Source organism: Suncus etruscus, chromosome 10 (genome assembly GCF_024139225.1).
Source record: "Suncus etruscus isolate mSunEtr1 chromosome 10, mSunEtr1.pri.cur, whole genome shotgun sequence".
Taxonomy (NCBI): Eukaryota; Metazoa; Chordata; class Mammalia; order Eulipotyphla; family Soricidae; genus Suncus; species Suncus etruscus.
Genome location: NC_064857.1, coordinates 56,150,363 through 56,221,402, shown reverse-complemented (window position 1 = coordinate 56,221,402; position 71,040 = coordinate 56,150,363). Strand labels below are relative to the sequence as shown.

The window sequence follows — 71,040 nt, the reverse complement described above, 5'->3', positions numbered from 1 at the left end:
CGGACAGACGCCTGTGATAAAGCGGGCGCCAACCACAGAGTCTCCCCGAGAGTCGCCCAGTGGAGCTGAACCTACACCTCTGCTCACACTGCCCTGCCCTGAACCGTCAGCCCCGCTGCACAGACGCTTCCTGCCAGGAGGTTGGGGGTCCCAAAATAGTTCTTCAGCCCCCTGAAAGTTCTGTTCGAGGACAAGCCAGGAAATGCAAGAGAAAAGATGAGGATGGTGGATGAAATTGATAATGTACTGCAATGGGGAAAAACAGAAAATTGGGGCACAGAATGTGAACTTTTTTATATAAAAAACGGAAGCGGGGGCCCGGAGAGATAGCACAACGGCGTTTGCCTTGCAAGCAGCCGATCCAGGACCAAAGGTGGTTGGTTCGAATCCCGGTGTCCCATATGGTCCCCCGTGCCTGCCAGGAGCTATTTCTGAGCAGACAGCCAGGAGTAACCCCTGAGCAATGCCGGGTGTGGCCCAAAAACAAAAACAAAAAAAAAAAAAAAAAAAACGGAAGCGGGAGAGGTCACATGCAAAGAGAGAGCACTTTACCCCAGGTACCTCCTCTCTTCTCAATGCCACATTTGAGGATTCAGCTGATTCGACATCCTATGAAAGCAGTGATAAAAAGCAGGGAAATAGGGGTTAGAGAGATAGCACAGTGGTAGGGCATTTGCCTTGCATGAGGCCAACACGGACCCCAGTTCGATTCTCAGCATCCCATATGGTCCCCCGATCCTGCCTGAAGTAATTTCTGAGCGCAGAGCCAGGAGTAAACCCTAAGCGTAGCCAGGTGTGACCTAAAAACGAAAATAAATCAGGGAAATAACGTTGGAGAGGAGCCAGAAAAAGAGTCCAAAGGGTATCGCACTTGCCTTGCACAGAGCTGACCTGGATCTGGTTCTTTGTGCCTTGTGTGGTCCCTCGGGCCTAGCAGGAGAGATCCCTGAGCACAGTGACAGAAGTAAAGTGACAGCTGGTATGGCCCAAAAAAGAAAAGGATGGAATCTTGGGGAGAAGGCTTTCCTGGCATTTCTAATATGAGAATGAAGCCAACGCTACAAAGGGGAAGGGGCAGAATCAAGTCACAGTCCACAGTCTGTCTCCCTGCAGATGAGACGGCCCCTCCAGCCTCCCCTGAGAGTCAACAGAGCAAAAGATCTTTCAGAAGGTCTCCTGTAACAGTATCTAAAGAGGGGATACAAAGGGGGTAGAAAAAGTGCCTGCCCCAGAGGCACTCAGGCGGGCAGGTGGGAGGGAAACTGGGGACACTGGTGGCAAGAAATGTGCCCTGGTGAAGGGTGTTGGACATTGTATGACTGAGATTCAATCATGAACAACTTTGTAGCTTTGAAAAATGACCAACTATTATGAATAGCCTTGTAAGCACAGTGATTATATAGCTGTTATTATTATCATTAATAACAATAACAATAATAAAGTATACTTCTTTCTTTGCTTCTGTCAGTTTGGCCCCAAACTTTGGCCCCAAATCTTCCAGTAAAGTGTAGAAGTTTCAACACACCTTGCTGGGGCACAGTGATTCTGGGGAGAATCCTATGTCAAGAAAGGTTTGCAAAATCAAAACAGTAAAATAAAAAAAATTCAAGGGTGGTGACTGCCTCAGGCACCATGTTTCTAACCTCTTAGGCAGATGGGTCTGATGAAGAGGGTAGTGGTGGAGAAATAATACCAAGCCAATGAGGACAAGATTTATCGGAGTCAGCCAGCTTTTTGCCTCATGGCCTCTCTCTGCCATATTCTATCTTTGCAGAGCCCCAAACCAGCACTCTTCTCTCTTTATATTCCAGAACCAAATTCACCAGGAAGGGGGAAGGTTCTATCATCTAGGTGGGCTTTTACATATCAAAGGAAGAAGTTACTGGGAAGAGGAAGTCAGGGGGAACCCCTTTGAGGTTGATAGCTGGATATTATCTTATACATGCATGATCTCTGCCCCAACCTATCCACTGGGCTCTGTGGAGAAAGTCTTCATTTGTAGAAGCTGAGATATGACTTATGGTCACACAATGGCTATTTCCAAAGCTTCCACCAGCAGGAGCCAGAAAAGTGCTACAGTAGGGAGGGCACTGGCCTTGTGGGCAGTTGACCAGAGTTTGGTCCCTGATGCCCCTCAGGGTTCTCCAAGCCCACCAAGAGGAATTCTGAGCATAGAAATAATACAGTAAAGTCGCTTGTGAGGTAAATAGAGGCCTTTGAAATAGTTCCCATTTGTTTCTGTGTTTCCACTGCCTTTCATCTGATTTTTCCCCTCTCCTTGGGAGGCAGGATAGCTGAGTGGTGAGCTGCCGTCTAGGCTTATGGTTACACATGGTGGAGTGACTGGCCTGAACAGTGAACAGTGAACAGCTTGCAATGTGAGTTTTCTTGCCTTCTATAACCTCCATATCGGTGTGGATTACTTATTGCGGGGAATTACAACCAGACCAGCTTCTCCTAACCTCCCCAGATAGCTCCTCCTAACCTCCTCATTGGGGACTGTGGAACTTCAACCAGTACAGCTACAGTCCCTGGTTAGAAAATATACAAACAGGGGCCGGAGAGATAGCATGGAGGTAAGGTGTTTGCCTTTCATGCAGGAGGTCATCGGTTCGAATCCCGGCGTCCCATATGGTCCCCCGTGCCTGCCAGGAGCAATTTCTGAGCCTGGAGCCAGGAATAACCCCTGAGCACTGCCGGGTGTGACCCAAAAACCACAAAAAAAAAAATATATACAAACAGGAGCTAGAGCAGTGGCACAAGCAATAAGGTGTCTGCCTTGTGTGTGCTAGCCTAGGACAGACCGAAATTCAATCCCCCAGCATCCCATATGGTCCTCTAAGTAAGGAGCAATTTCTGGGCGCATAGCCAGGAGTAACCCCTGAGCATCATGGGTGTGGCCCAAAAACCAAAACAAAGAAAAAAAAAGAAAAGAAAAGAAACAAACAAACAAAAACTATGCACCAGAAAACACATGCAAAAAAATCTGTGTATAAGCACTTTTGTATGACAATAATAAACTAAAGAAAAAGAGAAATTAAAAAGGCAGTCCCAAAGAATTCCATTTCCAAAGAGCATCCAAAAACATCTAACACCTCGAAATCAATTTAATAGAGGAAGTAAAAAAATACTTACATAGTATAAATTAAAAACTACTCCTGAAAAAATGAAAGACAACCTAAAATGGAAAGTTCATGTCTGTGCACAGATGAGAAGAATTGACATTATCAAAATGACCTTCTTACCTAAAGCATTATGCAGATTCTGTGCAATACCCTTTGACATTCCAATGGCATTTTTCAAAGACAAAACAAGTGGAACAATTGCTACTAAAATTTGTTAGGAACCAGAAAACTCCCCAATTAGCTAAATCAATTCTAAGGAGGAAATATGAGCATGGGAAGGCTGCATTTATCAACTTTGAATGTACTACAAAGCTGCAATGACCAAAACTGCAAGGTCACAGAACAAAGGTAATGGAACAGAATTGACAGTCCAACATTAAACTCCCAGTTTTACAGACAATTAATTTGCAACAAAGAGCTAAGTACATGAAGTGGAGCAAAGAAAAGTTTTATCAACAAACGGTGCTAAGAAAATTAAATAGCCATATGCAATAAGATAAAACCTGACTTGGACTTTGAGCCATTTGAAAAAATAAACTCAAAGTGGATTGGATATCTCAAAATTAGAACAGAACACATAAAACACACCCAAGAAAACATCAGTAGAACTCTAGAAACAATTCTCAGTTTGAGGGAACTTCATGGAGATGAGCAGAGGCTAAGTCTACAAACACAAAAATAAACAAACGGGACCACAGCCATGAAAAGCTTCTGCATAGTCCAGGTCAGATAAAGACACCACAGAGAGGAAACATCAGATAAGGACTCGGGAAAGTGTAGTGTCCAAGAGCAGTGACACAGGTACAACGCTCAGAGGTAGACACACAAATGGCCAGCATAGGTGAAGGAAAGTGCTCATCACTGGGAATAGAGTGATGGGACAGTGGAGAGGGAGTTTGCCTTACATGTGACCAACCCGGGTTCTATCTCTGGCATCCCATAGGGTCCCCTGAGCCTGCCAGGCGTCATTTCTGAGCAGACAGCTAGAAGTGATCCCTGTGTGCCACCAGGTATAACTCCCCAAAAATAAAGTGCTCATCATGCATAATCCAGGAAGCAGGGATCAAAGCCTCACTGGGCTCACCTCTCAGCAGGTGCTGATGGGTCCAGGTGAGAAGGGGACTCTCACCTCTGCTGCTGGCACTGGTGTCTGGCCAACCTCCAATGTAAGAAATAACCAGGTTCCAAAAAAGCAAGTCTAGGGACCAGAGAGATAGCACAACAGTAGGGCTTTTGCCTTGCACATTGCCAACCCAGGACAGGCCTGGGTTTGAACCCCAACATTCCATAAAGTCCCCCAAGCCTGCCAGGACTGACTTCTGAATGCAGAGCTAGTAGTAACCCCTGAGCGCTACCAGTGTGACTGAAAAACTCAATCCTGGGGCCAGTGAGGTGGCGCTAGAGGTAAGGTGTTTGCCTTGCAAGCGCTAGCCAAGGAAGGACCACGGTTCAATCCCCTGGCATCCCATATGATCCCCCCCAAGCCAGGGGCAATTTCTGAGCACTTAGCCAGGAGTAACCCCTGAGCATCAAATAGGTGTGGCCTGAAAAAACAAAAAAAAATCCAAACTCAATCCTCCCACAAAAAAAATGTCAAGATTAGAACTTCCCATGAGACCAAGCCATGCCACCTCTAAACACCAAACACAGAAATATTTACCCAAAGTGCCAGGTGGGATGGTCCAGGAACCTGGTGCCTTGTAGCAATATTAGGGGGTTGGGATGGTCAGAGGTCACAGTCTCACCTGCCCCAAGGCTCTGCAGCTCTGAGAAGACCCTGCCCATGGGGGCCGGAGCTGCTGGTCCTCGGGACACGGAAAGGAAACAGACCTTCTGGCCCAGAAGAAACCCTAGGCAGACACGGTAACCAAGCAGAACTTGGGCTGCTCAGTGCACTTGTTCGAGCAGGAAAGGGGGCCCACATGAATAGGTGAGGGGGCTCTGGAGCCACTGAGGTTGGAAATACAGGGCCTTCTGAATACCTGAACACCCCCTGCCTGCAATGTCCACTGTGGGGAGCCTAGCTGATGAAACCTAGAACAAAGGACACCTCAATAATCCCTGATCTTGTCACCCACATGACCAAAGGCACCCATGACCTGAGAACAAAGGAAATAGACAAATACTAAAGTAATTCAAAGCAGCCCAATACATCCAGCCAGAAAGAAAATATAGAGCAACTTGCCTTTGTATTAGCAAAAGATTATTATGATTACAGCTGATGTTTTATTTATGCTTGCTGAGTAAAATTTATAAGACTCTGTTTGGATCTTGTGCTTTCAATATAAACTCTTTTAGTATAAACATGTGCTCAGGTCTACCTCTTTGCCCCTCCCTATTACCTGCCCCAGCTTATGCTAATGAATGCTTGCAATTGTAATTGGTGGAGAACCCGTAACACCCTCTGACATGTATTTCAGCCCTTAAAAGCTGATCACCCCGACAATAAACTTCCCTTTTGAACAGCATGTGTTGTCTTGAGGACTTCTCTTACTAACTTCTCAAGTTTTTCTTCACAGGTCGGTTCTGCTCGGGCAAACCCACGAATAACTAGCAACCTTCATTTCCACACCCCCACGGGTCGGGGGTCCCCCACGGGAGGTTGCAGTCCACTATCTTGCCTGAGTCGCAGTCACTATAAATTGCCATGGCACTTTTCATCCTGTGAATGTTTAGGTGTAAATAACACTGGAGGTCTCCTTCCCCCTTGTTGCTGTCATAGTATGCAAGAGAAATGCAGAGGTCACTGATGGGAGGTATTCTTCATGCAAACACCCTGTGTTCACTGTTAGGCGGAAGGATCCGGCTCTGCCCTCACTCACACATTAACAAATGTCACCTCCTGTGGCATCTGGAATTCCACACCCTAATCTCTGAGACATTTACGTTTGATGCAGTAAAAAGCCTCCTTTGTTTGGCCTCTGTCTCTCCACACAGGCACCCTAAATTTGAAGCAGGAGGCATTGGGCGGATGGCTATGCTGAGTCTGTGATCTGGGGCCCTTGGAGGGACTATTAACCCCCAGAGACAGAACAGAGACACCGGAGGGGCCTCTCTCTGCGACCCTGTTGGTGGATGAAGAAAGTGAGTAATGGAGGCAGGTGACAGAAGTGGAAGATGGAGATGGTGACAGAGATGGTGATGAAGGTAGATGATGGAGGCAGGTGGCAGAGTTGATGATGAAACTGGGTGATGCTTCAGGTCCTCAGCCTTGTCCTGAGCAGGGCCCCTGTCTGGGAAGATAATTATTCAGAAAAGACCACGGAGAGGGGGAAAGGACAAAGCACTTTAAGCTGCAAATTCAATCCAAACAAGTAAATTTAGAATCTGACACGGAGACCGAGACCCTAGAAATGAGATTGATGTTCCAAGACTGTTGCTTAGAGTCTTGCATGGGAATCAAGATGCGGTAGAGACCCAGAACCCAGCCAAGAGGAGGCAAAGCTCCTGGCAGAAAAGTCAAGCCCAGCGAGAGCGAAAGGGCTTGTTCATGAGTATCTCAGAGATGTCTCTTTGCTTCTGGGTGAGAGATTTCCACAGTGGACCTGCAGGTGTGAATAAACCTTCTCTGGAGCCCTCCCTGGGCCCTGGAGTGAGTTCAGCTTCTCTTCTCTGGGTGCTCCAAGCTCTTCTAGCATCAGATTTACATCAACCTTCAGTCGATGGCTGCAGAGACAATCTGCATCATGAGCCCTAAATAAACCACATGACACAGCGACAAGACTTGGTGAGGTTGCGACCTCGTGGCATTTGTCCTCAGGTGCTAGATAGCACAGTAGGGCTGAAACATCTCTACCTTTTGGCATTTATTTTCTGACTTGGTGGTGAGTGACAAGTGCCTGGCATCAGCCAGCGGTCCATGCTATGAGGAGAGAGCAAGAATGTGCCAGTACAGTGAGGGAGGGGCCCTCTGGTGCAGAGGAGTCTCCAGGAGCAGCTGTATATGAATGAAAAGGACACATGAGCAAAGATGTGAGGAAAAACTGTTCTAGAAATGTAGCTTTAGGGCTGAAGCGATAGCACAGCGGTAACACATTTGCCTTGCATGTGGCCAACACTGGATGGATGCCGGTTCAAATCCCGGCATCCCATATGGTCCTCCCGAGCCTACCAGGAGCGACTTCTGAGTGCAGAGCCAGGAATAACTCCTGAGCACCGCCGGATGTGACCCAAAAACAAAAACAAAAACAAAAAAGTGTAGCTTTGTCAAGAGCATCATTCTATTCAATACAATGTGCATCCACTTCCGGGCAGCTGTTGTGCGTCTGTGGGCTACAATCCATTTACACTGGATTCTAGGCAGTACTTCCTAGTGAAGATCCAAGGTATGAGAGAAGACAGTTTCCAAATCAGAAATATCACATCTCCCCCATAGAGTGTGCTTCTATCTAGAGCAAAGGGAGATTTGGAATAGAGGAAGACCTTAGAAGTTTTAACCCAACTACATTTCATGTGTCAATGACATTTTTCGGGACTTGGGAGAGAGTTGAGTGGCACAGCCCTTCCATTTGCCAAGTTTAAATGCTGGCACCATGCGTTACCCCAGCTCCCACAGGTATAGCCCTAAAGACCCCCAAAACTGCCCACAGTGGCCCTGCGGGTGTCCAAGCATTATTGGGTTGACTTTGGTGGCTGGAGAAATCCACCTTCCTGGGCTTAGCTCAGACCTTGCCTGCTGGCTCACACACAGCCAGTGCTGACCCCTGCCAGGAGCCCAAACCCTGAAGAAAATGTTACCGAATCTTCTCTTAAAGGAGATGAAAAGGGAGATCTGGCATCGAATGGGCATTTGATTTTGAAGTCCAAAAATCCACATGAAGAGTCATATTCTCTCCTTGGTTGAGACTTGATTCCCAAAGAGCTCTCAGAATGGGAAAGCAATTCCCAGGACAGGGAAGAGATTCTGGTAATATCTATCTGCAAATAATTCACACAGACAGAAGGATAAAAAAAAAAAAAGGCAAGAAGGTCGGATACAGAATCCTTTGTCAGCCTGCCAGCAGCTCCAAAAAACCAAGAACCCATTAGCTAACTGCAGAAAGGACCCTGAATTCCCAGCTCATCCCCAATTTTTTCAGATCTGAACAGCGCCCCCCACCTGGAAGGTCATAGTTGGGAAAGTAGGCAGGGAAACAAATATGGTAGAGAAATATTATGAAAGTCTCTATATCAGTGATGGCTAACCTTTGTTTTGAGCCCAAGTGCCCAAACTGCAGCACAAAACCAAAGAATTTCCTCAAAAGTGCCAGCACTTCAATTAAACCTTAATAACAAGATTTTAGTATCTAAAAACTATGCAGCACGCACCGCATATCTTAATTGCGGACCTTCCCACGTGCCAGCTGCAAGGCCTTCGAGTGCCACCGCTGACACGCGTGCCATAGGTTTGCCATCGCGGCTCTATATACTTAACAACTCCTCTTTCTTTAGTAAATGCAACATAATAGGATCAGCAAAATAAATAATAGGCCTGATAAGTACAAAGGGAAAAACTAAGCTAATAAAGGGCAGCAGTTTGCACAGGCACATCGCAAGGAATATGTAAAGAAATACTTCTAAGCCTAAAAACAGGATTCTATAACCAGAAACATGAGTCAAGGAATCAACTATAAGCTCCAGAGATGACAGATCCACAATCCACACTGTACAAGATGAAGGATTCAAAATAAGGTCTTCCTTAGAAGATAGCGTGTATAGCCGGAATTCAGTGATCAAAGATCTAGTAGGTTATGGAGATCTCAAGAAGAAATCAAAAAGTACAACTGTAATCTGAAGTTAGAGATCCTCTGAAGAGATGCTGGAAAGGCTGTCCAGCAGGTGATATGAAGTTTGTTTTCCATTCATGTCTGGATGGCAAGGTGTTGCAATAAGTATTAATTAAATGAGTCCTAGTATGGTGGGTGGGTGGATGGTGAGGCCTTTCTTGGCCCTGCCCTGCTCCTGCAGCCCCTTTGGCTCACGGATCTGTGGCTTCAGGATAACGGTGAGGAAATGATCCACAGGCAGTCAGATGAAGTTTCAGGAGAAATCCAGGTTGTTTTTTTTTTAACAAGGCCCTAACTGCCATGTGCATATTTCTCACATGGCCTTTAAACTAAGCAGCCTCTTTCCTGCTCCTGCATCCATCCTGTCTCTCCTCTTTCCTTGCAGGGTCTGCCTTCCCACCTCCCCCAGGTCACTCTTAATTACCAACTACAGACCCCTCCCAGCTGTGGGAGGGTCTCACCATCCAGGTAAGGTAGTCAGGAAGTTGAGGGAGAGGTAACACCCACATAGACCACCAGTCCTGGTCTTTCCTGATCATCAGCAATTGACTCATTAACACCCATTAACCCCAAATCCCCCATCTTTCCCTAAATCCTACATCTCCATCAATATCTCTCCATCTCTCTCCATCTCCCCTCTCTTTCCCATCTCCCTCCATCTTCCAGTCTCCCCAGCTTCCTTAGCTCCCTCCATCTCTCCCTCACCCCCTTATCCCCCATCTTTCCCCCTCCCACTTCCCCTCCATCATGCCCCCTTTACTCCAAAATTTGACACGCGTCTGTGGGAACCCACTGTAGTATGCCCTCATCCCGTCAGAGCCCCCAGACTTTGGACCTTGTGTCCCTGTTCTGATGAGCTGCACACCCCCATCCAGCCAGCCAGGCAGCCCCATTCCTCCAAGGCCCTATGGGCCCCTCAGGACAAGACTTACCACCCCGAGGGCCGCCCTCTCCTCTGCAGAGACTTGGGCACAGCCCTGGGTGTCCTGTCAACTCCAGGGGGGTGAGGACCGAACACTCAGACAGGCCCCAGGCCCTGTGTCTTGGGCTCCATCCAACCTGGTCTCTGCCCTGAGCCTGAGGCTGCTCCACATGTGCTGTCCTAACTGCCCCAAGCATTTCCCACCCACCAGCTCCCATTTTCCCACCCGCAGTGGGCAGCCTGGCACTGCCCACTCTCAGTACGTGTGTCCAGCTCCCTGCCCCCAGCCCCACTGTCCCCCTGCCCATGAGGTCCCTGCGGCCTACTCCTGCCCTCTGCATGGACACCCTCTGCACAGAACTACCATCATCAACACAGTCAACTCTGCAGCCCAGTCCATCTCCTCCATGCGTGGCAGCCACCTGCCACCTAGTGGCCACACAATGAGGCTGCACTGGGCTGCACAGAAAGAGCTGGAGGGGTCGGGTCTGGCTCTGAGTTCTGAGGCTGCAGGGGGTGGGGGTGGGGTGAGGGTGGGTGAGGGGAGTGCACGTCTGAAAGCAGGGGACAGAGACTTTGTGTGGCCCAGGATGGTTTCCTCTGGTGCCAGCTGCATCCTGGGCATGTTCAGTCGTGCAGGACTCCACTGGGCACCCCTGCATGTGGCCCATCATGCACTGCAAAGAAGATGCAGGAGGTGGATTAAGGGAGAAAAGACCTTGTGGCTGAGGGCAGCGGGAGAAGTGGCCCAGAAAGGACAGGACAGTGCCTAGGAGATGGGGCAGAGACTATGAAGCTGGGTGCTGAGATGGAAGTGGCCTAGTGTGACAGGTCTAGTGTTACGTGATCCACCATGGTGAGTGGGTGATCTACTGTATTTTCCGGTGTCTAAGATGACTTTTGAAATGAAAAAAAGTCAACCGAAAATCGGGGGTCATCTTATACACCGAGTATATCCCGAAAAACGTTTCGATATGCCGCTAAACGAAAATCATCTAGATATTGCCACAAAATGAATTTTCCAACTCGATCCTGCACCAATCATTGCAAGGTTGCTCAGACCGCCTCTCTAACTCAGCCAATCCAAGCAGGCTTTTTATGCATGCATATTAGACAATGTTCTGGACCCGAATCTACACTGTCAAAAGCCTGCTCAGATTGGCCAGAGTCAGAGAGGAAGTCTATTACAGTATAACCTTTGGACTTTTGCTTGTTGTGATTGGCTCACTGTGGTACATACAGTTGCAGCACAGGAATATTCTGTCTTATACAGCGAATATAGGACTAAACCTATGTTTTGGTGGGTTTTTTTTGGTTTTTTTTTTTTTTTTTTTTGGTTTTTGGGCCACACCAGCAGCGCTCAGGGGTTACTCCTGGCTATCTGCTCAGAAATAGCTCCTGGCAGGCATGGGGGACCATATGGGACACCGGGATTCGAACCAACCACCTTAGGTCCTGGATCGGCTGCTTGCAAGGCAAACGCTGCTGCTTGCAAGGCAAACGCTGCTGTGCTATCTCTCCAGGCCCCTAAACCTATGTTTTAACTGTAAAATTAGGGGGTCATCTTATACACCGGACAATATAGTAGTGTGATCTATTATGATCTGTAGTGTAGACCACTATGATCCATTGTGGTGGGTGGGCAATCTAGTGTGATCCATAATGTGGGGCTGCCATGACCTACTGCGATGGGTGGTGATCTGGGTGTATAGTGTGGAACTGCTATGATCCACTGTGATGGTTGGGTGATCTAATGCAGTCTAGCATAATCTAGAGTGGGACTGTCATGATCCAATGTGGTGGTTGGGTGTGATCTAGTGTGATCTATAGGATCTATGGGATTGCCATACTCCACAGGATAGTTGCTGGAATGGTGTGTGTGAGCCAGTGTCACCTCTCTGGAGTGTGATCTAGGGTGATGTACTGAGGGGTCACCATAGTTCACAGAGCACATGGGCAACAGTGAGTGATGACATGGAGCTGTCATGGGGCATTGGGGACCCCGATACTGGTGATAGAAGCAGCTTTCTGGGGACAGGGGTGGAGTCAGAAAAAACGAATGCATGAAAAATGTGAATAGTGGATTATAAACCCAGCACCTCAATAAAAGTGGGTTTTTTTTTTTCCATTCTTGGTTTTGTATTTTGGCCACAGCTGGCAGCATGCAGGAGTCACTCCCGGCTCTGTAATCAGTAATTGCTCCTGGAAGTGCTCAGTGGACCAGATGGGATGCAGGGATCAAACCCAGGTTGGCTGCATGCAGAGCAAACTCCCTCCCTGCTGTGCTCTCTCCTGCCACAATTTTAAGAGCAGAATGAATAGCAAGGATGGAGGCCTTCAAAGCAGCACTGACTAGCGTTGCTCATGGGACAGTGGAGGAAAACTGTCTCAAACACAGTTCCCAGGAAAGCAGCAGCACATAGAAGGGACTGCGGTCCCCAGACACTACCGTAATATGAGTTACGGCCAAGTGGTCAAGTCCAAGTCTAGGTCAGTCATAAGCCTTAACCAGCACTAACCTTAGTAATCAAGTGATCCCATGTGAGCCAGTGAGGTCACCTGACCCAGTGGGATCCAGTAGGATCCAGGGACAGCGCTTGACCCCGTGAGGTCACCTGACCCAATGGTATTGTGTGAGCCAGGAAGATTGCCTGACCCAGGGGGATCCAGTAAAGTCATTTGACCCAGTGGGATATAGTGAGAGCTGGTGAGGTCACCACCTTGTAGGATCCAGTGAGGTTACCTGATGCTGTGGGATAGTGTAGTTGTCTGACCTAGTGGGATCCAGTGGAATCCTTTGTGATCATTTGTCTAGAGACACAGGTGCACACCCAGCTAGAGATTTCACTGATGGAAACAGCTCTAATGAGGCATGGAAGCAGCCCCCGCCTTCAGACCTGCCCTCTGGCCTGGCCACGTCCCACATAATCCCGGGGCCTGATCAAACTAGTGAGGTTCCTGTCCCCAGAGGGGATCCCCTTGAACTACCACTTGGAGGGGAGGCATTGGCCACAGTGGGGCCTGCTGGTGCCAGAAGCAGCACCTGAGCACCAGGAGGAGCTCCCAGAATAGGCTGCCCAGCCCTCAGGAACTTCTGGCCACTCTCTCCAGAGATCAGCTCATGCCTCTGGTCAGCTCTGTACCAGACTTTGGACAGCAGCTCCAACTGGGCAAACTCCGTGCTGCCCATACACTGGCCTGACAGCTCACTCCTGCCCACCAAGGTCCCATGGCACAGCCCAGTGAGGACTGCTCAGGGCACCCTCGCCAGCTCTGCCTACCCAACACAGTAGGGTTATGGAGCTGGCACCTCAGGGCACACAGTGCAGGTGCTGGGCAGAGACCAGCGTGGGCAGGAGACTCCATGGCCACACATTCCGTCACCAGGTGCGTCCAGCCAGGGGCTAGCACAGTTGGACACCACATGGGCCCTCATGCTGCCTCAGAGCTGGTGAACGGGGACCTCCCAGGCTTTGGAAACTGAGCGCCAGTACCCAAGTTCATGAGGTGCCCAGGGGCCAAGTCACAGTCCCTTCCTCAAGCATTGCTGACGAAGGCCAAAAGGTGTGATGAGCCCAATAATTCCAGATTTTTTATTTATTTATTTCAAATTCCAATAGAATGAATAGGCTTTATCTAAATATCTTTTATCACACAACCGAAACATGGAATTATCTTTTTCAGAAATAGAGTTAAATACATCGATCTCGTTACAAATTCTAATATAAAGAGTACAAAATATAATGTTATAAATTGTATTTAAAAAAAAAGAAATACAAACTCTATGGTCTTTTGCATTTTACTGCCTCAGAGGATAAGCTGCAGAGTAGGTAGGAAGGAGCTTCTCAGCTCCCCCAGGTCTGCAGGGGAAGCCCCATGTCTGGGGTGAGGGTGGGAGTGGATGGGGGCGGGGGTCTCGTTTTACTCAGTGAATTAAATGCTGTGAGGAAACTCGGCCAAGTTCCAAGCAGTAAAACACATGTGCTACTTCGGACAGGGAGCCATCCTGAAGAGAGAAGCAAGGCCGGCTGGGCAGTCCTGCCATGCTGTTTACCAGGAAGTCCCAGGATGCAGGGGCATGCACCCCATTTCAGGAAAGAGTGACCTTTCCTGGACACACAGGAGGGCACCAGCCACACGCAGCCACATGCTGTGTTGGCCCCAGCAGGAACAGGAGACCCGGGAATCAACCGATGGCCCCCAGGCCAGAGACCTTCTCACTCGCATTACCCACCACCCCCCCCCCCTTTGCTGGGCTGCTGCCTCTCCCCAAATCCTTTCCTGAGCACCTTGTCGGTAAACCAGTGTCACTCTTGCTCTCAAAAAATAAATAAGCAATGGTCGGGGGAACCTCTTAAAGCACGTAATACTTTCCCAAACCGAAAAGGCCAATCCCCACGCAGCTGGGACCAGAACCAGGCTGTGGCTCTGTCTCAAGCGAACAAAAGGAGGACGGTGAGCAAGAGATCGAGATTTCTTGGGCTGGCCTGGCCCAGCTAGGGATCTCTGCAGAGCTAAGGGGTGTGCTGGGATGCGGGCTGCAGGAGCTGCAGTGTAGACACACAGGCCTGCGCCGTCTACACCACATTAGCCAGAAACACTGTGAGAATCCTGCTAAGTAAGACACGCGGAGACAGCAGACGGGCAGAGGTAGTTGGGTCAGTAACAGTCGGAGGTGACCAGTGAGGAGGGAGGGGGAGAGAGAGAGAGAGAGAGAGAGAGAGAGAGAGAGACAGAGACAGAGACAGAGACAGAGAGACAGAGACAGAGAGAGAGACAGAGAGAGAGACAGAGAGAGAGACAGAGAGAGAGACAGAGATCTTGCAGAGTGTGAAAGATCTTGCAGAGAGAGAAAGATCTTGCAGAAACTATCCCAGGTCAGCGCAGATTATGGGAAACAAAAGCATCTTGGAACACACAAGTGGCTAAATAAATAAGGAAAACACAAGTCACATTGAGTACAATGGCCGAGCAGACAAACGTGAACATGATACAATGCTGAGGCTGGAGTGAGGCAGAAGACGGGTCCTCGGGACTGGGGGTCCCACTACCTTCACTGTACCCAGTGTCTCGGCCGGACCTCAGGATGCGCCTCTCTCCCTGCGGGCATCCAAGGAGGGCTGGAAACGGCCACCAGACAGTGAGGAAGGAGAAGACACGGCACAGCCGTGCTACTTTGAGTGCAGATGACTGGAACCATGAGGCAGAGTTGGGGTCGCCCAGTGCTCCGGAGCTGCTCCCGGGGCCCAGAGGCACCATGACCCCGGAAGCAGATAGAGGATGAAGTTTCATTAGGCCAGTCAGATGGGAACGAATCCAGGCACAGCTTCACCCAGCCCAGCAGGGACCGCCCAGAGCATCAGGGCAGATGAGTGGAAAACGCGAAATCTGAATGCAGACACGCACATCCACACGTGTGTGCCGTGTTGCCCATGACACGCGTGATTACAGAGAACAGGGCAGTTCCGCCACCGGAGATCAAGTAATTAATTTAGTAACAAGTTGAGTCCAGAACCAGTATCAACTAATAACATCAACAACAACAATAATAATATAATCCAACAAATCATTAGGACAGGAAAACCACACTGTAGGGTGTATATGTGCGTATGTAGTATGTGTGTGTTTAAACAAGTCTTTGTCTCAGAAGCCCATTTTCTACACACACACACAAAAATAAAGAAAAACAAAAAACAAAAACACGCAAATCTGACTGTTCGGTAAACGATCGCTCTCACTGGTGTTCAGGGTCATTTCTGTACATGTAAAATTATTGCTTCTTGGAAAAATATATTTAGCATGCGCATGGGAATCCATTACCTGCCTTTACCCCCCACCCCAAAAAAAATTCACAATTAAAAAAAACTAGTAAAGCTTTTGCAAAAAATTTCACAGGACATTTTCTTTCAAGGCAGCAGTAACATGGGTGATGCATAAAATCTGTGCAAAACCTGTGGAGCTATTGGGTCGGCCCCACACAGGGCTCAGGGCCTGTGTCTCGGGGCCACCCTGCACCCGCACACAGCTCGACTCACACCTGTCAGGGCCTCCTGCTCCCGGCATGTGCCTCTACAGGAGTGAGGAAGAGGTAATCGAGCCCCTGCCCAAGGCTGGGTGGTCCTAAGAGAGTGGGGGGGACCCCAGTCCCCTGGACAGGACCCAAGGCCCAAAGACACCTGCTTGTGGGAGAGGGCAAAGAGGCGGGACAGGGCAGGGGAGCAGAAGGTTCCAGAGAACCTACAATCCACTCTGGCTTCTTCCATGAGGCTGTGGGGTTCCCGCCCCAAGGTCCATGGCTAAGTGCTGGGGGACGGCTCCCCCCTGCGCATTTCCAAGCAGCCCTGGTGCTGGGACGTCCTGAGATGAACACGGAGTCGTGTCTGAGCTTCCCCAGATCCCATGGCCATGGCCGGAGCCAGCGAGGCCCAGGGTGAGTGGGGGGGTGCCAGAACACCCCAATCCTACCACGCCCAGGCAAGCTCCAGGCACCTCACTCCCTCACTCCTTTTTTGCAGTGCTCACAAGGCAGGTACAGTGCCCACACACCTCACCCCTGCAGCCCCCACTATCCTCTCAGTCTTTTCTTCCAGTGTCTTGAACTTGACTTCGACCCAACCACAGGTGACACAATGCTGTGCCCAGGGCCTGCACAAAGCCCTGGGACAAGGCTGAGCCCGGAGTGTATATGTGGAGAGCGGAGTGGGTCCAGGGCAGCACCATGCTGGGAGTTCAGGGCAGCACAGGCCAGCTCCAGGACAGTGGCTCTAATGTAGCGGCTCTAGCGCAGCAGCTCCAAGACAGCGGCTCTAGCACAGCAGCTCTGGGACAGCAACTCCGACACAGAGGCTCCGGGACAGCGGCTCCAGCGCAGCGGCTCTAGAACAGCAGCTCAGCGAAATGGCTCCAGCGCAGTAGCTCTGGTGCAACAGCTCTGACACAGTGGCTCCGGCACAGCGGCTCTAACACAGCAGCTCTGACACAGAGGCCCCGACATAGTGGATCCAGCACCGGCTCCGGCACAGCAGCTGCAGGATATGGCTACGCTCAAGCACAGTGCTGTAGGATGTGGCTGGGCTCTGCTGGGGCAGCATAGCGGCTTGGGCACAGAGGCTCCGGGATATGGCTCGGCTCCGGCACAGCAGATATGGCCTGGCTCGGGCACAGCAGCTCCAGCTCTATGGCCCCGCCCAGACAGGCTCTCCACTGTCCGGCACTGAAGGAAGGGGCACCACAGCAAGCTAAGGAGGTGGTGAAGGGCTGGGTGGTGGCGGTCGTGGGGTGCTGGGTGGAAGTGCTCCCGTCTGGGTTTCTGGTTCTGAGAGGCACTATGTGGACGGTGGGCATTAAAATGGTCTCTCCCCTGTATGAGGAGAAAACACAAAAGCTCACCTCAGCCTGTGCGTTTCTGGGAGCCTCCCCCATGCCCAAAAACACAACCCAGGAGTTTTGGCTGACAAAGGCCTCACCTATTCCTCTTCAGTTGGGACTCAGACCCTGCCCCCCAAGATCATTTTTGTTTTCTTTTCTGGCTTTGTACTCTGGGGACTTGGATGCCTAAGTCAGTACTTGGGGTCACTCCCACTGGCATTTGGGGACCGTGTGGTCCTGGAGATGGAGCCAAGGTGTCCTGCAGAGCCAACCCTAGCCTAGGATCAAACTCTTGAGACCACAGCAGCAATGCTGGGAGGGAAACCAGGACCCATTCTGCACATGGGTTGGCAACATCACCTATGCCCAGTCCCAGCCCAGCTGGCAAATTGAAGGAACTTTCCAGAATGGCAGAAAATATTCTGAAAATCTCTTGCAGTCTACAGGATTCTCCAGAGCTGGGGTGTAGGACAAGGAGTGTCCCCCAAAGCACAGCTCTGTGGCGAGTGGGCCCATAGGGACAGAGTTTGGGGGGGCTTGGGTCTCAGTAAGCTGCAGCGAACTTGAGACAGGAAGGCAGGAGGGACGCAGAGCCTCTGCCTCATCTGAGCCCTGGCCGGGAGTACGCCAGGCCAAGTCCAGGGGAAGGGGCCTGACACCATGAACCACTGCCTTCGGGTCAGCTCCTGGGCGCAGAAAGTCTGAATTTTAAACTGGCGCAGCCCTCGACACTAGCACCACCGTGTGTCAGGCAAACAAATGCGCACAAGAGCCCAGGGCTGTGGGTTGTGAGCATTTACTCTGACTCGAGATCATTGGGTGAGGTATCACAGCCATGCCTTAAGGGGAGAAAGGATGCCATGCAGTTAGTGGTCCTCAGAAGGTGAAGGAGAGCCCAGACCTCCCAAGCTGCTCATGGACAGTTGCTGTGGCTGCTGGCTCAGCCTGGGCAAGGACACAGGTTTGAGTCAGTGTGGCTCAGCCCCCTCAGGGACTGCTTCAGGAGACCAAAACAGCCCTGTGCCAGGCAGACACGCAGGGCACTGGGGAGGGGCTATAGGAAAGGACCATCCTGGACAGGGGGGCTTGGACTGCCCACTGTGGCTGGCCAGCACAAGGTGCAGGCAGGTCACACTGGGGATAAGGTCATGGGGGGTGGAAGGGAACAGGGGATACGCTAAAATCTCAGGCTGAATTTTTGCTTTGGGGTGGGGGATAGTTCTCCCTGCAGTGTTCAGGGGACATCTTTCACTGTAGTGTTCAGAGAACACTACTCCCTGCAGTGCTCAGGGACCCAGCCCGGGGCTCCAACACCAGCTTCATCCTCCCCATACTAGGTTCCATCCAAGAAGTCCCCAGAACTCACCCTCAAACTCACTTCTGTCTCCAAGGTCCACAATCACACAGCACAAAGGGCCTTAGAAGTGGGGTGTCAACTGGGAGCGGGGCCTCAGAAGTGGGGTGTCAGCTGGGGGCAGGAGTTCTGGTCTGACTGAGCTAGAGGCCAACAGGCAGGGCGGGGAAACATGGGCCCAGGGCAGGACCAGCCTGAGCACAGCTCTAGTCTCACCCCACACATGCTCTACTACCTCACTGCACAGAAGGAACCCTTCACACCCAGATTCCTGGCATTTGGACACATGCAAGGCCCCACTTCTCTGATTTAGGGCCGGGGCTCACAAGTGTCCACCTGATGGTGGCATAGAAGGGAGACAGCAGGCCGACTCCCCCACGCTTGGCCCTCCGGGAAGCAGGGTCCAGTGGCCCCTTACCTCGGTGCTCAAGTGCGGGGCTGCTGGCCCCCCAGCTCTGGTAGAGGCTAGCGAAGTCCTTTGGAATGTAGGTCTTGAAGATGCTGAGGATGTCCAGGCGCTTCTCACGGCCTTCAGCGGCCGGCTCCTCTGTCATGGTGTGCAGCACCGGCTGGGTCGTGGCAGCTGCCTTGCCCCGGGAGCCACCGCAGCCCGCCTTGGAGGGGGAATCGTGGGGAGGTAGAGGGGGGGCCCCATCGCCTTTCCCGTGAGACTGGGCCTGAGGCTGGGGGCTGCATTTGGCTTTCAGGGGGTCCGGGGCACTGTGCTTCACCGTGGGGCCCGGGGCCACCAGGGTGAACTTGTCCCCGGGCCGGGCGGAACCTGGGGTCTGGGGGCCCACTCGGGTGATGACACTGGGCGTGGAGGATGCACCACGGCTGAAGCTGCTGCCCACGGCAGGCCCGGCACGAGTACTGGCCTCGGCTTTGGGCTTCAGTGGGGCCACGGGCGGCTCGGGTGCTGGGCTGGGTTTGGGTGGACGGGACCCCTCAAGGCCAGCAGGCCAGGGACCCTCCTTGCTCTTGGGCAAGCCGGTGGTCTTGGCCGATGCCAGCGGAGTAGAAGTAGTGCCCTTGGGCCCTGGCGCCCCACCCGGCACCTGCGTGCGGGAGAAGCGGGCAATGGGCAGCGGCTGGCACTCCTTGCCACCCAGGGCAGGCGGGGGGCCGGTGCGCCCACTGCGGGTCAGGAACACCAGGTGGTTGCGGATAGTCCTGTGGCCGTTGGGTGGGACCCACTGGGGAGTCATGGTGTGGCAGCTCACGCGGTGCCACAGCCGCTTATGCATCCAGAGCACCTCGGGGTAGTGTGTCTTGTGGCTGCAGAAGGCGCAGGGGTGGACAGCCAGTGCAGCCTGCAGGGACGAGGCCAGCTCCCGGTGGCCAGGGCCACCCCGTGTGGACCGCTCACTTAGGTCCAGTGGTGTCAGGGCGGGGGTAGCCGCCTTCTTCCCATCGCCCGGAGGCTCCTCCTTCACAGATTGGAGCTGTGGACCAGCAGCTCCCAGGAACTCGAGGTCAGCACCACACAGGCCGGCGGCCTCAGGCTTCAGGTCCACAGAGACTTGGGGCTGCTCGGGCCTCTCAGGTGGGTCTAGGCCATGGCTCCCCAGCAACGGGAGTGCCGTTCGTGTTTGGGGCTCCCTGGGCTCTGCTACCACTGGGCTATTTCCCACCTGGTGGCCCGAGTCTCCATTCTCGAGTGTGGCCGGGGCCACCTCCTCCGAGACGCAGCAGCGACGTGACTCTGGCTCTGGAAGGGAGAAACAGGAAAGATTGGTCACCATGGTTCATGGGGAGCAAGCAGGCCCTTGGGGGCACCACCCCACTGTGCTGTGGTGACAGGGGGCTTGTCATCTGAGTCAGGACAGGACATCTGTCATTCTGACCTCTTGCTGCTGACCCACCCATCAGCAGGGGGAGATGCAAGGTGGATACACAGCGGCCCCTACTGGAAGCAGAACCTGCCGGCTCACCGGTCTTGGGTCTTGGGTCTGTCCAAACCTCAAACTCAAGCTTCAAGCTCCAAGTGCAACCCTGTGGTCTGTCTCCTGCTCAGCCACCTGCACAGGAGCCCTGAGCAGAAGCTGGAGCTGCTGTTTCACAGATGCCACATGTCACCAAGACCAGGGTCAGAATATCAATGCCATTTCCCAGAGGCCCATGTAGACTGGGCAGGGGCCAGCCAGGCACCTGTGAGAACCTCACATATGTATGCCGGCAGATGAGGGATATTCACAAGCTTTACCCGCAAGGCCTCTACCCACACGTGGCCTGTGCCAAGCAGCCATGTGCAGGAGGGCAGGAGGCATCTATACAGCCTGGTCCCACTTCTTCCAAGCGTGGCCAGGCTAAGGGCTTAGACATTACCTAGTGCAGTCTCAGCTCAGTGACTGTACCGTGTTGGGCAGTGGTCCCACAGTTTGGGGTGGAATCGCCCCTGGTAGGATACAAGTCCTCCCATAGGCTCCTGTGCAGCCCAGGGTCCAGGTCCAATGTGGGGCACAGCTGCCCACAGGCTGAAGGGCACAGGAACAGCATGAGCCATCTCTGAATTCAAGAGTGCCACACAGTTATCTGAGATCCGTGCCCTCATAGGGTTTGAGCACCAGAGCCTGAGAGCACTGTCCTCATGGGTGGCTAAGTTACCAAGAAACTGTGGCCCAGAGAAGTGGGGTATCCCCATCAGGCAGAGATGAGCCGGCGGGAATAGGCGAAGAAGACAGCAGGACATGCTGTCAGCCTCCTGGGGTTCCCTGGTTTTCGCTTTAATGCAGTAGGTCTCAGCAGGGCAGCCACCAGGGGACAAGATAGGGAGCCATAACCAATGACAAGAGACAGGAAGTGAAGCCATAGCTAATCTGACAGGGGATAGGAAATGAAGCCGTCACTGCTCTGACAGGGAACAGGAAGGGAAATTGTCACTACTCTGACAGTGGACAGGAAATGAAGCCATCACTGCTCTGACAGGAGACAGGAAAGGAAACCATAGCTGCTCTGATGGGACAGAAAGAAAAGCCACCACAACTTTGACAGGAGACAGGAAGAGAGGCCATTGCTGCTGATAGGAGACAGGAAGAGAAGCCATAGCTGCTCTGGCAGGGGACAGGAAGTGAAGTCATACCTACTCTGATAAGGGACAGGAATTGAAGCCATTGCTGCTCTAACAAGGGACAGGAAGTGAAGTCATAGCTACTCTGACAAGAGACAGGAAGTGAAGCCATTGCTGCTCTGACAAGAGACAGGAAATGAAACCATAGCTGCTCTGACAAGGAACAGGAAGTGAAGCCATAGCTGCTCTGACAAGGAACAGGAAGTGAAGTCATAGCTACTCTGACAAGGAATAGGAAATGAAGTCATAGCTACTCTGACAAAGGACAGGAAATAAAGCCATTGCTGCTCTGACAAGGAACAGGAAGTGAAGCCATTGCTGCTCTAACAAGGGACAGGAAATGAAGTCTTAGCTACTCTGACAAAGGACAGGAAGTGAAGCCATTGCTGCTCTGACATGGGACAGGAAGTGAAGTCCTAACTACTCTGACAAGGGACAGGAAGTGAAGCCATTGCTACTCTGACAAGGAATAGGAAGTGAAGTCATAACTACTCTGACAATGGACAGGAAGTGAAGCCATTGCTGCTCTGACAAGGGACAGGAAATAAAGACATTGCTGCTCTGACAAGAGACAGTAAATGAAGCCATAGCTGCTTTGACAAGGAACAGGAAGTGAAGTCATAGCTACTCTGACAAGGGACAGGAAGTGAAGCCATAGCTGCTCTGACAAGGGACAGGAAGTGAAGCCATAGCTGCTCTGACAAGGGATAGGAAGTGAAGTCATAACTACTCTGACAAGGGACAGGAAGTGAAGCCATAGCTGCTCTGACAAGGAATAGGAAGTGAAGTCATAACTACTCTGACAAGGGACAGCAAGTGAAGCCACTGCTGCTCTGACAAAGAACAGGAAGTGAAGCCATTGCTGCTCTGACAAGGGACAGGAAGTGAAGCCATTGCTGCTCTGACAAGGGACAGGAAGTGAAGCCATTGCTGCTCTGACAAGGGACAGGAAGTGAAGTCATTGCTGCTCTGACAAGGGACAGGAAGTGAAGCCACTGCTGCTCTGACAAGGGACAGGAAGTGAAGCCACTGCTGCTCTGACAAGGGACAGGAAGTGAAGCCACTGCTGCTCTGACAAGGGACAGGAAGTGAAGCCATTGCTGCTCTGACAAGGGACAGGAAGTGAAGTCATCACTGTTCTGACAAGAGACAGAAAGCGAAGTCACAGCTACTCTGACAAGGGACAGGAAGCAAAGCCATACCTACTCTAACAAGGGACAAGAAGTAAAGTCGGGCCTGGAGAGATAGGACAGCAGCGTTTGCCTTGCAAGCAGCCGATCCAGGACCAAAGGTGGTTGGTTCGAATCCCGGTGTCCCATATGGTCCCCTGTGCCTGCCAGGAGCTATTTCTGAGCAGACAGCCAGGAGTAACCCCTGAGCACCGCCAGGTGTGGCCCAAAAACAAAAAAAAAAAAAAAAAAAAAAAAAGGAAGTAAAGTCATTGCTGCTCTGACAAGAAACAAGCAGTGGGGTGGGGCCGAAGCAATGGCGCAAGCGGTAGGGTGTTTGCCTTGCACACGCTAACCTAGGATGGACCATGGTTTGATCCCCCAGAGTCCCATATGGTCCCCCAAGCCAGGAGCGATTTCTGAGCACATAGCTAGGAGTAATCCCTGAGCGTCCCCAAAAGTAATTGCCTGGCAGGTCCTGCTCTCATTCAACAAGCTCAGATACCACCACACACAGAAGACAGGGAGCCCCTCCAGGTCCTGGACACAGGCCCCTCTGACCCCCACCCACCTTGAAGGGGGCCATAGCACAGCAGGGACCAGTTGTGGCAGTTAGAAAAGTCCGGGCCCGGAGAGATAGCACAATGGCGTTTGCCTTGCAAGCGGCCGATCCAGGACCAAAGGTGGTTGGTTCGAATCCCGGTGTCCCATATGGTCCCCCGTGCCTGCCAGGAGCAATTTCTGAGCAGACAGCCAGGAGTAACCCCTGAGCACCGCCGGGTATGGCCCAAAAACCAAAAAAAAAAAAGAAAAGTGCCCTGATCAAATGCACCCATTCCCTGCTCAGGGATGCTCAGAGGGGCTTCCAGGGGACCAGACCCCATGAGAAAAGGGAAACTGAAAACCCTAAATCATCAATGGAAAAGAAACACCTAGAAATGCAATTAACTAGTAAGTTGAATTAACCAAGTAGTTAGCCTAGTACTAAGAAAACCTTAAAAAAATAAAACAAAAGCCAAAAACCTTTTCTTTTTTTTGTTTTTTTGTTTTTGTTTTTGTTTTTGGGTCACACCCGGCGGTGCTCAGGGGTTACTCCTGGCTGTCTGCTCAGAAATAGCTCCTGGCAGGCACGGGGGACCATATGGGACACCGGGATTCGAACCAACCACCTTTGGTCCTGCATCGGCTGCTTGCAAGGCAAACGCCACTGTGCTATCTCTCCGGGCCCACCAAAAACCTTTTCATGCTTAGCAAATGGAAGAAGGAACACTGTTTCCCGGTAAACGTTTCCCACAGGGACCCTGAAATAGTACAACAGGTGAGGCTCTGGTACCGTCCACCTGGATTCCATCTGGCTTCCCATAGTGTTTCCCCAGCCCTGCCAGGAGGATTCCTGAGCAAAGAGTCACAAGTAACCCCTAAGTACCACAGGGTGTGGCCCCAAAACAAAAATTTCATATGCCCCAAGGCAATCAACAGATGCGGTGTAATTCCTGTCAAAACTCCAAAGGCAGCTTTCAGGCACAGCAGAAATGATCCTCATTCAAGTAGACTCCCATAGGCCTAAATAGTCCAGGAAACCTCGAGGAAGGACAAAGCTGAAAGCTCTGAGCCCATGTCTCAAACTACATTACAGAGCTATGAGAGTTAAATCACAGTGTGAGCATATAAACAGATAAACCAACCAATGGGACTAACAGGGAGCCTGGAATAAACTGACATCAACCTATAGCAACAACAAAGAAAAGGGGAGGAGGTAAGGCAAGGAGAGGAGAGGAGAGGAGAGGGAAGGGGAAAGGAGAGGAACAAAGGAAGGAAAAAGGAAAGAAAAGGGAAGGAAAAGGAGAGAAGAGAAAGGAGGGGAGGGGAGAAAAATAAGGGGGGAGGGAAGAAAACGGGAGGGAAGAGAAGGGAAGTGGGAACAACCTCATTGATGAATTGTGCTAATAAAAATGAACAGTCACTTTCAAGGGGTGTTCCTGCACCAGCAGTAACATCCACTGTGGACTAAAGCCCTGGATACTGTGCCAAGACCACAGCGGTCCAGGGAACACATCACCTTCAGGCCAGTCTCCACAGTCTTGCTGGGCTTGACTCCCAAGATAGCCACAACAAAACACAAGTGACGAGATGCCACACACTCACAACAGTCAGAATCAACATCAAAAATGGCGTGGGACCCATGTATCCTGGCACACCGGGCAGGAGGTGGGGTACCTCAAAAGCCTCAGTAACCACCCAAAGGTCCCTAGAGCAGGGGCAGAAGCAGGTTCCAGACTAGCACAGCAGCGTCCCAGTGCAACAAGGGGACACACCTGGGGAAGGCGGGCTGCAGGAGTCCTCAGGGGACATGGGGGTCCCTCCCCATACTCAGCACCTAGAAAGTGGGGTCTTGGGCAGAATAACAGAGTTGTGTCTCCCACCCCACGTGGACAGCTGTTTCATATGGCTTGTCCAACACTTTTTACTGGGGAACTGACAATGCTGGGACCCCTTGGAAGGAGGGTCAAAGGGCAGGGGTTAGAGCCCAGCTGCATGACTCCCAAGTGATGTCATCTGTCTGCCTACCTACCTGCCTGTCTGTCTGACAGCATAAAGTAGTATATGAGTGGTCGGTGACTGATGGGCCACCAAGAAGAGGCCAACCCACAGGCATTAATCGGAGAAAACATCCATGCTTAAGCCACACTCGGTTTCAGAAGTCAAAGTTGGTGAATGCATAGCCCTGAGCCATGAAAAGTAGTCCTTGCCTGTGGCAGAAAGTTTTAGAAATCAAAGTCTCAGTGCTAAATCTCTAGACACTCATGGTAACCAGGGAGCCTGGATCCATCCAGAGTCACATGAAGCCAAAAGAAATAAGGGAGAAGCTTCAGAGGCACGGAGAGTGACTACTTGCAGAGACAATGACCTCACACTCACACTCACACTCAGGGTCACTCCTCGGGTGGCCCCACCTTTGTCTGGGGATCCCCCAATCTGTCTCGGGGCACTCCCACAGCCCTGCCCTGGAAGGTAGCAGAGTTGCTGTCACCCCATGCTCACTGTCCTGATTCTCCCACGCTATTTTTGATGTTGATTCTGACTGTTGTGAGTGTGTGGCATCTCGTCACTTGTGTTTTGTTGTGGCTATCTTGGGAGTCAGGAAGTAGAGTCTGATGAGGGAGTGCATGGAATGTGTCTGTATACACCACTACTGTCCAACAAGACAAAAACATGTTTTTGTGCAAAAAGACACATGTTCAAACTCTACCTGTGTGTGAAGATACTTACGTGCAAATACAGGAGCCCTGAAAAAGAAAAAGTAAAAAACAAGCGCAAAACAGGGTTCTCGGCACCATCCAAGCTTGCAGTCAGGGTAGAGGGCAATGCTGGGCACGGGGGCAGGGCCACGGGCGCAATGTGGGACATGGCCACCAGGTGGCGCCGGCCAACAGCACGAGGCCCTGGAGTGTCCTGGTTCATCAGAGGACCCACCAGAGTCCTCTCAGGCAAGGTTTTAGCAGCAAAACTGTGTTCAAGGCAAAACATTGCTGGTACGCATGTGACACAGCTGTGCGTGCTTGCGTGCATGCATGTGTGTGTGTGTGTGTGTGTGTGTGTGTGTGTGTGTGTGTGTGTGTGTGTGTGTGTGTGTATAGTTAGGGAATTGGAGAAAGGGGGTCACCAGAGAATCCCAAAGTCTTCCATTTGGGTTCACAAGGACATCCTCATGATTGTTTCTGGATGGGATGGTGGTGGCATTGAAGGGCGCATTAATGCAGGAGCCCTGCTGTAGGTGAACCCAGGGACCGAATCAGACGCTGGGCTCTGGGGTCCCCTGCAGGAACACCTGAATTTACGTGTGGGACCTATAGATCTGGGTGTCCCCTGCACAGACATCTGGATCCAGGTGCGGGAACCTAAATACAGTCTTCGGCGTCCCCAGGCATGCCAACTGAGCTTCCCGACAGGCTCGAGTGAGCGATCAAGGCATTTCCGGCCCTGCACAGTGCCAGAAGAGGCGTTTCTTGCACAGTGTGTGTTTCTAGCACTAGCGGTCACTTCCCAAGTGAGGCACATACAGGCACCAGGCACCAGCAATGCCCAAGGGCACATGCACACGGGACACTAATCCCAGGGGATACTGTGTTCCCAAGAGACACCACGGGGCTGGACACATGCTAGCAGGAGATAGTAGCGTCCCTGTTCCCAAGTCTGGGGAGCCAGCTTCCATAGTCACAGTTGTCCTAGAAACCAGAGCCTGAGCAGATTAGCCTGTGTGAGCACATATGAACAGTTGAATGAGCATGTGTGTGAGCACTAGCATTTAAGCATGTATGAACACTGTGAACATATGTCTGAGTATATGTGGACATATGATCATGTGTATTGTTGTTGATGTATTTAAGGGAATTAGTCAATGTACCTTTAAGTGGTGATGACACCCCCCTTTAATGGCAGTTGGACTTGGACACACAGCCCTGGACTGGGACAGAAAACTACTCAAAATATAAAAGGAGAATCTGACAATCATTTTGGGGGGGGGAGTGGAGGGGAGGGAAAAGACCAAAGCAGAGCCTGTGGCAAGATGCTACTCACCCTGCCTCTATCTGTCCCTCTCAAACCTGGAACTACAGGTCTCCGAAGATTGGCCCCAGAGCTATAAACTTCTTCCTCCTCCTCCTGGTTCTCTAGCCGGAAATCAATCTTTCTCCCTCCTTACCTCTCTCTCAATCTTCTGGGAAGACTCCAAGTGTGCAAAAATGAAAGGCAATGATGTTTCTTTTTTTTTTTTTTTTTGGTTTTTGGGCCACACCCGGCATTGCTCAGGGGTTACTCCTGGCTGTCTGCTCAGAAATAGCTCCTGGCAGGCACGGGGGACCATATGAGACACCGGGATTCAAACCAACCACCTTTGGTCCTGGATCGGCTGCTTGCAAGGCAAACGCCGCTGTGCTATCTCTCTGCCACAATGATGTTTCTACCTTTCTCTCTCTCTGGGTTCTCTCTCTCCTGGACCTGGACAGCTCAGGTGGTGTACTGTTAGGTTACACTTTATTTTACCCAAAACAAAGATCATCCCTGGTTTCTCTTTTTTTGTTTGTTTTTGGGTCACACCTGGCAGCGCTCAGGGGTTATTCCTGACTCTACGCTCAGAGATCGCTCCCGGCAGGCTCGGGGCACCATATGGGATGCCAGGATTCGAACCACCGTCCTTCTGCATGCAAGGCAAATGTCCCATCTCCATGCCATCTCTCCAGCCCCCCTGGTTTCTTTTTATCTGTTTGTTTATAACTTGGTTTCAGTCAAAACAAAGATTGTCTTAAAAAATAAAAAAAATAAAAAGTAAACCTGGGTGGGACTGGCTCAGGATAGCCTGAGCTATCTGTACTTTTTGTTTTTGGCTTTTTGTTTGTTTTTTTTTTGGGGGGGGGGTCACACCTGGCAGCGCTCAGGGGTTCCTCCTGGCTCTATGCTCAGAAATCGCTCCTGGCAGGCTCGGGGGACCATATGGGATGCTGGGATTTGAACCAATGACCTTCTGCACGCAAAGCAAATGCCTTACCTCCATGCTCTCTCTCCAGCCCCCATCTGTACTTATTCTGTCCTTACTGCCCCACCTGGCGGTGATCCCTGTTCACAATAAAAACAGTTCTGGCAGGCAGCTGGGTGGAGATGCAAGGCAGAAGTTCACCAGACTATCCGTGTTTCACCCACGTATAGCCTGGTTTGGATTATTTCATGCGTGACCCTGTTTCACTCTGGCTCATGGTGCATGGGTGATTTTACAGTGGTCCATGTCACTACATATTGTGAGCATGTGTGCCAGCACATGTGAGTATATAAGTGTTGTGTGGACATTTGTGTGACTACTGTGAGCATGAGTATATGTGCACAGTCTAAGCATAAGCATGTGTGGAAACAAAGCATGTGTGAGCACCTGTAGGCATATGAGCATGTGCAGTGTGAACATGAGCATGTCTGAGCACTGCAAGTGTGAGCCTGTGTGAGCACATGTGAGCCTATGTGAGCATGTGTGTGAGCACTGCGAACATATGGATGTCTGAGCACTGCACATGAGCATCACTTACAATTCCTCCCTTTAGTATGGCTGCTTCAGAGTTGAGGCTGCTCACTCCACACCCAAGGGAGGCCACATCCCAGCCACACAAGCCATGCGGACCCTGCCCAGTCTTTCCTCTCTGCACCCCAGCAGCTGCCCTGCAGGACCCAGGGACTGCCCTGGCCCAACCAGCCATGGTGACACTGAAGACAGGATACATAAGCATCGGGTCCAGCAGCTCGGAGAGCGGTATTCCATTAGCTCCACTGCTGAGGCCACACTCGGCAGCTACATGCGCTCTGAGGATCTGAATCTGCTCAAAACTCTGATACCTCAAAAAGAGTTATACATAGAGGCCAAAGAGATAGCACAGAGGTAGGGGGTTTTGCCTTAACATCCAGAAGGACTGTGGTTTGAATCCTGGCATCTCATATGGTTCCCTGAGCCTGCCGGGAGCGATTTCTGAGCGTAGAGTCAGGAGGAACCCCTGAGCGATGCCGGGTGTGACCCAAAAACAAAAAACAAACAAAAAAAGTTATAAATAAAAGGAGGGCCAGAGGGATAGTATAACAGGGAGGAGTTTGCTTTGCACATGGCTAACCTGGGTTCGATTCCCAGCATGCTATAGAATCTCATGAGCCTGCCAGTAGTGACTGCTTTGTTTGTTTTGGGACCACACCGGCAGCACTCAGGGGTTATTCCTGGCTCTGTGCTAAGAAATAGCCCCTGGCAGGCTCGGAGGACCATATAGCATGCCAAGGATCTAACCGGGGTCTGTTCCAGGTGAGCTGCGTGCAAAGAAAACACCCTACCACTGTGCTATCGCTCTGGCCCAGGAGTGATTCCTGAGTGCAGAGCCAAGAGTAAGCCCTGAGTGCCACAGGGTGTGGTAAAAAAATGAACCCAAAAATATAAAGGTAAAAATTTTCAAGATGGGTCACACACCATGAGTCCCAGACAGCATTGAGTCTGGCTAGCGAGCTAGACTTGGTGAGAACAGGAACGAAGGTGCTGCAGGACAGGGCCTAGCCGCTGTTGAGTGAGCACTAGCTACAGTACTCACTCGGGACCCCTCAAATACAAGCAATTGCCAGAAGTAAGACCAAGGGCTGGCCAACAGTGGCTCTCCCAGGTGCTCTCAAGTTAGCCAGGGGCAGGGACATGACCTGAATTCTGAGCTGAAGACTGTGAAGAGGTGCCAAAAAGGACTCTATCTTCCCTCCAGGGCAGGATGGAGGTGGCAGTGTGGGTGATGGCGAGAGTCCCACCTGTGTGTGAGTACATGTGTCAGGGCACGGAAGGCAAGTGTCCTGCATGCCTGAGCTGAAATCCACACTGCAGCAGCGGGAGGCGGCAGGACGGCTACAGGATGGCCTCCACGAACCAGCACTTCAGACCACAATCGGGCTCTGCTGAGAGCACAGGACTTCCCCGGCACGCACACACGCACACGCAATCCACAGGCTGTTCTCCACACATGCGAACATGCACAGAAGCACACACGAATCTGCAGACTGCTCCCTGCATAACACACAGCACACATTTGAATACACACGCACTCACACACAGATTCACAGGCTGCCCTCCTGACTTAAGGCACAGGCCTGTTCTCAGGAGCACAGAAAGTACATATTGCTCCCTGCACCCTGCCTTGAAAACAACCAGCCAGAGGAGGAGGAAGGATGAGAACATGAGACACCCCAAGCCCGAAGAAGCGAGAAACTGATGGCTCAGCTGCCCTGGTTCCTCCCAGGAACTTCCAGGCAGTGGCTCTGTCTCAGAACTGCCTGCTTCAGACAGACTGCGTTGGCATTGAAGACACACAAAAACACACTAGGAACTGGGTAGAATATGTGTACTTGGGTTTGTGCTGCATGTCTGTATTGTGTCCGTATTGTGTGTTGTGTGCACTATCTGTATTCTGTTTGCCATGTGTGCTATGAGTACTGTGTTCTTGTGTGTGGCCATGTGCGTGTGTTCCCGGCTTTTTGCGTGTGCAAATATGGCTCACGGGGACTGGAGGAGTGGTGGGGTGGGTGCCCAGGGCCAGGTACTCACAGCAGTCGGCGCCAGTTCTGTTCAACCCCCAGTACTGGTCTTGGCACCCAGCGCAGGGCTGAGGTCATCATGGTTACCCTGGTCACCCTGGTGTGGGCTGACATGAGCCTGAGCATGGAGCATAGCAGGAAAGGCTCAGAGGGCACCAGGCACTCCGGGCACACACCAGTCACTGTGGGGTCCCTTGATTGGGGGTAATCAGACACGTGGGCCACCCTTCCCGACTCATGGGCTGGCTCCCTCTCTCCACCACCAAGACGCACGCTCTCACCTGGTGCAGGCTCAGGGTCGGGGTTGGCCGTGCCGTCATCTCCACTCTCCTCAGCAGCCTCGTCGGCCAACCCAGAGCCGGGGGAGTCGGCGGCCGCACAGGCTGAGCCCGGGCTGCTGGGCTGTGAGGCCGAGTCGCCCTCGCTGAGGGACCCACTGCGCCCACGCGCTGCATGCTCCTGGTCTCCGGGACCCGCGCGCTCCAAGTGTCGGCGTGCACGGCGGTGCACACGCGAATGCAGCACCATCTGGTGATAAGTGCGGAAGATTTTGCCGCACTCGAAGCACTCGGACGACTTGCCCTGGCTGGTGGGGGCAGTCGCGCGGCGGCTGGGTCGCGGGGTGGGCCGTGGCTCGGGCACTCCGGGAGGCGCGAGGTCCCCGGAACGCTTGCGTGAGGGTCCCGGCGTGCTGGGCTCGGGCTCACGCCGGCGCTTCTCCTGGCTCACCAGGATGAACTCCCGCCGCTCCTTGTCGAAGGCCACGTCCCCGGCCAGCGCTTCGTCCCATGCACCGTATTTGAGCGCCTCGGCAGGCTCAGCCACCTTGCCACGCGTGGCCAGCTGCCAGGCTTGGTAGCTGTTCACCGGGTCCAGCTCGGCTACCCGCTGACCCGCGGGGCCCTGGAGAGGGCCGTCACTCACCGGCTGCAAATTCAAGCATTGCAGGAAGCGGCACTGCTGCGAGTTGGGGACGGCACCATCGGGGTTTGGGGGCGCACCCAGGGTGCGCGTCCTGCTGGCCTCCACACGCCGGTGGATAGCGTTGTGCGCGTTCAAGCTATCCAGGTTGGTGAACAGGTTCCCGCACTTGGGGCATACCTCGTAGAGCGACAGGCCGGCCACGATCGTCTCCTCCTGCACCACGTCGTTGATGGTGGCCAGGGGCTCCAGCTCGCCTCGCGGCCGGTTCCTGCCGCCCGACCTCGGGCCGTGCGCCTTCATGTGGTTCTTGAGGAACCAGGGCTCCTTGAAACGGCGGCCGCAGATGTGACAGCCGTGATCGAAGGAGCCACGGTGCTTCTTCATGTGCGCCTTGAGGAACCACGTTTGGCTGAAAGCCTGGCCGCACACCTCGCATGGGAATTCGCCGGTTGGAGGCTCGGCCTTGCTGGGGAGCTCAGGCGTCCCAGCCGCTTGTGCCCCAGCTGTATCACTGCCTCCGCCACCTCCAGTGCAGGGGCCCTGTGCCCTGATGTGATCCTTCTCAATGTGGCTCAGAAGCGACTCCTCGCGCAGCGTCACGAAGCTGCAGAGGCGACAGCGGAAGGGCTTGTGAGCAAGGCGCACATGCCGCTCTAGCTCCTTGCGACGCGCAAAGTGGCTGCGGCAGAAGGAGCACTGCGCGGGCGTCCGCTCCTCCTGCTCCTCTTCTGGCTCGTCGTCCTCCTCATCGTCCTCCTCCTCGGGCAGGGCTCCCACGGCCCCCGTGCTTTTGCGGCTGCCGCCGTGGACGATGCGGTTGCAGGCCGAGGTACTCTTGGTGGGGCTGGTGCAGCCGTCCAGCCCCTCGGACACGCGAGGCTCGCCTGCCTCGGGCTCGTGTGCCTGGGCCTGCGCCTGGACCAGGGTGCCCGTGCGATGCGCTCGGATGTGGATCTTAAGGTTGCCCTTCTGGGACGCACGGTGGTCGCAGTATGGGCACTTGTAGGGCTTCTCGCCCGTGTGCTTGCGCATGTGCTGCGACAGGGAGCTCTGAAAGGCGAAGCTCTTGCCACAGATGCAGCAGCTGTGGCTCACTGCCTTGTCGGCATCGCCAGGCCCCGCGCTTGGCTCCATGTCCGCCGCCTCGCCCCGGCTGCTGCGTTCCATTTGCGTCCGGGTAGCTCAACACCGGTCACCCTCGGCGCTGCCTACTGTGCCATGTCCCGGCAGGCTCTCAGCTTTGCAGCCACGTGGGGACCCCAGTGGCGGGGTGGAGCATGTCCTCCTGCCCCCCAGAGCACTGTGGCAAGCACCTGCAAAAGAGGAACAAGGAGAGCTTAAAGCCCCAGCTGCGGGCATGCCCCATCCACCAGTACAACGGTCCACTGCATTGGCCCCACCAGGCTTCTGGAAAGAGGCAGTAGCTGCAGAAGGCCAGCTGACTGTTTTTAATTTCTTAGCCACTCCTGGTGATGCTCACGGGTTACTCGTGGCTCTGCACTCAGGAATTACTCCTGGCAAGCTCGGGGTACCATACAGGATGCCAGGGATCAAACTCAGGCCAGGCTGGTGCAAGTACTCTTCCTGCTGTGCTCTCACTCCAGCCCGGCCTGGCTTTAACTTGGAGCAGGCACCAAGTTCTGATTCCCAACCCACCCCCGGGCCCATCGCCAATTCTCCCAAATCTCATCCCCAACCCCCCCCAAGTCTGTCCCCAATAATCCCAAGACCTATCCCAATCCTTCCAATTTGTGTTCCCAATCTTTCAAACCCAGTCCTCAATCCCCGAAATCCATTCCCAATACGCCCAAGACCCATCATCCCCCAAGTCCTGTCTCCAACCCTCCAAGACCCATCCCCAATTCTTCCAAGTTCCATTCCTAATTCCCCAAATTCCATCCCCAATCCCCCAAAACCTGTAACCAAGTTCCTACCCCCAATCCTCCCAGGCTCCATCCCCAATTCCTCCTGAGACTTGTCCCCAATCCCTACCTGCAAACTGTTTTGCCCGAAAGGCGCTTTATCAGGACAAATTTTTAAAGCCACCCCCAGTGCTCCCAATTCCCCATATTTGGGGTCCAAAAGTGCCTGAGTCAGTCCAAAGGAGCGTGGGGTGGTCTGCAGCTCCAGGCCCTCCCACACAGCCCAGCCCCATGGCCTGAGAATGGCCCAGCCCTGCCCGTGCTCCCGTGAACACCTACATGTAGGCAGGTTTGGTTTGGACACCAGTGAGAGGGGCTGGGTTCACCCTAATGTCCCCCAGAGCACATGTTCTTTGCACAAATCAAGCACAAGGTCTTGGGCTGTTCCTGCACCAAGAAGAACTATGATGTGGCCTTGGGATGTAGAACCTGAAGACCCTGCCCAGAGGATGGGGTGCTGAGACACCCCCCACTGAAGGGGCCTATCCCTGCAAACCCCCAGTTAAAGAGGATCCACCCCAACCACTGAGAGACACATTTCATATTCCTCCACATCAAGCTACACCCTCCTGTTCTCCCAAACGCACCACTTGTGGCCACTCCAAGCACTGAAGCACAGGTGTTATATGCAGAGTACACAGGTGTCAGGAACAACCCAGCACCAATAGGTATGGACCTCCCCACCCCAAACAATACAGAAACCCCAAGCAAGTGAGTCTCAGAAAACCGGGACAAGTCACCACCGGTCCCAGAACATAGATAAAGGAAACATCTCCCGGAGAGGGCATGCCGAATGCCACAATATAGGACAGCCCACACGGGGCCACAGCCTGGGCCCCCATACAACACAGCCAGCAGGATGCACCCGCCCATCCTGAATGGTGCTCTTGTATTACAAACTTTTCCAAGGCTGCCACTGGGAAGTGCCAGACAAGACTTGTTGAATTGTTTGGGCACAGAAGGGACGTGTAGATTCACGTTTTAAAATAGATGTCCAGAGGCACAGTGCCAGTGGGCATGTGCGCATGCGCGGCCGATGCCTCGAGCCTCCGAATGAAGGTTCGCAGCTACTGTTTAAAGACGCCTTCTGTGATTTTCAACATAAATGGGGACAAAGGGGCCAATTGTACGGTGAGGGCTAGAGCTGGCCTTGTGGGGAAGGGGTGATGCTGCAGCTACAAAGTTGATGGAATCAGGGTGATTCACTGAAGACTCAACAGAGGCATCAAACAAGGTGATCCAAAGGAAGCTTCGAAAATAGACATTGAAACAGTAAATAACTGGAAATGGCTTGCTATTTGGATTTGGGGGGCCAGAGCAATAGCACAGCGGTAGGACGTTTGCCTTGCATGCAGCCGACCCAGGTTAGATCCCATGGCATCCCATATGTCTGGCTCTGGCTCATTTCTGTCTCATACCTGAGCCCTGTGTGTGCCACATGCAGAGCACAATCCAGAGGTCCCCGCTGTGTCATGTCATGTCTTCTGAGCCCTACTGGGCATGGTACATGGGCATGGCAAACTATGACCCCAGGGCTAGGGACCAGGGAGGGCCATGCCAGGAGCGAAGCCAACATGGAGATGCCCATACCTGTCCTGGCCTTTACACAGCCTCCCCCATCAGCATGGTCCTTCTTTCTGATTTTTTTTTTTTTTTTTTTTTTTTGGTTTTTGTTTTTTGGGCCACACCCGGCGGTGCTCAGGGGTTACTCCTGGCTGTCTGCTCAGAAATAGCTCCTGGCAGGCTCGGGGGACCATATGGGACACCGGGATTCGAACCAATCACCTTTGGTCCTGCATCGGCTGCTTGCAAGGCAAACGCCGCTGTGCTATCTCTCTGGGCCCTCTTTCTGATTTTTTTTAATGGACTAATTAAAGAATCTCTAACTTTTCTAAAGGGATTAACATATTTTTGTTTGTTTGTTTTGGGGCCACATCTCAAAATAAGGACTCAGGACTTACTTATTCCTGGTTCTGCATTCAGAAATTATTCCTGGCGGGCTCGAGGAACTATATGGGATGCCAAGGACAAAACCCTGCTGGGCTGCATGCAAGGGAAACACCCTTCCCGCTATGCTATCACTCGGAGCTCGAAAGTTTAACATATTGGACACTGCACATTTAAAACATTGAGTTGACATTCAAAAGAAAATTGACTTCTTGTGGCCAGAACAATAGCACAGCGGGGAAGACCTTGCACACAGCGGACCCAGCACCAGAGGTGTTGGTGCTGCTGTGGAACCTATGATCACCCCCAGGTGTTCTCCAGCACCATCTCTCTGGCCCTTTTCCCTTCTTTTTCTCCAATTCATGAACAGACCGCAGGTCACACACATTGGGGAGTCCAATACCCTGTTGAAACTATCTAGTAAGCCTGGAGGTTGTCCTGCTCTTGTGTCTTTCGGGGGAACTTTTATTTTAATCTATTTACCAACAAAACTAAATTTGTTTGACTATGTATGGTGTATAAGTTTAAAAATTGTAGGAATTGGGACCGGAACGATAACACAGCAGTAGGGCCTTTGCCTTGTACCAGCCTGACCTGGGTTCGATCCCAGGCATACCATACGGTTCCCCAAGCCTGGCAGGAGTGATTTCTGAGTGCAGAGGCAGAAGTAACCCCTGAGCACCGCTAGGTGTGGCTCAAAAAATTGTAGGAATTATATTCAATTTAAAATTATATTTCTTGCACATCAAAGAATTCACAAATTTTGTGCCTTTGATCAGAAATTGAATACAAATATCAAACTTGTTCCTTTTCAGAAGAGACATTTGGTAAATTTAAAATTTTACAAGGAAATTGCCAAGCCTTAAGCAGAAGATGAGTCAGCAGAACATCAGGCTTCGGGGTTCCCATGAACAAAAGCACATCTGTATGTTTTTGGGTCACAGCCTGCACCTGGTCTGTGCTGGCCCCACTGCTCCTGAGCTGCGAGGAGCATCACAAAACAAGGAGCAGGGAGCAGGGCCAAGCCCAGAGTTGGGAGGTTCCCATCCAGATGGTTCCAGAAGCAGAAGAGAAGGATCCGCTAGGTCTAAGGGCAGGAAGGGGTCTTCAAACTCTTTTTTTTTTCTTTTAAACTCTTTAAACAGAGGCCCACTTAACTGTTCATCAGACCATTGGAGGGCTGGACTATAGTTAAAAGAAAAACAACTATGAACAAATTCATATACACAATGCACATATCTTATTTTGAAGTTATAAAACAAAGTGGGAACAAATACAATGCTTAAAATGAAAAACAAGTAAAGTTAAATCAACAAACCTGCCAGTATTCTAATGGAAACTGGGGCCTGCTTTTGGCAGGCCATAGTTTGAGGACCCCTGCCAGAGACTAAGAAGAGGAGTCAGAGACAGAGGAGGGCGTCGTAGAGTGTGGGGTACATCCCACACATGAGCACTGCGGGCTGGGACTAGTCAACTGCTAAGCAGGACAGGCAGCAGGGATAAAAACACCCAGCAGGCTGGATAAATGTCCTCAATGGGCTGCATGTGGCCCAAGGGCCATAGTTCAGGGACCACTGTCTTAGGGGATGCCAAGGAAGGAGTATGGAATCTGAGGGTGCAGGTCGAACTCAAGGCTCCAGAGACCCACAGATTCCACAAATGCAAGGAGACAGTCTGGGCATCCCCTGCGCCCCAGCCAGGCCTCATGGTCTCTTCTGGTCCAGCATCCAGCTGCTGTATGCCTGTTTCAGTCAGGACAGTAAAGGGCCCGTGTCCATCCTGAACTATGTCCCGGCAGCTGCACTGCTCCTGCCCCACTCCAAGGGGCACCAGGGTTGCATTTCAAATGCCCCTCAGTGGGCAGCATGAGTTTCCTGAAAATGACCAGCAGAGCCTCAAGTTTCCAGACCAGACCAGCAACTGGTGATGGTGATGGGGTTGGGGGGTGTCAGGGGGCCTAGGGGGAAGCCTGAGTGGAGGGAGGCACAGGGAAACCCTGGGCTCTGGTCCCGAGGATCCTGCTGGCCCCTCCACATGCCCAAAGGAACCGCCTGGTGAAGCCTCGGCCTGTCCCCACAGACAGTGGCATGCCCAAGTCACCCGCAGTCCTTCTGGCAGGACAAACAGCCCATTCTTAGAGCAGCTCTCCAAGTGCCCGGCCCCTCTCCCACTCATTCCCCGTCCGCCTCGAGGAACAATTCCAGGCTCAGAGCCCAGCAAGGGCCCTGGTGGCCCATGAAGTATCACATTCACAGCAGGGGACCCACCAGCCCTGGCTGTGCATAATCAATAATCCATTGAACTCCCCCTTCCCTTGCGGAGGACATGAGCGAGAGGCAGCTCTGCCCCCCTGTGGCCTGGCAAGGACCCCGAGAGGCCAACAAATACCCCCACCTTGGGAAGCCGAACACGCCGTCCAGGGTAGAAAGACCACCGATATCCCTCTCATCTCTGCCTCCACGTGCCCACAGGAGCCTCAGAAAGCTGAAGAAGGGTTCCCCACTGAGACCCTTCCAAGCAACATCCCTGTGCCCCAACCTGTGCCCCGCAGGCAAACAAGTCTATGGTGCTGTCCTTGATGGTCCGTCCCACATAGGTAGTAGGTGCCAGTCCCCTTCAGAGGACGGCATGTGCCCACTCACTGCGCCCACCAAGCCCAGGGAGCAACAATGCCCCAATAATCTCTCCTGATGAACACCTGAGCCCAGGAACATGGCGGGAAAGCAAATGGACAGCAGGGTTGGATGTCTGAGACCAGCTGGTACCTGCTGACTGTCTGTCTGTCTGTCTGCTGCCCGCCAAGCCTCTCCCCATGCCCGCGTGACTCCAGATTGTTTCTGTCTGGTCAGAAACAGGCACAATAGCCGTGGGGTGCTGGCAGTCTCATCTGCTTCTCCCTGAAGCCCCTCACTGAGGCAGCTCAGCTGAGAACCCGCCTGGCCTTTCTGAGAGATCGAGGGACACATGCAGTCTTGGGTCTGCCCAGTAGCCCCACATGGATGATCGTCTGTTTCTATCCTTCAAGCTTACAGAAAGTCCACACGGGGAAATCCCACCAAAAGCGGATCCGAGCCTCAGTTCACAAGCATGTACTGCTTTCTCCTCTTCTGAGGAATGATCAGCAGGAAGAAGGAAAAAAGGTCTAGATGGAACCAGCCAACATTCCTTCTCTGCTGGTTTCCATCTGATCCGTGCACGCTGAGAGACAAACAGTGAAATGAATCTGAACCATGCTATGCTTCCACACGACAGACCCGTCCATCACCCACCCTGGGGCCTCCTTAACCCCCACTCGCCTCTTGTCCTGGTGGAAGGGGACAGGGACAAACCAAGACTGAGGTGGGCTTCTGTCTTTCATCCAGAAAAATGTCTGGACAAGTGCGGATATCCGAGTCCACTGATGGCAAAGCACAGTGCCCCAAAATCCAGAGCAGTCAGTGGAAGTTTCCTGGGGAGCCCTCTGCCAAACATGACCTTCTGGCCCTGAGCAGCACCAGCATGCAGGGAGCATGAGCATTTCACTAAGAGTCCCTCCAAGCTGAGCTCTGAGCACAACTCACAAACTGTAGAGTGCCCAAGACGGGGTGGGCGGGCAGTGCAGTCAGCTCCTGCGTGCAATGATTTCGGCCGTGGCCAACACTGCAGGGGATAAAGGTGACCTGAGGGCACAGGGCCGACTTTCAGGGCCATCCCTGCCTGAAGTGTGGTTTGTGTGGGCTTGTGCAACTGTGCAGCACATGTGCAAGGTGTGTGACAGTGCCATACCTTAGGGGTACGTACATATGAACACATTACACATAGATACATGCATATACATATACATACTATGTATATGTGAACACACGGCTTCTTCCAAGCTCACATCTCACCCAGAAACACACCATATGGGGGTGCAGGGCCCCCCACTCCACCTTCCAGCGCTTCCACCACTCCTATCCTGTCCCAGAGGCAGTCCCTCCCACAGCTGTCTCCAGGGACAGAAGCTTCCACCCATGTAGGCTTCTCCTGATACCCCCAAAGCATGTGCTGACCCCAGGGTGTCATCATGCCTGTGTCTGGCCCCGCACCCTGCAAACACCCAGTACACGAGGCAGTCGTGAGCCCCAAAGGACAAAAAGATGTTGCATTCTATAGAAGTCCTAACACTCATTGTCCACCCAGGGTGCCCCAGAATGCTCAGCCTGAGGCTCAGAGCATCCCTGGGATCACTCCCCGCACCATGTCCCCCTGCCTCCAGCCTTCCACGGGGAGAACCCTATGGGAGGCAGCACCAATTCCCTGTCTGTGCCTGTCTGGCTCTGTGAGAGGCATCCCTAAGACCTAGCTCAGGGGGTTCCCTTCAAGCAGCAGAGCTGCCCCCAACTCTGCTCGGTGGTCCCCCAGAGCAGACACTGAAGACACAGATTCCCTCCCACCCTGTCACACAAAAGATCTTTCAGATTAAGAGAAAATGTCCTTTCCCCTTGGAGGACCTAAACGCACATCCACATGTGCGGACCCAGACACACCAGTTACAGCCGCTAACATGGCCACGTGAACCTGTTGACAATATCAGAATAACCAAAGGGCTGGACTCCTTGCTCCACATACAGCACTGTCACCTTCACACAGATCTGGGTCCCAGCCTCACATGTTCTTGTGCACAGCCACCCAGTCGTGGGGAGACAGAACAGGGTGTAGTGAGTTACTTGAGCCCCCTAGAAGGCAGGGCCTGCCAAATTGTGGGCAGAGCCCAGTCCCGAATCAAACGCCGAGGTTCACCCAGAGACAGAGTGTGGGCTCCTCCCAGGACACTTGAGCAAGGCAGTCAGAGGGGAGAAAGCGTCGGGTGTGTCTAAGCAGGACAAGCAGTTGCTCCAAGTTGGGGCTCCTCCCTTCCCTCACACCCCCCAGTACCATCACAGCAGCATGGTGAAGGGTATCAGCTCATTCTGGGAAAGACCCTGAAAATCTGACCATGTTCTAGGACCTTGAAGTCCAGGATCAGGGTGACCACAAGGTGGCTTGATGAGTCCATATCTGTCTAAAACTCCCCAGCTATGCCAAGCTTGCAGCCCCAAGCCAAGGTGCAAGAAAAAGCTTCTCCTGGGCTTGAGGGGGTCGTGGGGGATTACAAGGGTGCAGAGGGGTTATGGGGGGCTGTGAGGGACTGTGGGGATTCCAGAGGGACGTGAGAAGATGTGGGGCTGCAGGGGTACAGGGATCTAGGGGTATGCAGGAGTACAGAGGTACAGAGGATGCAGAGCGCTGCAGAGCTATGGGGTTTGTGGGGCCTGAGATGCAGGGACGCAGGGTCTGTGAGGGCTGCAGGAGGAAGGTTCTGGCCCAAAGGGCTTGGAGCAGAGATCTAGTGCTAAGCCAGTGCTGTCCTCCGTCCTAGTGTGGTCACAATCATGGGAAGAAAACTGAGACTTTCAGTCAACGCTGAACCCAGCGCCCAGCCAGCTTGTGGTACCAAACCCTCCTCCTGTCCCTCTCGGGGCTCGTTCCCATGTTCTCCTGGAAGAACATCATCCTGTGAATGCCTGGTGAGGGGACACGCAGATGAATCTCAGGCCTGGCTGCTCCCCCCTGCCACAGTCATCTGCCATCTACACTCAGCTCATTTGGCCTCAGGGTATAACACAACATGGTTTCAGGAGTTCAGGCCCCCGAAGTGCAGGGGCACTCCCAGCCTCAGGTGGACTCAAACCCTCCTCCCTGCCTGTCCCGATCATTAACCACCATTTTCCAAGAGACACAAAGAGCCACCCTTGGAAACCAGGCCAGGAAATGAGATAGACAGAGAGGGGAGACATAGAGACAGACAAAGACAGAGAAGAGAGGCAGAGGCAGAGAGAGGAGAGACTGAGAAGCAAAGAGACAGAGAGAGGAAGAAAGACAGAGGCAGTGATAGGTAGAGAAAGAGACAGAGACAGAGAAGTAGAGAAACAAAAAGAGGAAGAGAGACAGAAAAAGAGACAGAGAGATGGAGGAAGATAGACAGACACAAAGAGAGACAGAGAGAGAAGTGAGAGAGACAGAAAGACAGAGAGGAGAGAGAGATAAAGAGACAGGCAGAGAGAGGAAGAGACAGGCAAAAAAAGGCAGGGAGACAGAGACAGAAAAACAGAGAGCAGACTGAGAGACAAAGAAACAGAGAGGCAGAGAGAGACAAATAGAGAGACAGAAAAAGACAGAGAGAGAGGAAAAGAGACAGAAGAGGCAGAGGAGGGAGGGGGAGAGAGAAAGTAAGAGGAGAGAGAGAAGAAAGAGAGAGAGACCAGCTGCTCTTCTCTACATAAGCCTAGCCTTCAGAGAGGCCCTACAGGACAAGGCCCTTCTCTCCCCTCCATCTATTCTCAAGAGCCACAGAGCCACAGAGCACCTGGGGGCAGGCAGAGGGAGTGACAGTATCCCCAGGAACAAGAGAGACAGTCCTTCTCTGTAGCACATACACCTTGAAGAGGCAGATGGGGGTCACGGCAGAGTCCCAGCCTCCCACCAGGAGGCTAGGTGCTCTCTCATTCTGGAGAGTTTCTTCACAGAGTTGCAGCATTTCCGAGTCTAGTCCTGAGTCTGGGATCAACTTCAGGTTGTTGTGTTCAAGTTCCTGTGCTCCTCCAGCAAACAGAAAAAATGCAAAACTGCAGGCCGGGGAGTTGAGGGCCAGCAGAATCACAGCCACTGCCGTGGTGATAGTCCTTCCTTCTGTGGGACAGAGTGGTCAAGCTGGAGACATTCCTGCAGCTGCAAAGGCATCGCAGTCTCAGTTCAGCCCCTGCCCAATTCCTGAACATCCTCTGCCCAGCTGGCACCAGCAGAGCTGCCAGAGTGGGTGGGAAAGGCACTTTTAGCCACATGGCGAGTCCTGTTAAGGGCAAGAGGGGCTGACACTGGTACTGACCAGCCACCCCAAACAGAGAAGCCACTTCTGGCTGATGGGTTCAGGACTCAGGAGCACTGTGGACACTCAGGCCTGTGGACACTGCAGTGTCCATTCCGTAGTCACTACATGTCCCTCCCACAGTGGATCTCTAAATTCATACAACAGACACTGCCAGAAACACTGACGTGGACTCAAGGTTGAAATGCTCAGAATTGTGTGTTTTCTAGTGCCAGGGCAGGGGCCAGGCCCTGCAGTGGCCCACAGTGTCGCCACACCTTGGCCTCGTGCTCGCTGACAGTCACAGCATTCAGCAGTTCTGAAACACGGAGCTGTGTGCATCTCAATCCACAGGATCCCCAAGTCCTTGGCCAGAGCCCACCAGCTACACCATGGAGTTGGAATCCTGACCCACACATCTGCACAGCTTCAGCCACAGCCCCAACTCCCTTGTCTACACAACCTTACATGCTCCATGTCTACAAGACCCCACCTCAGCTGCACTGAGCCTTCGCCAGCTCCTGCGGCTCCACCTGACTGCTAGCAGGCCCCCAGGAGACGTCAGGCTGGACCCTCTTGCCCACAGACAGGACAGTGTGGCACCCTACCTCACCAGAACCTGCTGTGGGCTGGGAACACACCAGGTGGCAGGTGGGCTCTTCTCAATTCTGGGGGATCCGTCCCCTCTGGGCCCCTTCCAGCATAGGTGAAGATGAGGCAGATAAGGATGACCCTGTCACCTGTGACCTCACCCATATCCCCACCACAGCACACAGTGGGCACAAACATGCTCTCACACATGGGCACACATATGAAAGGATCATATCACAGTATGTACCAGCATGTGTGTATGCATGCATGCACAGATATACATGGTACATTATCTGTGTACATGGATGCATGTGCATGTGAACATGTATAGATGCATTCAGGCATGCAAACACATGTGTGCATTACCCATGTACTGTGAACATATACCTTGATACATGGGCAGAGATATAGACATGTATGCACATGGATCCATGTGCATAGATACATATGGGCATATTGCACAGAAACACACATGGATATACAGGTATAGATATCTGCACACACATGGATCCATGTGCAGGTGTGTTACCGCTCTATGTGAGAATAGACATATAGCTACACATGCAGAGATATAGATGTGCGTACAGGTACACATGTGGATGTGAGTATACATGTGTGTGTATCACACATATGCACACGTGGTACACCTGCAAATATACAAACACACAAGTATACATGTAGGAACATGTGTGAGTATCACATGTATAATGTGTGTACAGAGAGATGAGCATGGGGCACATGCACATGCACATGCCTATGTGTGGCATATTGCACATATTACATCCATATGCAGATACACATGGATGTGTGCAGACTGTAAACATGTTGGAATAACAGGTGTTCATCTGTTCAGCGTAATTCTTTGCTGGTGCTTGTCCATCATGGACTGGAAGTACCTCTAGATTGGTACCTACCCCTACCTATTCTCCACCCAAGGGGGCGGTCTTTCTCTTCCCAAGAAAGACCTCTGGTCTCAGAGAGAAGCTGTCTGGGGTTTCGTGTTCCACAACTAGTCTATCTGCCTGCTGGTATCTTTTGCAAGTGAGCGGAAAGCTGGTGGTGGGATTTTTCTGAACCTGTTTTATTCTCTTCAGTCTTGCATGGATTATATTTCCCGTCAGCATGTGCTTTCAGACCCACCTGCCTAAATCCCTCGAGATTGGGGCATGAGACTTGTGTTTCACACACAAAGACATGAATGTGCGTGTAGGTACTCTACAGATACACATGAACATAGAGATGGGCGTGCATAGATACACACAGTGCGTTACACACGTACACAGAGATGCATACAGACACATGGGTGCGTGTACATGTGGAAGCACATGTAAATACACATGGATATGTGCACTCATGCACACATGCACACATACAACAGCACCCATGTGCTGCCACACCCCAGCCTAGCACCTGCTCAGGGAACCATCACCTGGCCCGGAAGCACCAACTGGGGTGACTTACAGAAGGACACCCAGATGCAGAGAAAGAGTTTACTGCATACAGGAGCCCCAGAGCAGACCCCTTGTCCACACAGACTGTTTCCACTACCTGCCTCAGAGCAGCATCCAAGGCCACCACACAGATGAAACCAAAAAGAGAGAGAGAGAGAGAGAGAGAGAGAGAGAGAGAGAGAGAGAGAGAGAGAGAGAGAGAGAGATTATAGCAGACACAAGAGGAGGAAGTAGCACAAGAGTTCATGGACGGCGAGCTCGCATTTCTCCATTTCCCAAGGAGGAAGTGCAGTCACATTCTTACCGAGGAGAAGACATTGAGAAAGAAGGCATTAAGCAAACGGTATAAATATAAACCCTTGTAAGACTGGACACACACACACACACACACACACACACACACACACACACACACACACACAACTTTCTACATTCCTTCCGACTTTAAGAATTAAACAAGACTGGGGCCAGAGAGATAGCACAGTGGCGTTTGCCTTGCAAGCAGCCAATCCAGAACCTAAGGTGGTTGGTTCGAATCCCAGCGTCCTATATAGTCCCCCATGCCTGCCACGGGCTATTTCTGAGCAGTTAGCCAGGAGTAACCCCTGAGCACCGCCGGGTGTGGCCCAAAAAAAATTAAAACAAAAACAAAAAAAAAAGAATTGAACAAAACACAACTCACAGACCAGTAAATGGAAAATGAAGATATTAGAACACAAAAAATACAATGATAAAAATAAAATACAATGATAGATTCCTTTGAATTGGCAAAGAAAGCTAGGTAATTGCTTCAGCTTATTAAGTAGAGTAAGTCTGTTTATTTGAAAATATCAACGATAGAACCAAAAGTTAAAGCCAACTACTTGCTATGTGAGAGTCAGTCATTTACATAAAACAGAAAATATAACAGCAGTGGAAATAAAATTTCTCTGCAAGTTTAATTCGTGATTAAAAGGCATCTAACTTCACAAATTATTCTAGTTAGGTAGGTGGGGAGGCCAGAGCACTAACACAGTAGGTAGGTGTGTTTGCCTTGCATGCGGCTGACTGGTTCAATTCTTGGCATCTCACATTATAGCCCCGGAATATCACCAGAAATGATTCACCTGAGCACTATCGACTATAGCCCAAAAACCAAAAGAAAATTTTTACTCTAGGTAAAATGAATTAGCCAAGGCCAAAGAGATATGATAGAGAGTATGGGCTAGAGCAATAGCACAGCAATAGGGCATTTGCCTTGCATGTGAACAACCCAGACTGACCCGGGTTCGATCCCTGGCATTCTATACGGTTCCCCCGAGCCTGCCAGGAGAGAATTCTGAGCACAGAGCCAGGAGTAACCCTTGACCACTGCTGGGTGTGGCCCTAAACAAAACAAACAAAATAAAAGAGAATAAAGGCACTTGCATTTGCCTTACACACAGTCAACTCAGATTTAATCCTGGTCACTGCACAAGGTCCCCTTAATTCCTAACAGGAGTGACCCCTGAAGTCAGAGTCTGAATTAACCAACCAATGGGTAGGCATGGGTGACCAGCAGCAATGGGTAGGCAGAAGGAGCCCTCCCTGCCCTAAAAGCAAGTCCTCCGGGGTGTCCCTGACTCACAAATAGCTGCATCTCAGGAGCTCTTGGGGCAACTCCGACTGATTCCAAAACTCACCAAGAATGAGCAAAAACAGCACTGACAGAGCCCAGGACAATCATTCTAACCTGTGGCCCAGGCAGCAGTCACCTGTGTCCAGCTTGAGGTCGCGATGGGCTGGGCAACCTTGGACACCGTCTTATCTGGCTGCATTTCCTCCTGAGGGCATAAGGCCTCAGGGCAGAGGACCAGTGCCAGGAGCTTAGCGTGTGGCATCTGAAGGGCAGCAGCAGGCATGTGGGTAGGGAGCATAGTAGAAGCATCAGCTGCCGGGATCCCCAAGAACCCTGGCATAGACCCTGATTCTCTATTCCCGGGGAGCTCTGGGAGAATCCCAAACCCATGTCCTCCACAGTGTCCCTTCTATGTGATTGCACTTTCTGACTGTCACATCCAAAGCCATCTCCTGCCTCGGGGCAGTGGTGGACTCGGTGTCAATGCCAGGCACCACATTCCTGCCAACAAAGGCAGTGATGATGCGGCAAGCCACTGTGTGGTAGACCACCAGGGTCCCTGTTCTCCTTCCAGTACAGCACAGGGACTAGGCAAGAGAGTTTCACGACATGGACCAGGCAGGCTCAAGCCGTGAAGGTCTAAAGCCAGACTAGAAATCGGGCATGGAGGCCAGAGAAATAGCACAGCGGGAAGGCATTTGTCCCAAGGGGACCAGGAGAGATTTATGAGCACAGAGCCAGGAGTAACCCAGGTGCTGCCAGGTGTGGCCCAAAAATCAAAAAACAGGAAAAGAAAAAGAAACGAAATTGGGCACAGCCCCTCCATGGTGTAAAATGACCCATCAATTCCCTGAACCATCCAGCCTGCCTGGAGAGAATCACTGGACTGGTCCATGAGGCTCTCATGGGAATCACCTGGGAACCCCTGAAAAACTTATTTCTAGGACCTACCTTGGTGGAAACTGGGCAGGCACAAACAGTGATGCTGGGAAAGGACTCCAGTGGACAGTAAATCACTGTACCTCAAGTTAAGACTGGCCAAAGAAGGCCGAGGCCTCAATCCTCAGTCCCAGCTCCACGCACCAGATATGCTGTCCCTGCACTGTCTCTCTAAGCAGAGGCATGAGACCCTCAGCCCTTCTCACCAATCACCCTGAAGTGCCAGGTCCCAGGGATGAGGTCATGGGTGGCCCCAGTCCTGGACACATCATCCAGCAAGGGCTCTCAGTATGGTAACCCCTCAGAAATAGATGCAGACTGGCCCTGTGAACAACACCCCATCCCAAACACAGTTCCCATAGCCCACAGAGCTGACAGATCTGAGTCTGACAGGAAACCAGGTGGATCTTGGTTGCTTTGCTATCAGGGCACCAACAGGGGGGAATCAGTCTAGACAGACCGTCTCTGACATGAGGCTGCAGCCCCACCATAAAGGTGCCCCCAGAATCCATGTGGGCCCCACCCCTGCACCAGGTAAGAAGCGCCCCCGGTGGGTGCGGTTTGAGAAAGAGAACCATTCCTGCAGGCCCCAGGAGTGGGTGATGGTGGTACCTTGTGGCATCTGGTGGCAGGAAGAAGCAAGAAGCAGAGGTGTAACAACTATGCCCAGCCACCTCCAAGAGGGCCACCATGAATCCCAGACATGGCCAAGGCCACTTGGAGGCTCCCAGGGACCACAGGGCACCTCCCCCCAGCTTGGAAGTGGACCCCCACCACACAGCCCTGGAGGTCAGACAGACACCTGCTCCTCCTGTGAGCACAGTCACAAGGCTTTGCCCTTCATAGCTAAAGGCAGCTCTTTTCCACCATCCATTGGGCTGTCTGTCAGGGCAGCGCCTGCTGTCATCTTTAGACTGAAGTAGGCCTGTCTGGGAAGGCTGTGGAGCAGTGGAAGACAAGGAGGACAGTTGTCTTTCCTCCATGCCACACACACACACACACACACACACACACACACACACACACACACACAGGCGCTGTCTAAGCAATGGCTCTCACAGGATAGTGCTCAAATCTCAAATATACTGAGGGGAGCTATCCTGAGGGCCCTGTCCTGAGAGGCCTCCATCCTGAGTAACCTTTTCCTAAAAGGGTTCTCATCCTGAGGGGATTCCCATCCTGGGGGCCCTGTCCTGTGGGAGGCTCCATCCTAGATACCCTGTCCTGAGAGGGTGCTCATCTTGAGGGAGCACCGATCCTGAGGGAGAGCTGTCTTGAGGGGAATCCATTCTGAAAGGATGCTCATCCTGATGGAACTTCCATCAGAGGGACTCTGTCCTGAGAGGTTGCCCATCCTGAGGGGTGGGACACAGCGTGGGCTGGTGCTATGTGGAAAGATGGCGGAACCCAATTAGAACATTCTCTTCTACACGAAGAACCTTTCCCAGCTGGTCTGGCCCCTCACCAGTCTACAAGATGATCCAGGAAACTGGATCTTCCTGGCCTCCCGAATTTGGGAGACTGGTTCCCAGTGGGGTTTCCCGAGATTGGTTTCCAGAGGAGTGAACCTGGCAAGACAGAACATGGCTGAATGTCACCCGAGCAGGTCTGAGAGTTCAAGGCATCCTAGGTACCAGGGTGGGTCAATTGGATCATACCTTTATTTTTCAAACAACCGGGACAGTTCCCTTCATACACAGAATGACACAGCCAGAGCTCTGACCACATCGGCCAGCTGAGGACAGACTCCCCCACACCCCGAATCTAAGCGTGTTTCCAAGAGCACAGACCAGTTTTGCAGCAGGGGAGGGAGCAGGCTGGAGAGTTGGAACATGGGATGCTGACTGGGCTGTGGATGTTGGTGGTCACCTCCAGCCTCTCACAGGACCACCGAAGGCCTGAGGGGAGCAAGGACCCCTCAAGGCACCCCAGGTTTCCCTGATACTCAGACAGCTCCCTACTGCAGATAACTCCGGATCCTGGAACATGGGGTCAGCTAAAGAGACCCTGCAAGGGACACCCCCCACCCACACTCCTCACAGCCCCACCTCACACCCATACACCTCAAGCCCCACTCATCCTCCCTGAATGATGAAGCCACAGCAGCTGATACCCAAGCCTGGTATTTTCCGAATGGCCCATGGAAAATTAGCACCAAAGGTGGCAGAGACCCAAGTTCAAGTAATCCCCAAGTCCCACCAAGAGTGAGATAGCACAGTCACCGAAGGAAGAAGGCAAGGACTGGACTATGCCCTGGGGACATAAGCCACAGGCCTATATGGGGCCAGCTCAAGAGCCTCCCAAAAACCTGCAGTGCACTTGGCCCTTCGTGTTTCAGTGTACATGGCCCATGCACATGTGTTAGTATACAGCCCACTGCCCACAAGCATTTGTGTCCACAGCCATTGTCCATGTTTCAGTGCTCAAAAAGCTCAAAGTATCAGAGTGTAAGTTGAAGACGGGACCCAGTGGGAAGCACCATTCTCCCCCTACTGTAGCCTCACCCCGTGACTACTCTGAGCATAAACCAACCAGCCATATCCCCAGCACACACGCACGCACACACACACAAAGTCCAATAGCCAGTTGTGTTTCACACACACATGCACAAGTCCAGTCCTACTAGGCATTCGCCCACAGAATCCTGGTGCAGGGACGTGGAGCAGATACAGTAAGAAAGGGGACGCTCAGCAGGGCTCAGACCCCATTGCCGCCTTCTCTGCCACTCCCAGGGGCCCAGCTCCTAGATGGTCCTTCCAGTGACCTGGGAAACGAGCCCACAACTGTCAGGAAGAGGCAAAGTGAACCCAGACTTGTGTCCAATGGGCTGTTCTTTCCCTCCAGCAGACATGGGGAAAGGAAGGGCAGAGCAGAGTGAACCGCCGTGAGAACTGTGTAAGGAACTATGGTGCATGAAAGTGGATTCACAGAAACTGTGGTACATGAAGTTAGATAACATGGAGCAGGGACATCTCTGCGGGGCAAGTCCGGGCCATGTGTTCTGAGCATCCAGATACACAATGAGCGAGATGGAGTGATGGGGCTCCACTGTTGCTCACGCCCTCCCTCTTTCCCTACTGACTCTGGGAAGGGGCTTCCAACCCTCACAGGCCTCACCTTCACCTGTGCCCCTCCCCTGAGCAAGCATATAGAGGATAGGCCTGTCCCTGATGGCCTCAGACTCAGCTCTTGGCCACAGGGCTCCCACAGAAAGTGTCCACATTGGGCCGGGTAGGTGGCGCTGGAGGTAAGGTGTCTGCCTTGCAAGCGCTAGCCAAGGAAGGACCTCGGTTCGATCCCCCGGCGTCCCATATGGTCCCCCCAAGCCAGGGGCGATTTCTGAGCACATAGCCAGGAGTAACCCCTGAGCATCAAACGGGTGTGGCCCAAAAACCAAAAAAAAAAAAAAGAAAGTGTCCACATAACAGCACCTTGACTCTTCTCCACTCTGGATCACCCAGACAGTCTGGAACTGGACATCGAAGAGCACAGCTGCCAGGTCCCTGGCCTCAGTGGGCTGGTTCTGGGGACACCATGGCTGGTCTTGGTGCCTGGGGGCCATCCATGGTCAGTCCTGCCCAGCTATAACAGTTTCTGGATAGGGTGGAGACCCAGCACCCACAGAAACAGAAGCCCATGATGCTGACAATCGCTGAGTCCAAGAGCTGGTTCCACATAGCACAAAGGGATCCTGGAAGGGGCTCTCTGCTATTATGGTGAAAGGGGGATTACCAGGCACACCAGCCAAAGCAATCAATCTCCCATTGGGGGAACGTTGGGGAGTCAGAGAACCCAGAAGCCCAGGGATGAGCATCAACCCACAGCTGCAAACATGGCTGAACAACAAAACTGCCCAATTCCCACCTTGTGAGGTGTCAGGAGTCACCCCCAAATCACCACTAGGCTACCGGCCAAAGCTAAGACACAGAACTCATAAATAGTAACCCACTGGGCCAGAGAGAAATGGCCAGACAGTGAAAGTGGGCTGGGGAGAAAAGGCAATGCGGCCAAGCCAGCCTCAGCCAGCCTGTGGTAAAGGCCCTCAAGCCAAAAACTTCAGTAACTGATCAAGGCCTGGCTCGGGCAGCAGCTCTCAGGCTCAAATGTGCTTCCCCACGGGGCACCAGCACTGCTGCGTCCTGTCAGACAGACAAGCAAGGCCACAGGCAGCAAGAGCCTGGCACCTCAGGGTACACTGAGAAAAGGCCTCTTTCAGCGGCTGAGCACACACCAGTAACCATGGTACCTCAAGGTAGGTAGCTTCATGGAAACTGTGGTGCATCAAGGTAGACTCACAGGAACTGTGGTACATGAAGGTGGATTCACTGGAACTGTGGTACATAAAGGTGAAATCACAGGAACTGTGTACGTGAAGGTAGATTCATAGGAAGTGTACACATGGAGGTGAATTCACAGGAACTATGATACATGAAGGTGGATTCACAGGAACTGTGGTACATGAAGTTAGATTCACATCAAGGTAGTTTCACACAAAGGTAGATTAATGGAAACTGTGGTATATGAAGAAAGATTCCCTGGGAAATATGGCACATGTGGTACATAAAGGTGGGTTCACAGGAACCATGGCACATGAAGTGTGATTCCCCAAAACTGAAACCTGGGCCCAGAGTCACTGGCAGGTGTGAGCCCCCCACAAGGTACTCCTGGACTCCAGAACCTTCCAGGGGAACCATCCAGGAGCTGAGAGTGAGGCCAGCGTACTCCTCCCACAGCAATCACTGATGCTGTTTCCCCAGTCAAAGGTAACCAGAAAGTCCACATCCCTTGTTTTACATTTTAGGGCCATGTTCAGCACCGTCTGGGGCTACTCCCTACCTGGAGTTTGGGGGACCACGCAGGACCCAGAGAGAAAGGCAGTGCTAGGACAGAGCTTGTAGGACTTCTGCAGGCTCTCACCTGCATATCAGAGCACAGAGCCAGGAGTCAGCCCTGAGTACAGCCAGATGTGGCCCCAAAGCCAAAACTAATGGTAATAATAGGAAGAACAATAAAATAAAAACACCAACTTCCGTCAGATGTGCCTACAAGACCTTCCTGAACATCCTATGATCCATCACCCCTAGCATAAGGTGCTGAGAAGCCCAGAGTGCCACAGAGAAGGCGGGTCCTCAAGAATCAGTTTCCACAGCCTGAGACTGTCTGAGCCTAGTGGGGCAGAGCATACACATGCCTACACATCCAGCACACACAGGAAGCAGAGCATGAAGCATGTGCCAGCAGGCACCACCCTGACCCCAATGCCCACAGGCTGCTCCTCCAGATGCCTCCATGTAGAATGGCCAGGGCCATGGGAAGGGCATGTGCAGGCAACAACTTCTTCCCCGAAAAAAAGCACCGCTGAGAAATGGGGTATAAGGAGCAACCACGCCCCTCTCAACCCCCACCACCACCACCACCACCACACACACCCTCCTCCAGGCCCATTCCCTGTCTCAGATTTCCAGGAACATTCCCAAACAGAACACAGAGGAATCAAGGCCCAGCCCAGCCAGGGAGCCACGCATGGACATCAGGTTAAATGGTGCCAGATGGCAGAGGCAGCGCGGAGCCTACAGGGAAACAAAGCCCCGATGCCTAAACAAACAGCCGACGGCCAAGCTGACAAATCGACTCTAATTCCTCACCACTAAGAAAAAACTTGGGGAGTCTGCAGAGGAAAAGGCAGCTTCCCCGCCTGTCAGTGTCCCACAAGGAAAACGCACATGGGGGAAGCCCAGGTCCCATAGGAGCAAGAGAATCTTGGACAATGGGTGTGGGATCCTCAGGTCTGTCTCTCTCGCTTGTCCCCTGTATCTCTATGACTATGTCTGTGGCTCTCTGTGTCTGTCTGTCTCTCTCGCTCTCAAGTTGAGGAAGGGCAGTCACTAAGTCCCACACACTCAGGCCCTGAGAATGGTCCATTAAATCTCTATTTTTCCCTTAAATGGTAGAGAGAGCAAGAAACCTTGTGAAAAGGTTACAACCCAACAGCTGTGCGGCAAGGCCCAGCTTTCCTCTCATGCCTTTTGCTCCTTCCCAGAGATTTATACATTTAAACCCCTAAACATAGGGCTCTGCCCGTTATGCCTGCTTAATAATCCTCAGTCCCCCAGGTGACCTGCCAAGCTAGTTTGGAAAACAGGTTCCAAGAAGAGCTGAGAACCACAGAGTGATGCCACTTTATCAGGCCGAAGGGCTTGCTGGGAAACATTCCCTCTGGGTCGAACAGGAGTGCCCCGGCCCATTCCAGAGAAAAGATTCAGCTGCCTCCTCACATGCAGCCAGAGGGAGGGATAATGGGCAGAGAACGGAGGACAGTTCAACTGCTTGGGGTCCTGTTCACCAGGCCGGCCTGGCATTCCTCAGCCCAAGGCGCCTCTTTTCCACACAAACCCCACATTCATTCACTATCCCGTAGACGGAGCTTCTCCTGGGCTATTTAAGTCACACCCCCAAAATAGTTCTCCTTGGAAGAAAACACATTTCAAAATAAAGACGCCGTTTAAAGCACAGCATGAGACAGTGTGCACACGCCAGTTCTTTATTCTGCCCCCCAAAGTTCGCTTTATTAATAAGTTCTCTGGAGCCATCCACCATTCCCTGCAAATCCCTCCTCCAAATGGCTTTGTGACAATTGGTCAATAACCCTGGAAACTGAAAGCCATTGAGAGGCAGAGTCCAAGGATCAGGGGGACGGGCCCCCCATAAATCACCCCCTCTCCTGATAGGAGATGAGGGGGTGGGGTGAGCTCAGCGTTGGTGGGGCAGAGGTCATCCTCTATCAAACACAGTGTCTCACATCCCCACCCCCAAAACTACTTGTTTTTGAGGCCACGACTGAGTGGGAGGGTGGGAGAGCATTACTCTCCTAGCCCAAGACCCCTGTGTGTGATTGAAAAGGCAGGGGAGACAGAAGGTGCCATGTGAGGACCCCTTCAGCACCACACAATAGTTACCCCAACTTCAGAAGGAGTAGGGGACAGCGTGCCTCTCTGCACTCTGTGTGTGGCCCTCAAAAGGTTTTTTCCCCAACCTAGAACAGGTCAGGGAGGTGAAAACATGAGTGAAACCAGGACTCCTTGGACACAGCCAAGGATGCTGGGTCTGAGGGTGCAGAGAAACCATAGGTGAGCAGAATGTGCCAGAAAAGGTGGCAGGCACATTGCCTAGAAGCACAAAACACACCTCAGGAAAGGGGGTGATCCCTTCCTCCCCCCAATGCTTCCCACACTGACCAAGGGGTTCAGGTCCAACAGATAGATGTACATTTTATATACTTTAAGAACCAAACAATGAGGCCGATGTGATAGCAGAGCAGTAGTGCATTTGCCTTGAATGCTGCTGACAAGAGTTCTATCCCCATATGGTCCCCAAGCCGGCCAGGAATGATTTCTGAGTGCAGAGACACCGGTGTGGCTCAAAAATTAAATAAATAAAAAAACAAGTTCAAGGCCCCATTTTTGCAAATAAATAAATAAAAGAACAAACCAATGTGTTGGGACAGCTTTCGAGCCAGGCAAACACAAAAATGTCTAAGCACTGACAGTAAGTCACCTCAATGCCTGCTCCTGCGAGCGCCCGCTTCCCTGACACAAGGCAGCTCAGCTCGGGGGCCCCAGATCCATTTCAATCTTCCCCACTTTCACCCATCTGCCAAGCTGCACCGGTACTGCGGCTGAAACTGAGGCCTCTGTAGCTCAGGATACCGGCACTATGGGGCCTTCGGACACCAATGAAGCAGTTTATATTTCCTGCAGGTTTACAGCAGAGCTCCACGCTGCTGGAACAAGAGGAACATTCTGGCCGGAGGCCACTTTCCACTCCAGCAGAGGAGTAGGAAGGGCCTGGAAGCCAGACCAGGCCGGGCCTCCACTTCTACAAAACGGCCGGTTAATTCTGAAGGGAGGGTGGAAGCAGGAGACACTCCCTACTCCTGGGGTGTCTGATCTACCATGACAAACTCTCAGCAGCCTCCACTCCCTCACCCCAATTACCCCCTCACCCCTCGCCAAATGCTGCTTAAAAGATCCCTCCTAGAAAATGATGAGTAAGATGAATGGAGTCCTGCAAAATGGAAAAGGAAAACAACAAAACAAAACACACAAAACTCCACCCCCCCACCAGATAAAGCAAGTGGTGTTTTGAGCACAATCCAGAGAGAGTCCAGATTCCACGAACTCCAGACCCCACGCCCGCTTCCCTATTTGGTCAGCGTGGCCATCTGCTGTCCATTCGGAAACACTAAACGCCTCCTTTCCTTTCACATGTGATGTCACTCCAAGCCCCACATAGTCAAATCGAATGTTCCACCTATAAACCCTAATATGGCCCCAAGACCAGAACAGCCCGTTTCCAGACCCTTTTCTCCTGCTCACTCATCCAAGTAGGAAGTAAAGGGGATGGATGCCAGAGGCCCAAGAGAAGTCCAGTCTCTGACCCAGTCAGCACCGGAAAACTGGAAAGTCCGTCTCCCCACCAACAAAGGCTGGAATCCAGCCTGAAAACTCGGGGGACGGGAGACGCAGCCCCCAGTCCAGTGCTCCATCCAGCAAGGCAGTGGCCTCAAAAACAAAAGTGAGACACTCCTCCTCCCAGTCTTTCTGCCTCCAGAACTAACACTGGCACATTAACAACTTCTCTCTCCCTCCGTGGCTTGCTCTAAGGACTAGCCAGAAGAAAGAAATCAGTAAGAAACCAGCGTGGTGATCCACTCCAAGGGAAGAAAGCTGTGGGCCACCCTAGTTTGCAAGGTAAAGCGCCAACATTCTAACTCCAGGGCCAAAGGCTTGGGAAGAGCAGTGGATGTCACAGAGACTCCATCTCAGGACACCAAGAGGCCCCCAGGCAGTCAGGCCACTGTGTGTGTGGGAGGGGGGAGGAGGGTCGGCAGGTGAAGGGTGCAAACAGAAAAAATCTGCACTGTGGACGCCCCATCTGAGAAGGCAGGAGAAGTGAAGGCGGAACCAGCACATCAAAAGCGTCTTTTTTTACGTGGCAGCAAGTGTCCCAGCAGAGCCAAGGGCAGCAGCTTCCTGAAAACAGCCCTTACATTCCTGCGCCCAACATGCAGCGGCACTTGGGGCTCCTGGCAAAAAAAAAAAACACACACCCAGCGCCGCACGCGTGGGGGCTGCGCCCGCGCCACAGCCCCGGGAGGCGGTGCGGGTGGGATGCGTGGATGGGGCAGCCCGCAGTGTGGATTGCAGGCCAGGCCCCAAAGTTCCTTTTGTGACTTGCACCAGGTCCGGTGGGGCGCGGCCGCGGGTCCCGGCCACCCCGGCCTTTGTTCAGAGGAGGACCCCGCGGGCCGGCAAGGCTCCGCGTCCACGTCCACGGGCACCGTCCCGCGGATACCGAGTCCCCCACCCCCAGACCGGGCCGCCAGCCCATCCGCGGGTAAACCGGGCTCTCCGGCCTGTGCGCCCCAGCGGCCCATCAGGTATGGGCACTTATGTAATGGGCCTGGGGGACACGCCTTCCACCTCGCCAGAACAAAGTGAAGTTGAAAATAGAAACCAATTACCTTACCCCCACCCCGCAGGGCGCAGTCCCGGCCCCGCTCCACGCAAAACGACCCCCTCCCCGGGCCTGGCCAGAGCGCGCGCCCCCCCCATCCCGCCCCACGCAGCCCCCCCACCGGCACCGCGCACACTCACTCCGGCCTCGCCTCGCCCAGGGCCCCTCGCGCCGCGGGACCCCACCCGCGCCCCCGCAAGGACCCTCCCCACGCCCGCGCCGTGGCCCCCCGCGGTCTGCCCCCGCCGCGCCCCGCCGCGCCCCGCTCGCACGGACCCCCGCCTTTGTTACGGTGCGAAGTTGGGCCGTGGGTCCCCGTCTCTTCCACTTCTTGGGTTTCAGGGCCAGCCGGTGACGTCCGCTTCGCATGACGGCGACGGGGGGCGGACGGGTCCGCCCCCGGCCCGCCCCCCGAGATGCCCAGCAACAAGCGGCCGCGCCCCCGGGGCGGGCAGGTGGAGGCTCCGCCCTGCGCCGCGCCGCCCGCAGAGACAGAAATAGGCTTCGGTTTAATGCGGGGCTCGCGGAGACGGGGGCGGGGACCCAGTGGAGCCGACTCGGGTTTGGGGGCGCAGGACGCGGCGCCCGACACCCTCCCCCAGCCGCTGAGTCAGTCGGAGTCAGGTGGAGAGGGGGATGAGGGAAGGCGCACGAAGGGCACCCGGGGTCGCCACGACCCTCAGCGTGATCCCCGCGCGTACTCCCGGGAAGCGGGTCCCCCGGGTGGGTCCGTGGCGCGCAGCATCGCCGGTGACCAGAGGCTGCCAGGTCCGGCCGCGCGCGTCCGCGGGAGTGGGTGCCGGGCTGGGCTGGCCTGGGTCGGGAGGAGCCCCCCAACTGGGCGCGGCCGTGCGCCCCGCGTCTGCGGCCACCAGGGGGCTGGCTGGGAGGGCGCGCGCACCCTTTTCCTGGACCGCGCACGGGCTGGAAGATCCGCTGCGGAGGGAGCCTCGACTGGCAGCGGGGAGAGGCCAAAACGCAACCCCAGCCGCGGTCCCCACCGGCCACGCGCGCGCCAGCCTCGCCTCGCCCCGACTTGGAGGACTTTACGCAGCGCCCGGGCCCGCTACTTTGGAACTCGGCGCGGAGGTCTCCACCGCCCGGACCCGGCGCCCGCAGCGCGGGAAGGAGGCAGAAGGCCGCGTGCGACCCTCGTCCACCGCCCCGGCCGGGAACCAAAGCCCGTCGCGCGCGTCTCGCCCATTCTGCGGGTCTCCACTTAAACCCAAAAGCTCCGCACGGAAGCGCGAGCGAGCGGAGGCGGCGGGGTCCCCCTGCGGCACGCACGCACCGTGGCACCCGCACGAATGGGTGCGGAGGAGGAGGAGGAGGAGGCGTCGGCCGTGGGGCCCCGCCGGGCCTTCCCGACGCGGGGCCGACAACACATGGGCTCGTGCCCGCGCGCGCTCGCGCCCCCAAATTACCTCCGGGATGGAGAAAGGAGCCACGATTGGCCGGCGGAGCCGTCAGTCACGCCGGGCTAAGGACACCGCGCCGGGCAGTCGTCCTCGTTCCTCGTCCCTCGCCTCCCGCCCCGGCGCCCACCTTCCAGGCCCAGGCCCACGAATGCCAAAGCCCCCTCGGAGCCAGGAAAGTTCGCTCCCAGGCGAAGGGAAACAGTGCTCGGCGCCTCCTCCCAGGATGGGAAGGGCGGTCGGCGGCGAGGAAGGAGCAAGGAGCACGGGTGGGCGCGGACCAAAAGTGTCCTCCTCCTCCTCTCAAGGGGACTCGACCTTCCCCAGACCTGGGGAGTCGGGGCGCACGCAGGTCGGAGCCGGCACGGACGCCGCGCCTCGTCTGCAAACGCGCATTCGGTTCTGGCCCATATGAAGCTGACCCATTTGGGGCGGAGACCCGGGATCAGGTGAACAGATAGATGTTCGTCCATCTCGCTATCTGGCTTCCCTGCAAGCACTCGGAGGGAGCGCGCGGGTCTCGGCCCTTAAAAGAACACCTTTCCAAGGCCGGAGAGAGAACACAGCAGTAGGGCGTTTGCCTTGCAAGTAGCTGACCCAGAACCTAGGACGGTTCGAATCCCGGCATCCCATATGGTGCCCCCAGTGCCTGGAGCGATTTCCGAGCGCGAGCCAGGAGTAACCCTAGAGCGCCATCGGGTGTGACCCAAAAGCCAAAAAAAAAGAAAAAAAATTTAGAACACCTTTCCAAAATGTCCTGACGTCACTGAAGCTCCCTCACGTCCCTTTCTCTCCAACCCGGCTCCAGGCCACGATTTCGAAGACGTTGGGCTTTGGGGCACTTTAGGAACGCCGACCGGCTGGGCCTCGCTCGGCTCCCTCCGGCTTGTATTTGCGTTCCAAATTCCACAGGTTACACCCGCTGCCTCTGCATCAGACATGACCCCCACAAAGCGGGGAAATAAATGGCTTTTTGTGCCTCTGGACTAAATTACGACGCGGCCCCGGAGAGAATCCGCTTCAGAGTGGGGGAGGCCAGGGCCCACACCCAGGGAACCCCGAGTTCTCACTGAGCCTCCCGCAAAGCGCTAAGGGGAGAGCCAAGCCCGCGCTCGGCACGCGCACCCCGAACGCCGCTGGCTTACGGACCCATCTAAGACGATTCCGGGGAACCCCTGGAGCTCCCCAATTCTCTCCGCCCCCCTCCTCCCAGCGCCATCAAACCCCCCGACTCAGCCGGCTAGGCACAAACTTAGCCAGACAAAGTTTCTCCCAAACTTGAAGAAGCTGTTCCGTCTAAAAGGCGGGGAGGGGGCCTCGGAGTTCCCGAACGCCCCCCCCCTTTGGAAAGGGTAGGTCAGGCCAGGAGCCGGTCCAAAGCACCCCTTCCCCCACCACTCGAGCACACAGCTCGCTTTTCTTTACACACCCGGGGAGAGACAGGAGCAGGCCGCTCCCTAAGACCCCGCCCTGGCCGGGACCCCCGAAGGAGTGTTGCATCCACACCCCGGCCTCCCCCAAACCCTTGGGGACCCCGGCCCCAACTTCCCCGCCGGGTGCCCTCGCCCCGTAAAGGTCAGGGACACTGCGCGCCAGCTGTTGGGCGCGCGGCCAGGGCCCGGCAGGGGAAGGGGGCGAGAGGAAGCCCCCCAACCCACACTGCACCCAGCCAGCCGGGGCTCCCCGCGGCCAGCGCTGGGAACAATCGGAACTCACCCACCCTCACCCACCTTCGTCCGCCCGAGCGGTGGACTTTAAAGTCGGTCGGTTTGCTCTTTGTCTCCTCAAGGACGCCGAGCGCATCCCAGACTCCCTTCCCCCGGCCGCCCGGACTGGGGGTACAAAGGCCTTGTAGGCCCCCCGCGTCCCCGCCTCCACTGCGGTAAACCCCTCCGGACGCCCGAAGTTGCGTCGTCCCTCCTCGGGAACGGTCCCAGTCGCGCCCGGGCGCCCCCTCGGCCGCCACCCCCGAGCCCTACCTTTTGGCGAGGAGGACGCGCACGCACCGCGCCCTGAAGGTGAAGCCGAAGCGCCCGAAGCGCGGAGCCCAGCGCCGCACCGGTCCGACCGCGCCAGCTGCGCCCGGGCGCGGGGGACGCGCTAGGGCGCGCGGGACTCGCCACGCGCCCGGCCCCCTCCGCGCGCGCCTCGGACGCGCCCTCCCCGCGGGGGGACCCGGACTCCGAGCCGGGCTCCGGGGCTTGAGAGGCGCGGGGAGGGGGCCGGGCCCCGCGGCCGGGCGCGGGCCCTGAGGCTTCCCCCAGCCCGGGAATGGGAATGGTCTGCCCTGGAGGGAACGCACTCGATCCACTATTGTCTCCAACGCGTAAAGTTGGCCCCGCCGCGGGCCGAGCGCGCACGGCTGCCGATGACTCAGCCCCGCGCAGTCCGGGCCCCGAGCTCTGAGTCACGGTGGCGCGGGCGAAGCGGGGTCGCGGGGGGTGGTGGGGGCGGCCGCCGCAGCCCCGGAGCTCCCGGGGAGCTGGCCCGCGCGCGCGCGCCCCGGCCACGCACGCAGCCTATACGTGCAACGTGTTGGCGCGCGTGCCGCCGCCTGGCACCTGAGCGCGGGCCCCGCTCCAGCCGAGCCCCGAACTAACTGCCTGTCCCTAACGGGGACCCTGGGGTGTCCCCCACCCCCAGGCCGGGAAAGCACTTGGGAAGGAGGATCGTGGTGTGTGGTGCCCGGCCACTTCCCAGGCAGTCGTGTGGGGGTCATGGAACGTGGGGTTTGGGGTTGGGTTTTGTTTTGTTTCTCTTTTGGGTGTTTTTTTTTTTTCGCGTTTCTTCCCAAAAGTTGGGCTCTGATCTTGCAATGTCCCAAACTCGACCTCCCCACCATCCCCCCCCCCCCTCCTCGATGGGTACTCCGCGCGCCCAGAGCGAGTTGGGATGAGTTGGGCATGGGACTGGAATTCCGATTTGACTCCCCCGAGCATTCCAGCCGCCATGCCCGGGAGGAGGGACTCTGCGGGGCGCGGGGGAAGGGCGGGCAGGGCGCCCCCCCCCAGACGCGCCATGACGTCGGCGAGGCCGGGGCGGGTCCAGCCGCCCGCTCCCCCGGCCCCGGGCGCATTGTTTGGCCTCCGCGTGCGCTGGCTCCGCGTGGAGATGGGGCTGGGCATGGGCCAGCTATCAGAACTGCGGCAGCTCGATCCGCTCCGACTTGGGGCAGTGACGGGTGGCACAGAATCCCGGGGACCCAGCGCTGCGCACACCCAGACCTCGGGCCATTCCAGTGTTGGCCTTCGGGGGTGCGCGTCGGCACGGGGTTCCCTAAAGGGCGGGGCACGCGCAGCGCTTCCCAGGAGCCCAGAGACTAAAACTAAATCACCCTAAAACTGGGGTGATTGACGAACGGTCCCGATTTGAGTAACAACAGGCTTGGAAAAGGTTGCTGACAATTGTTGCTGCTTTCGACAGGAGCAGCAACGCCGAAATGAGGGTTGCGGGGGTCACAGGATTGACCTGCTCACAGGAAAGCACTGAAGCGCCCACAATTCCTTACCACCCATCTGCACTGAGACGCAGAGAAGACCAGGCCACCCTTTCGCGGGTCAAGCTAACGAAGTGGCTCTAGAGTCACCTCCAAACGAACCCACTGTCACCAAATCGCAGATGTGAGTCCGCGCCTTCCAGCAGGAAAATGGGCGTGTCTGAAATGGCACAATGTCTGCGCTATTTTAGAATGAATGCGAGTTGATGAGCAAGACCCATCTGCATTCCTGGGGCTATTTCAGCCCCCAGCCTTGGTTGGACTAATGGCTTCCATGTGTTGAACAAGTTAAATCAATGCACAGTTGACTGAGTCCGACTCCCGGAACCCCACGGAAGATTGGGGGGGGGGGGTGTTCAGCTGGGCGGGCTCGCGAGCCCTGCAAGGCTATTGCACATTTTAGAGCCATCCTTCCTTCCCTGCTTCCCCTCCTTGGCTATCAGAACCCGACACTGTAATTTGAGAGTTGGGGAAGGGTTACTTACCTTCTGGAGAAGGCAGCTTGGGGGCCAGCTGGGGTTCGCTCCGTTTGTAAACAAGCAGACTGTGCCCGGTATTAGGGTGGTCCCTGGCCTGTCTTTCATAAGGAAACCCTAGGACTGGCTTATTCCAGGGAGAAAGGGGGGGGGGGAGAATACTATAAAATAAAATATTAAATGAGTTCCCTCCCATACTCTTCCTTATATTTAGCATTGTTCAAATCTCAACTATTTAATACTTGTAGGGAGTATAAGATGAAGAACACTCCTAACTCCAAACACAAACATTTGGAAATGTTTAGGAAAAACTGTGATATTTAGAGGCAAATGAGCTTCGATGATATGAATGGCCCTGTGCAAACTATACATTTGGTTGTTTAGAATTTTGTCATGAAATAGCTGGAGAAGAAAAACACTTATTTCCCCCTTGTTATTGTCTAATGAATTATTTGTTCAGTATGCAGGACTCTGTGCCTTCCAGCCCCGGATAATAGCATTTTAATGAAACAGTTCAATGGCCTGTCTGCGAACAGGCAAGGCAGGAGGCTGGACCTGGGGAGTGGAAAGGTTCTTGCCGCTTCCATTAAAGAATCACTAAGACAACAACAAACAAACAAAAGAACCGCCAAGGAGCCTGGCTGCCGGCAGCCCAAGCGCACATCTCGAAACCAGAGCATGAAATCCAAGACAAAGTCCAAAAATAGTGATAAAATATTCATGCTTAAAAATTTAAGTGCACTACTGATGAGTAAATATTTAATGTTCATTCTCTCTGTGTGTGAATTTATGAAGATTTTTCTCAGTTGGAGCTAAGAATGGAGGGTGACATTAGGCACCAGAGCCGGGATGATCTTTGGCTCTGAAGGAGCTCAAAAGCCTGGTTGTCGGGGTGTTTCAGGACACTCAGTTTCCATTGCTCAGCAGCAACTGTTCCAGAAAAGCATTTTCAGAGCAGCTGCCGCCCCCCCCCTCCCGTTACACTTCTGAAATAGGTAACCAGTTTCACGGATAGAAGCGAATTGCCTGTTTGTTGAACCGTGGGTGCTTTCCAAAACATTACCCCAATAATATTTAATATCCGAACATGTTCTTCATACCTAAAATTCCTTCATGTCCCACAACTAGAAAGCGAAGAGCTACAGTCATGGGTAGAATACAGAGATGATTATTCAGACATGGTGAGACTGTCCACACAGAATGAGAGTTGGCTAATTCCCCGGTGGACAGAGAAAGACACTTTGCCGCCCCCCTCCAAGAATGGGCTGTGGGTCCAAAGGAGGACCCATTATATGTCCTCGGGGCTTGGACTCTGCTGCTTTTCATGCTACTGATAAGGCATCAAGAGGCCCACAAGTGTGCTTACACACACACATACACACACTTTGTTGTGGTGTGGGGTGTCCTGACTCCTGCAGGCTCACCCCAAGGTCCTGTTGGGTCAGGAAGAATGTTGGGTCCCACTGTTTTGAATCTGAAATATGCGAGAATATTCTCCCTCACTGCAGTGTTCCAGTCTGCAAGGCCTCTCCAGGCAGCCACGCATGAGGGGCGGGAAGGTGTTTGGTCTTGTTTGATAGGTCAACCCCAGTGGGACTCCGATAGACCCTCACCTCTCGGGCCCAGTGCATATGGCATCCACATCACCCCCTTACCTGCATACATGCAAGTCAGTCCATGCTTCCATCACGACATCCACAAGTCCCTGTTCTGTTCATTGAGGTATGATGGGCTGAGGTCTCAGGGAGGTTTCCCCAGACCTGAGAGCACCAGCATTGCTCTCACTATGAGCCCAGGTAGGATGGTGCCCAGGGCACACACCTACCACATCCTGACCAAGTTGGGAGGGGGGGGTCACAGTAGGGACCTTAGTCATCTGAACAGAGAATTTCGGGAAGAAGTTCTTGATGAGGTGGGGAGTTATGCGATTCCCTTTCCATGCCCCCCACACAGCAATTTCCCTCTTTTTTTTTGTTTTTGTTTTTGGGGTTCTTCCTGGCTCTGCACTCAGGAATCACTCCTGGCAGGCTCTAAGGACCATATGGGATGCTGGGGATCAAACTTGGGTCAGCCATATGCAAGTGGAGCAGCTTTTCACTAAGTGATGAGTGGACACCCCCAGCATTCACCTGTGTCAGGGACTGTGTCTCTAACCCAATTAGAGGAAACACCCAAAGACACCTCAAGTGCCATCCATTTGTAAAATTGTGTTGGGAGGCCGAAGCAATAGCACAGCAGAGAGGGCAGTTGTCTGCATGCAGCCAATATGGGTTTGATCCCCGACATCCCATAGGATCCCCTGAGCACCTCCAGGAGTGATTCCTAAGCACAGAGCCAGGCATAATGCCTGAGCACTGCCAGGTGTGACCCAAAAAGAAAAAAAAAAAAAAAACCTGTGTCAGTTTTCATATGCTGTTCACAGCATGACCAAGTCCAGCCAGTCTCCTATCACCACAGATCACAGACAGTGATTTATAGGATCTGGTGGGGGTCCATCCGATTCCCCAGCCCCCTCCCAAGAGCAGGTGCCTTTTCTCCCTCAGATACCTCAGATCACTACTTGGTGTCAAACCTGCTGCTTTTTCCTTCTGGGAAACACCACAGTGCTCAGAAATCCCAAATAAACTGAAGGAGCCCGAGCTTTGGTACAGAGGTGATGGCTTTGGCTTTGCACTCAGCCAACCAGGTCCATCCCAGCACCACTTCAGGTCTTCTGACCCCCCCCCAGGAGTGATCCCTGAGCACAGAGCCAGGAGTCTGCCCTGAACACTGCCTGTGAGGCCCTGGAACCAAAAATAAATAAAGGAGAGTTGGAAAAGCAAAAACAAGTGCCAGAGAGTTCCTGCAGTGATGTGGACGCCCTGCAGTGTGGTCACAGACCATGGGGCTCATGGTGAGTTCTTCCTTTTCAACTAACCAAACAGGAGCTGCCCCCACCCCAAGACTCTGGCCACCTGCCCCTTTCCCAAGTCTGAGCATTGTTCAGGGAACCTGGGCCGGAGGCATGGCAAAGTTCTGGGGTGTAGCTGTCAGTAGTAGGCCTAGATTGCCAAGTCTTTGTATCGTACAGCTCCATCCTCTGAGAGACAGACAGAGAGAGAGAGAGAGAAAGAGACAGAGACAGAGATAGAAACAGAGAGAGACAGAGACAGAGAGAAACAGAGAGAGAGAGAGCTGCACCGAGTTACTCTACACTAAATACCACCTGTCTGACATGGGCCGTGGAAGGACACACACATAAGGACAAACAGACAGAAGGCCACAGCCAGAGGAGGCTCTGGGGCCTGTCACATTCTTTAAAGACAGCCTCAGAGGTACAGCTGCTGAGGTCATGGGGCTGAACAGGTTCTAGGTTCTAGGCAGGGCCTAAGCCCCTCTCTGCCCCCCTTCTGTCTCTGAAGTGTCTCTAGCCTCCAGCTCACCATGTTCCCTCCTTGACCTGAGAGCCTTCACCTCCACCCACCAGGCAGGCAACTTCGGGAAGTGTAGCTGGACTGCAACTGCCCAGTGAGTGTTGTCCTCTGGGGAAAGGTGATTTCTCCATAGAAAGTCCTGACAGCCCTTGAGAGACCAATGGCCCTCAAGGGATGCCATGGTGAGCACAGCTCTGGCAGAGCAGATTCTCTGGGGCCCTGAGACCAGCCCATCAGGCAGAACCCCCAACATCTTGAGCACTGTCCTAGGGGGTTGCCTCAGGGGAAACAGCCTCTACTGCCTCCTGCCACATACCAGGATTCAGAGCCACACCAGAGGGACACCTGTGAGAACATCCAGAGTCATCAGTTCTCTCTGAGTAAGACTTCCAAACCCCCCAAACTAAAAATTAAACAAAATATAAGAACAAATTCAGGATGAAGAGAAATCGAAGAAAGATTTCTAACTGCTAAAATTGCAAAACCGGGCCCGGAGAGATAGCACAGCGGTGTTTGCCTTGCAAACAGCTGATCCAGGACCAAAGGTGGTTGGTTCGAATCCCGATGTCCCATATGGTCCCCCATGCCTACCAGGATCTATTTCTGAGCAGACAGCCAGGAGTAACCCCTGAGCACCGTCGGGTGTGGCCCAAAAAACAAAAAACAAAATTGCAAAACCAAAATCATTGCATTCATTCATGCACCTAAAGCTCCCAGCTAACATAACAGTCTTAGGTGACAGGTGAAGCGGGCGGGCTCGTCCTCAGATAAGGTCCTTCACACACAGGCGGCAGGTCCCAAACCCATAGCACCATGAATTGCAGAAGCTAATAGCCGACAAGGGTCGAGGGAGAGACGGTGGGCAGGTGAGCGGCTGGTCTGCCCAGACAGAGGGGCATGAACTAGCACCCCCACAGGCCCACAGGCCAGAGCAAGAGGTCACAGAAAACAGCCAGGCTTCCGAGGGCAAAGACAAGGTCGTTCTTGGAAACAAGGCTTGACATCAACAGAGAGCTGAACACTCCTCAGAACACCAGAGAGAGGTTCAGCCATGCAGGGGGTCTGGGATTAGGAAACACCTCAGGGGCGGAGGGGCTGCCCCAGGTATGTGTGAGGCCTGGGGTCGGTCTCAGCTTCCAGGAAGGACAACACAAAACAACACAATAAGGGGCCTGAGAGATAGCACAGCAAGGAGGGTGTTTGCCTTGCACTCAGCCGATCCAGGTTCAATCCTGGCATCCCATAGGGTCCCCTGAACCTGCCAGGAGCAATTGCTGAATTCTGCCAGCTATGGCTCCAAAACAAATAAAAAAAGCAAGATAATAAATACATTACCATGTGGCAAAATTATATAATGTGAAACAATAGGATACATGCACTACAAGGTAACCAAAACTACAATGCAAACTAATACAATAAGTATATTACAGTGGCACAAAAAAATATAAACCAAGACAAGATAAGAACTATAATACAAAGCCAAAAAACAACACAATAAATACATTATTTTTGTTTTGTTTTGTTTTGGTCATACTGGGCAGTGCTCAGGGATTACTCCTGTCAGGCTCAAGGAACCATATAGGATATCAGGGATTGTACCCTGTTAATAAATACCTTTTTTTTTTTTTTTTTTTTTTTGGTGTTTGGGCCATACCCTGCAGCACTCAGGGGTTACTCTTTGCTCTGCACTCAGAAATCGCTCCTGGCTGACTCAGGGGACCATATGGGATGCCAGGGATCTAACTCAGGTCCATCCCAGTCGGCCGGCCGCATGCAAGGCAGAAGCCTACTGCTGTACTATCACTCTGGACCCCCTTTTTTGGGGCGGGGGATTGGACTAAATGCATATATGATCAAAATACAATACAGAACAATACAATACTTACAATATGAAACCATACAATAACCACATTACAGCCTGACACAGTACAGCACAATATATGAAGTATATATGTTAACTGCTCATGTCTGGAAAAGCTCAAACGTTCACAGTTCAGAGAAGGCAGTGTGGGGTGAGATGGTTCCTCAGAAGAAGGAATCTACAAGAGGAGCCCTTGTTACCAAAACCTCCACAGATTTAGGTTTCAACTCAGGGAGTTGAAATTGAAAAGAGGAAGTCCAACACCATTTTAATGAAGGGACTCAAAGTCATTGCAGCTGAGGGGCCGGAGGGAGCACAGTGGTTAGGGTGCAATCAGTTTAAGTTCCTGGCACCACTGGGTCCCCCGAGCATCGTGGGATGTAGCCCTCAAGACAGCAGCCCTGGGCCGGAGAGATAGCATGGAGGTAAGGCGTTTGCCTTTCATGCAGGAGGTCATCGGTTCGAATCCCGGCGCCCCATATGGTCCCCTGTGCCTGCCAGGAGCAATTTCTGAGCCTGGAGCCAGGAATAACCCCTGAGCACTGCCAGGTGTGACCCAAAAACCAAAAAAAAAAAAAAAAAAAAAAAAAAAAGACAGCAGCCCTGCATTCTCGGACCCTGCAGATGATGCTGATAAGATCTCTGGGCCTACTGAGTTAGCACTGCTTGGGAGAACTCCCCCGAGAAACTCAGAAAGCCCGAAAGAGGTACAGTGAGACTGACACACAGCTCACCTGGGTTCAATCCCTGGCACTACCTAAGGTGCTCTGAGCCCTGCCAGTAAGAAATATAGCAGGGTGAGGTCCAAAAATCAAAAATAAAGTCAATAAAAGGTTATCAGTAGGAAAGAGCTTGGTGTCATCTCTGGGAGCTCTGGAGCCAATGCCAGCCATTTCAGTGATTGAGAGAGAGAGAGAGAGAGAGAGAGAGAGAGAGAGAGAGAGAGAGAGAGAGAGAGAGAGAGAAGGAGAGAGAGAGAGGGAGAGAGAGGGAGAGAGGGAGAGAGAGAGAGGAGAGAGGGAGAGAGGAGAGAGAGAGGAAGGAGAGAGAGGAGAGAGAGATCAGTAGGCATCGATTGACTGAAACAACTAGACAGTCCATGGCGGGCACAAAAAGTCTGCGTGGAGGCAGTGGGTGGGTACAGCTGGGCATGGTGAGGAGGGTGCAGGCTATGGGACCACGAATACCACCCCCAGTACCCACCCAGAGCCCAAGCGAACATCAGAATCCGCTGACGCATCTCTGGAGCGTCATGTATTTGTCCCCAGCCTACAACTCGGAACACACAGTTTACATGGAGAAGGGAGGGGTGTGAAGGCAGGCAGGACCCTAGGCCTATGAATGGGGAGGTCAGGACAGGCCTGGCTCTCTTATCCTTCTATTCAAATATCCTGTTGCGTTGGAGAGAACAGGAATCAGGCTACACAATGTCACCCAGGTACACAGTCTCACCCAGGTATACACCTCACCCAAGTACACATCTCACTGGGCCCCACCACTACCTGACGTCCATGTGCTGGTCTGCTTCACACCTGGAGCCCACCTCCCTTCTGCCCCCACCCATGTCCGAAGCAGCTGACAGGGCCACAGAAAGACCCAGCAGCTCCCAGTGGCTGCGCTAGGGCTAGAACCAGGCTTAAATTATTTAGCCTGCCCTGCACTTGCATTTCTTTCCAAACATGAGAAGCCTGTGCTCCCCGTGAGGGAGACAGAGGTGGAGGGGAGGAAATACTTAGACATTGTTCCTGCCAGCAGTCTGGGAATTCACCAGAAAAACTCCTTTAAAGGGCTGGAATCGCGCAGTGTGTCTCCCCCTTCCCCCAGGCTCGGCCCTTGTTTCTTCCTTCAGAGTTGTCCCAGGTATTTGGGCTATGAGAGCTTTGAAAATGAGCTCAGGAAACTAGGTTTCGAGAAACTAGGGGACAGCCAGGGGGCCTTTCAGGCTGGGATTGATGTTACTGATTTACTTTGATGAAACATCACTACAATGATTTGTTTTGGGGAGGCACAGCTGGTGATGCTCAGGACTTGCTTGTGGCTCTGTACTCAGGGATCATTCCTGGTCTTGTATGGGGACCATATAAGGTGCAGGCGATGGACACTGGGTGTGTTGTGTGCAAGGCCAGCGTCTAATGCCCTGTCCTACCTATCTGACACCCTGTCCTATACCTATCCCGGCATGGGCGCACGGAGAGTCTGTCAGGAGTGCCAGGCAGGAAGAAGTTTCTGAGCGGGAAGCAGGGTGGCAGAAGCTGTCAGACCCTCCATAGCCCACAATATGGCTGGGAATTTGCCTTCATATCTGCCAGTAGAGACACTTCTATTGCAGCAACAGCAGCAAACAGCTGCCTTGAGGGCAATAGGAGAATTTCACAAAATTTCCGTGTGAAAGATGCTTCAGTTCTCAGGAGAGGGACTAGAACTGAGGGGTGGTATGGGGCAAGCCCTGGGCTGTGTCTGCAGCTCCTCTAGCTACCACAGGGCTCAGGATGGACTGGCCACATGCCAAAAGTCTGGAACTTTCTCTTAAACTGGCTCAGTTTTAACAGTTAGGGCAGGCTTGGCCAGAGGCCCAATGTCCTATTTCTAAAGCTAAAGGAATAGGGCCGGAGTGGAGGCGCAAGCTGTAAGGCGTTCCATATGGTCCCCCAAGCAAGGAGTGATTTCTGAATGCATAGCCAGGAGTAATCTCTGAGCGTCACTGGGTATGGCCCAAAAATGAAAACAAAAACAAAAAAGCTAAAGAAACAAGAACCCAGCACTTGCTGCCAAGTGAGTCTGGAAGCCGAGGACTGGGTTCTCACTGCCACAGGGACCAATCACTAGAGAAAGAGCAGGTGTGACTACTGTGCTGTAATGAGGGGACACTGAGGTCTTCCAGGTGGTGCTCCTCTTGCTCCCCGTTCCCCCACAGTGCTCGGCTGGTGCCCTTTGTCCAAGCATTGGCCATATTTTCCTGTCTCAGGGAACTGCAGGTCTCCTGACTGAAGTTCCTCATCGCTTAAAGCAGCTCGTGGAGAACACAGTGTTGACTCTGTCTCTCCCGTCGTGTCCTGCCTGTGCCACAGTGACCTGACCCCTGGGCCCTCCAGGGCTGATGCTGTCTGGGGCAGCAGTGACAACGTGTCCCTGGCTTTTGCTGTATTTAGCAACAGGATGACCAGGCGCTGGACAGTGTGTTCAACCATGGCGCAGGTGGAGAGTCGGCCAGGACAGAGCAGGGAGCATCCCTGCTCCCTCACTGGTGCTGATTCTCAGGCAAGAGCTGCCCCTTGACAGGCAACAGGCAGGGGATCTCCAGAGGCCCTAACTCAGGTGTGGAGCAACTACAGGGAATAGCATGAAGGCTTAGAAGTAGGGGCTCTGGGCCTGGAGAGATAGCACAGCGGCGTTTGCCTTGCAAGCAGCCGATCCAGGACCAAAGGTGGTTGGTTCGAATCCCGGTGTCCCATACGGTCCCCCGTGCCTGCCAGGAGCTATTTCTGAGCAGACAGCCAGGAGTAACCCCTGAGCAACGCCGGGTGTGGCCCAAAACCAAAAAAACAAAAAAACAAAAAAACAAAAAACAAAAAAACAAAACAAAAAAAGAAGTAGGGGCTCTCCCTGTGTGTGGTGGGAGCCACTGTGGGAGCTGCTTATGGGAATTGGCTGATGGTAGGCCTGGATTCGCTATTGTGGGTACCTATGTGTGTGTGTGTGTGTGTGTGTGCTTATTGGGGTTTTGTGGAAGCATGTGTGTACCCCTGTATGCTTCTGTGTATAT

At 53.3% G+C, this 71,040-nt stretch overlaps 1 protein-coding gene across 2 annotated transcripts; it reads right to left on the bottom strand.

Annotated features, from left to right (window-relative positions):
• Nucleotides 1-15,485: 15,485 nt before the first annotated feature.
• ZNF516 (zinc finger protein 516) lies at nucleotides 15,486-56,912 on the bottom strand. 2 transcript variants are annotated; one of them, XM_049781748.1, is made up of 4 exons: nucleotides 56,893-56,912; nucleotides 31,146-33,101; nucleotides 18,953-20,245; nucleotides 15,486-17,172 (listed from the first exon to the last, which is right to left on the bottom strand). In XM_049781748.1, exons 2-4 carry the CDS (start codon nucleotides 32,953-32,955, stop codon nucleotides 17,156-17,158), a joined length of 3,120 nt encoding a protein of 1,039 aa, XP_049637705.1. In that variant the 5' UTR covers nucleotides 32,956-33,101; nucleotides 56,893-56,912; the 3' UTR covers nucleotides 15,486-17,155. The 2 variants fall into 2 exon arrangements, with proteins under 2 accessions (XP_049637705.1, XP_049637704.1); XM_049781747.1 differs by lacking the exon at nucleotides 56,893-56,912 and having other exon boundaries at nucleotides 31,146-33,200.
• Between the last annotated feature and the right edge of the window lie 14,128 nt (nucleotides 56,913-71,040).

Excerpts from the sequence above, each read along its gene's own strand:
- ZNF516 (XM_049781748.1), bottom strand. The coding sequence starts at position 32,955 with ATGGAACGCAGCAGCCGGGGCGAGGCGGCGGACATGGAGCCAAGCGCG. Across the intron at positions 20,246-31,145 it reads CGACCCTGAGCCTGCACCAG|AGCCAGAGTCACGTCGCTGC; the intron begins GTGAGAGCGTGC and ends TCTCCCTTCCAG.